The sequence below is a fragment of the Aphelocoma coerulescens genome, chromosome 5, assembly GCF_041296385.1.
Source record: "Aphelocoma coerulescens isolate FSJ_1873_10779 chromosome 5, UR_Acoe_1.0, whole genome shotgun sequence".
In the NCBI taxonomy this organism is placed as follows: Eukaryota; Metazoa; Chordata; class Aves; order Passeriformes; family Corvidae; genus Aphelocoma; species Aphelocoma coerulescens.
The window spans coordinates 41,676,117-41,748,096 of record NC_091019.1 but is presented as its reverse complement, the minus strand read 5'-3'; the positions used below and the strand labels follow the sequence as shown (position 1 = coordinate 41,748,096).

General features: G+C 42.4%; 2 protein-coding genes across 9 annotated transcripts in view; one reads left to right on the top strand and one right to left on the bottom strand.

Moving 5' to 3' along the window:
* The first annotated feature begins 12,653 nt into the window (after positions 1 to 12,653).
* On the top strand, positions 12,654 to 41,754 carry EGLN3 (egl-9 family hypoxia inducible factor 3). The gene is made up of 5 exons (XM_069017793.1): positions 12,654 to 13,363; positions 34,014 to 34,133; positions 35,989 to 36,125; positions 36,814 to 36,887; positions 38,010 to 41,754. Exons 1-5 carry the CDS (start codon positions 13,007 to 13,009, stop codon positions 38,045 to 38,047), a joined length of 726 nt encoding a protein of 241 aa, XP_068873894.1. The 5' UTR covers positions 12,654 to 13,006; the 3' UTR covers positions 38,048 to 41,754.
* Positions 41,755 to 68,062: 26,308 nt separating this feature from the next.
* Positions 68,063 to 71,980, bottom strand: part of NPAS3 (neuronal PAS domain protein 3) — a 599,417-nt gene continuing 595,499 nt past the window's right edge. For all 8 annotated transcript variants that reach the window (XM_069017784.1, XM_069017790.1, XM_069017786.1 and 5 more), the window contains one exon: positions 68,063 to 71,980. This exon is cut by the window's right edge and continues 343 nt beyond it. In XM_069017784.1, the coding sequence (XP_068873885.1) occupies positions 71,014 to 71,980 (967 nt within the window). In that variant the 3' untranslated portion in view covers positions 68,063 to 71,013.

Genomic DNA, 71,980 nt, shown 5'->3' with positions numbered 1-71,980 from the left:
TGCACCACATTTCACACCACATGTAACATAGTAAGTGTGGTTTGTATGCATCTATCATATAATTTATTCCTCTACTTTTCTATATGATGGCATTATAGAAAATTAGTTTTGTCGTAAAAATACTATATAATACATGTCATGTGATTTAAATATTTTTCATTAATTGATTGAATCACATGCTTTTAAAAAGATCAACAAATTATTGTGTACTATATCACTGAGGTGAAAATTCTGCCCTCCCCAAGCACTGCCTTTTGCTCTTACATTCAGCTTTTGGCAATAATTAGCTGCCTTTAGGTGTTATGTGAGGGTAGAAGAGACCACTCATTGGAAATTACTGAACTACTATAAAAGACGATTTTAGTGAGTTTGAGGAAACTTATGATCTATTTTCAGGAAAATCTTTGAGGTTTTGGAGGTTGTTTATTTGTTTTGGATAGTGGAGGATCAGAAAAAAAAATCTTGCCAGAGAGGAAATGGAAGATAATTTGAAAGCATGTGAATGAGATGGAAGAAAGATAGGATTCCCACATTTTCACTCATACCTGTTTTCATCAGCTGGGAAGGTAGGGACAGAGATGCTTACTCAAAATTCCAGTGCAGTAAAAATTACTTTGAATTCAAAGTTATTCTTCAGGTATTTGACAGAGAGTATGAGTACCAAATGTTTAGCTGAGTTTTGTTTCTTTTGGAGTAATAAAAGTTCAGGCATCTGAGTGAGATTTTGGGCTCTGTCTCTGTGTTAGGGCTGGACATTGACCAGTGCTGGGCTTTCAGTCAATTTATTGTACTTTGCCTTTCTGTCCAAGACAATCCATGACTTCCTCTCTGCACCTTATTGACCACGTAGTTCATGTTCATTGACAGGGAATAGAAATGGGAATGTAGCATCTCAGAATATAAAAAGTCTTTTAATATCACTTTGTCTTTGAATTATGGATAGCAGCATGCAAAACATTTACCAGACACTTGACTGTGGGATGTGAGAAGACCTGCCCTGAGATGGCTTTATCAGTGTCAGTCACCATTTCCACTGCTCTGGTGTGGCCCACTGGGAGGGGTTTGCATGACCAGAAAAGAGTGGGCCAAAGTGTCAGCAGGATGTGTCAGTGCCAGGTAGATATGGGCAGGATGCACACACATTTCTACTAGAGCGAAGTAAATTCTCATAGCATAATTTCTGCGCTCAGATGAACAATTCTATTGTGATTGCATCACTTTCTTGGCCACGACCCTGCAAAGCAAACTTATTTTCCCTGACCTTTAAGGCCTTTTGAAAATCACTGTGGATCCCAGAGCATAAAATAGTATACAGTTTAGCTATTATGCATCTAAATATACATGCACACAGAGGCCTAGATCTTATCTCTGTTCTTTGCTTCTTAGTGCATAGTTCATTTGCACTAAAATGTGTGTTGCTGATACTAGACAGATTAATGGGACGATCCAGTTTTCTCTCTAAAATCAACCTTTCCTTATCACAGGTGGTGTATCTACTCCTGGTCACATATTTAATAATACACATACACTCAGCTTGTTGATGAAACAGCAGCCTACTTTAAAGACTATCTTTAAAATGTTGATTTATCTTTTCTGTATTTCATGGGAAAGGCAGAAGTTTATAACAAAAATGCCAAGAAAAAAGATGACCATAAATCAATCCACTCTAGGATCAATACACTATAACCTATTGATAATCTGGCCTCTATAAAAGCAATAAATCTGCTAGAAGAAATCTTTTTTTTCCCCCAAGACTTGACTGAGGTCACAGGCAAGATTTCAATGGACTTTTCATCAGGCAGTTTGTTCTTACTTGTAAAGGCAGAGTAGCTCCTGGGATATAACATGACCTTAAGAACACTCTCCTGGGACCGCAGGATAGACTCATGCCTAGATCAAGCCTAAGCAAATAGTGTAATCAACCTCTAAAATTAAAAGGCAATGTAGCACATATCTCTTCAGGTGATTCCTCACCCCCGAGCTAGAGGGCATCATCAGTAATTCCTAGTTAAGTATGGGTGCAGTCATTTGCCAAAAACCTTTCTTTGCAAAACATAAAAACCTCTTTCTTCCTTAGGGAAGGGAGAAAAAGGAACAATTTTAAAGATGGGATTTTTTCTTCAGATCACACTATCTGATCATTCAGAGAACAGCAGTGCAGATAAGATCCCAGATGAAGTTTCCATTCACAACCACACAATGGGGAGACAAGTTTAGTCATGGGTATTCTCTGTTTATATTTCTTCCATGCATCCAGAAAAATATATATTTTTCTCAGAAAATTGCTAAAGAATGAATCATGTAAAGGCTTATTTACCATAGACATAAAGCCTTGAACTAGTGCCTGGCTGCTTCATGCTCTGGATATGGCAACTACCTGTATCTGCTCAAATTATCTTAATCTAGGTAAATCTCCACTGAAGATACTATCTGCTCCTCTCTGGCTTGAGCACCCGCATTCCCAAAGGTGCTGTTGCTCTGTGATGTCCTGGCTTGACTTCCTTGAGGTTGATGTTGGACCTCCATTAGGTTTTTGGCAGTAAATAGTTACTTACCCTCTGACTTGGAAATACCCAGAAAGGCAACGAAGGAACTGCAAAGTGAGATTGATCTGTTTATTAAGTAAGAATGACATTTTGAACTGAGTCTAATGACTGCAATGTCTGTTCAGGAAAGGCAGCTCAAAAAATCCTTCATGAAAAAAAGATTTTGGTGACAAAATGGCCCTCTTTGAAGGAGAGATTATGGTCGCAATATCCAAGGGTTCTATTTGAACCTACTAGCATCCTGACATGCTAACATTTCATAGTCAAACAGACAGTGGAAAAACCATTAACATCAACTTCTATGGAGGAATGATGAAAAACATGAATTAAAGTCAATTAATCTATTCTGTCAATAAATTAGGAGTAACTGGATCCTTGCTTTGAGATGTTGGAACACTGGCTTGTCTACAAAATCAATGCTTTAGATATATATGAATGAAATAAATGGTCAACTCCTTTAGTTATGATATTTTTCACTCCTTTTGCTTTTATAATGAATTAAGCAAGATAGTCATTACACAAGGCCTTTCTCCATTAAACCCCCTAATCTATCACTTAAGTCACCATCTTGTGCTTGTAACACAAATTCCTTTTAAGTTTTCCTATAGGACACAAAAATAATTTCAACTCTTATGAAAAAAGATATGGACAGTATTTTTCCACAATACTTGTAATTCCTTTAAGAGTCTTTTTTATGCACTACATGAAAGCTTGAATTTTCTTTTCTGCATTGCCTTTAGAAAGTTTTGCTGAGGGGAAATACTACTGGCTAGTTGGAAACAGCAAGGTATGTTTGAGAAGGCAGGTTTTAATTACAAGTATTGGTTTTTTCACTGAGTTGAAAGTGATTTGTGAAAGTGATGTCATTTGGCCAGCAAAGGGAGCTGGAGCCCCATGTCAGAGATGGTAAAGCCTTGTGCATACTGTTCAAACACCAGGACAAGGACTTTCAGGTTTAAGAGGAAAAGCATAGCATTTGGCTAACATGAGCTGAAAGCTGTGCAACTGTGATCAATAACTACTCAGACTTCTGCTGTTAACTCTTAATTTATGAAAATCACCCAATAGCACTGATTTTTGTTGCTATTATGGGGCTGGGTAGTTTGCTATCAGCGCTTGAGGCAGAAAAAATTACAATAAGAAAAAATTGCGTATCAGAAAATCAAATGTGTGAACAAGAGGTAGCCACCCACAAGATCCTCAGAAATGCATGAATGTCAAGATTTTAGTTCAATTTTATTTACAAAAAAAAGAAAGTCATATTTTAAATAGATCAAAGCCTATGCTGTGCCGTGAGGGCATTTAGAACTGTGTACAGGACAAACTAACTGCAGTTTTGTTCTAAGGCTGGCACTGCAACTATTTATATGTATAAATTATCAATTTTATAACTTTATATGAATATGTATTTTACATTTTATGCAGACAAAGTAAAACTTAGGCACTACTGCTCACAGTAACATCTGGCAAATGTCCTACAAAATAGATGAGTTTTATTAGAAAAATTAATTTAAGAGACGAAAACAAATCTTTTGGGTAAATTTTATTAGCAAGCCATTCAAAAGAGAATTTATGGAACAGTATTTTCATGGTTCTGCATTAGGAGGAAAAATTGCTTTAATTAGGTATGGTAAGTGATCAATTTTGCATGCTATGATTAGGAGGACAGCTCTAGTAATTATATATAGGGTAAGATGTCCAAGTCCTTGAACATCTGCTCCTAATCATCAAACTTACAATATAGAAAAAGCTTACATTTTTATTAATTTTGTATGACAGAAACCCAAATCCAAAATATTTTATTGTAATCTTTATGTAAAAATACGAATTCTATTTTTAATAGAATGATTATGCCTTTTATTTTATGGGGTTTATTCTCTTTCTGATGCAAAAAAAGTCTATATATTAGTATAAAGCACTTATACTTGTAAGATAGGAACAAAAGGGTAGAAACACACTGCTTTAATTATCTTAAGTAGTCTAGAAACATTTTAACTTCTCACTCAGGCACTTGAAAAAAATCTTGGTTTCTGTTTGTTTGTTTAACTTGTATCACATCTTAATCTAAAGACAAAGTGGAGGACCATAATTCTTGAGAGATAAGGCATGAGAGTTAAAATGTATGCTGACTAAGCTGCCTCAAAATTTTCCACGAGTAGGTAAGGACTTCCTAAATAAAAAGGCAAGAAGATGAAATAAGATAAAGCAAAATCACACTCCCCCACATTGAAGACTATTTTTGTGTTCATATTGATCTGAAACAGGTAAGAAGAATCAGAATTCTGATTTTCTTCCCTTATAAGGTTTTTTGTTGTCTCTGATTCAGCAATTTAAAAAAATAAAAGAAACCCCAAACCACACACACACAAACATTGAAAGAGAAAAGTCAACAACAACCTAACCCAGACAGCTCTACTATCTTACTGACATTTCAGTAACTGCTGAAAGTCAACCGTAATTTTTCTTGCCAGCTAGAGATTTCTCAGAAATTAAACTTGCCCGTACTGACAGTTGCACAGTGGAGACTTTAATTATAAAACCCAGATAATGAATGACTACTCATTCATTAACTAATAGAACAGGAAAAGTGGAAAGCCTGATCCCTAAAATTTTCCATCTTCAAATATCCTCTTGTTTTGATTTTTGTTTACATCACATCCTTGTTTCTTGTTCTCCTTGGAAGCTGTGGGAAAACTAGAAATGTGAAAACTCAACAACTGCAAACCAGCAGGGAAGATAATTTTAACACTTTATTTCTGGCCTTCATCTACATTCATGATCAGTTAATGTCTTTGAAAAAGAAAAGACATAAAAAAGATTTTGAGATCTGGTTTTATCAGTAGAAATCTCTTTAATATTGAGAACTTTGATTTCTGGTCCGTCAAAATTTATGTTTCTCACTGTTATATTTCTCTGGCTTGAAATCCTTGGCAATGCAGTTAACACATCTATGGCTCCACTCTTCTGATCAAAGGATTGTGGATTATTGTTTTCCTGGACAGATTCTCTATTTTTTTACAATGCACTATTTGGGGCAGACTTATTTCTCTGTCACCGGGATTTACTGTTTAATTTCAGAAACACTAAGATACACTTGGGAGGAAGGAGTATGGTTTCTGAAGAGGAACACCTACTTAAAAAGCAAGTAACTTTTAAGTTAATCATCTTGCTATCTATGGTAGTTTTCTATTTTATTTCAAACATAAATACTTGCATTGAATATTGTTCTTAACTGATCACTCCAAATCAGAAAGGTAAGACAAACCTCTCTAAACATGGAAATATACATATGGATATCTGCACACTCAGATTCCTACAAAGATGTTAACAATTTAAAATTCATTGAAATGTTGTTTTACAAAAATATTATACTCTCAAAATTTGTTTTCCCTTCTTTGGGCTATTTACTTACCACGTTACTTCTCTGTTTACATAATAAAAGTCTCAATAGTTGCCATTTTTTCCCTCATAGCCATACTTAATTCCAAGTTCTTGATAGTATGATACTTGATAGCCATAAAATTAACTGTCTAGTGCGATATTGTCAGACTGTGCATTAATTGCATTTACTAAACAACTTTACTCTCCTTGCATTCTGCTCACTTGCTAACTCCCTGCAGGACAGTTTGGAACACCCCACGGCTCCTCAAGCAGCTAACAACATGCCACAAGCATCCATTGCTCTACAAGACATGCACCACAGGCCAGTAAAAGCTGCAAGTTTAAGATTTGGCATTCCTCAGGAGCTGCTGGAACAAGATAGGAGCACTTAATCCTATCAGGAACCTGGAAATCTCACTTCCCAAAGAGCCATTTTTACACCTAGACTGCTTTAGGAAAACTTTGATAAAACACTTGATTGTGGCTGACAGCTAGCTGAGCTCCCTTAGCCATAACAACACTTACAGTGTTGTTTTTTTCCAAGACAAGGATTTGGAAGATACTGGAGCATCAGATACTCAGCCCACTACAAACAAGGCAATCTTTGGCAGATGTTTAGACTAGTCAAAGCCTACCTGGGAGTTTTATCACACATTAACTAACTCTGGAATCTCATGCAGGCTGGATGGCTGGAAAGGAAGGGAAGATAGCAGCTGAGCTATCATATATGATAGAATGCCGTGGGTTGAAAGGCACCTTAAATATTGTCAAGTTCCAAACACCCTGTCCTGGGCAAGGATGCCACCCACTAAAGCAGCTTGCTCAGAGCCCCATCCAGCCTAGCCTTGAACACTTCCAGGAATGGGCCATCCACAACTTCTCTGAGCAACCTGTTCCAGTGCCTCACCACCCTCACAGTAAAGAATTTCCTCCTAACATCCAATCTAAATCTCTTCTCTTTTAGTTTCAGTCATTCCCCCTTGTTCTATCACTGTCTGCCCATTTAAAAAGTTCCTCTCTTTTAAAAGCCCTTGTTAAGTACTGGAAAGCCACAATGAGGTCTCCCTAGAGCCTTCTCCCAGCTCTCTCAGCCTGTCTTCACAAGAGAGGTGTTCCAGCCCCCTGATCATCTTCGTGCCCCTCCTCTGGGCCTGCTCTAAGAGGTCCATGTACCTCTTGTGCTGAAGACTCCAGATCTGGACTCAGCACTCCTTGTGAGGTCTCATAAGGGCAGAGTTGAGGGGCAGAGTCACCTCCCTCAACTGCTGGCCACTCCTCTTTTGATGCAGCCCAGGATACGGTTGGCCTTAAAGGCTGTTAGTGTACACTGTTGGCTCATGTCCAGCTTTTTAACCACAACAAAACCCCAAGTCTCTCTCCGCAAAGCTGCTCTCAATGAGTTCTTCTCACAGTCTGTACTCACATTTGGCATTGCCCTGACCTAGGTACAGTACCTTGCACCTGGACTTGATATTCTCATGAAGTTCTCATGGGACTGCTTCTCAAGTTTGTCCAGATTCCCCTGGGTGGTATTCCTTCCTTCTGTTGTGTCAACTGCACTGTTTTGTGTCATCTGCAAACATGCTGGGGGTGCACTCCATCCCACTGTCTATGTCATCATTAAAGACATGAAAGAACACTGGTCCCAAGGCACAGCCCTGAGGGACATCACTCATTACTGGCTTCCACCTGGACATACAGCGATTGACTACATCTCTCTGTCTCCATCCATCCATCCATCCATCCATCCATCCATCCATCCATCCATCCATCCATTTCTTTATCCACTGAATTGTCCACCCTTCAGATCTGTATATCTCCAATTTAAAGACAAGGATGTTGTGTGGGACCCTGTTGCAGGCCTTACAGAAGCCTAGGTAAATTGCATTGGTTGGTCTTCCCATGTCAACTGTTACAGTCATTCAACCATGTTATTCAGGCATGATTTGCCCTTAGTGAAGCTGTCTTGGATCACCTCCTTCTCTTGCATGTGCCTTAACATTGCTGTCATGAGGATCTACTCCATGATTTTACCAGGCACAGAGGTGAAACTCACCTGTCTGTAGTACCCTGAGTATTCCTTTCTCCATATTTTAAAAATAGAAGTAATATTTCCCTTTTTCCGGTCAACAGGGACTTCATCTGACAGTCATGACTTTTCAAATATGGGGAGTTGTTTGGCAACAACACCCACCAGTTCCCTCAGGACTCCTGGATGCATCTCATCAAGCCCCATAGACTTGTGCCTATTCAGGGTCATCATGGGGGCTCAAACCTGCTCTTCACTTATAGTGGGAGGGACTTTGCTCCCCAACCCCCAGCTAGAGGCTCAGGGACCGAGAGATGTGGGAAGCCTGGCTGCCAGTGAAGATTTTGGCAAAGAACTGGTTAAGTACCTCAGCCAGACAGCTGGTGTTCCTTCTTGTTTATCAAATTGTTCATTCCTGCCCAAAGGGGTCAGTCCCAATGGTTCTCATCCTTCCAGTGCATCTCACTGGACCTAAGATAATTTAACTCCCCAAATGACTCTTTATTTTTTTGCTCAGGATTGCTTTTCTGCCACCTTAGCAAAGGAGATCAGCCATCAAGGAGTCCAAAATGTGCCAAAGCAAGTGCAAAGAGAGGTGTGAGGGGAAAAGGTGCTGAACGAGTTGTTGTATCAGCTCAAGCCATGACATGTCCCTTTGCCCTCATGTCTGCTTTCAGTATGACATAATATTAAGGGTGCTGACAAAGGAGCTCTGTCAAGTCTCGTGGCCACAGTCAGAGGAGACACCACACCAAAACACGGCTGCTCTGCCAGGAGTTGATATCTACACAGCAGGCAAAGGAACAGTACAGCTGCTGATGTCTCAGCTATTTCTGTGTAAAACTAAGCACCCAGTGAAGGTGGATGTAAGGCTCTGGACTTAGCACTTTTGAAGAGGATGAGGCAGAAACTCACATTCTCTTCTGCCAGCGCTGCAGAGGAGAGGTTGAAACCTGCAGCAGAGGGATGGGAAGGGCGGGTGAGGCTAATGACCTCTTAAGAAGTCATGGCAAGGTGTGCTAGCATTGGTGTGTCATCCCTGTACAAACACTACCTGCCCCTTGGCCAGAGGGGTTGTATAACCATATCAACATTGTCAGAAAAGTGCCTTCTGTAGGCAGAATTTCAATTATTTTCTTACTAGATCATGAGACATCAGCTCGACAAATCATGTTGTGAGGTATTAAAAGTACTATTTTTCAGTTTCTCACTGATATAAAGAATATTCTTCCCTTCTTCCCTTTCTCTTCCTGGAGCCTTTGCAATTCAGCCCTTGGCACTGAACTAGTCTGGCTTTCCAGCAGGAAAAATCTGAAAACAAGACTCAAAATGTTTAAAACTCTCTGCTCTAAAAATGTGTGAAGCAGTTCATCTGTAAATTCTGTTGTCAAAAAAAAAAAAAAATAGCATTAGCATATAACAAATACCCAGGCTTGACTGACACCAATTATTCTAATCCTCTAAAACAAATCTCCTTAAAATCATCCTGCCCGCATACTAATGTCCTGTTTTAGTCTACTGAACTCTAATATGTGCCATACTGGCAGTGAAAGCAGCAGATACGCAGGACTCAGAAGTTTTGAAAATTAGATTAAATGGAAAATAAGAAAACACAGAATTAGTTTTAGAAGCAAAAATAAAATTTTCTACATTGTAAGGATAAACAGAGCTTTACATGGCAGAGGGATTGCTCATATATAACTGAATGGTGTAGGATTTTTAATTAAAATGTGGTGACACCTTTCAGGCCTGTGATACACAGCACTATAAACAAACTTTATGCATGTCCAAAAGTGCAGGTGACATTGTGAATTGCCTGATTTCACACCTTCATGCCTTTATTTGTGCCCTGTGCAACACTTACATTGTACATGCTATGTGACAGCTTTGTTTGGGGAGCAGTGGAGTGGTCACAAGAAGTGCTATGAAAGGTTCAATGTCTGGTCCTGTTCCAGCACTTTTATTCCTCTGGGTAGTTCTCATACACTGAGGACTGCTTTGCCTTTTTATTGGGAAGTTCATGGCTCAGCTTGGGAATTACTACACTTGCAGCCCAGCATCTTTCGACTCAGCTTCGGTACCTTTAAGGGGAATGAGAGAGCTCTTGCAGAGTGTCTGTGGGCTAGGCAGGAATTTGTCCTTTCTCGGTGATGATCAAGGTGATGTGTGATAGAGGCTGTGATTGCTTAGGTTACAAACTTGTTCCAGTATAATGATGGAAGGAGTACTGTTTCTGGGCACAGTCTGTATGCATGGAGAGTTTCTAACCCAAGAAATCATAATCTCTATCACACACCATTATTATCGTGCAAGGGGCATTATCATCATCAAGGGGCAAAGAGATGAAGTAAAATAGCACTGGTAAAAAAAAAATAAAATAAAATCGCTACTCTTGGGGTTTGTTTCTCCTGATGTCTTACCTTCACATGGAACAGTAATGCATCTGACTGCTACTGCAAATGCTAGTATGAAAAGCACATCGTGCTTCAAGGGACAAAGCACATTGCCCACCAGAAAACCTGATTTGCTAACAAACGGCAGCAAATGCCCTCCCGAGGAAGACATGACATCAATGCTTGAGGAATAAAAGTATTTACAACTCTATGAACATCACTCTGTAAGTGAGGCTGTGGACTCAGTTTTCTAAGACAAATCTCTAACTAGGGTGACCTTTTGTGATGCAGATCTGTCTACCTTGTAATTTCAAACTTTCAAAAGGAGAGAAATAAAGCTGTAATGACCAACGTCAGCTACTGCCAGAAGACATCCCTCCTAGCCCTTGACTTGTCAAAGTGGCATCATTACCCTTGATAGAAAGGCTAGGAGTTCAGGGTCTACAAATACTTGATTCTGGTACAGGACTGTATGCTTGCATGTGTGTGTAAACAAGAAAAGGGGAGAAATCAAAGGGTTTTTAGCACATAATGGCTATTACATTATAAAAATGTGTGATCAGTACAATAATGCATTGATAATATTTCCTAATGTATCCAAATTTCATAACATTGAGATTTTGCATTTGAACTAATCTTGCATCCCTTGCTGATTATGACAACTGCTCTTAACCTATCATACATTACTGATTTTTCAGATAAGCATTAAGGGATTAATAAGATTCAGAATTGTATCTTATTAATTATAACCCCACTTTAATGTGAAGAGTGTACCTAAATCAAATAAGGTCGACAGTCCATATCTCACCACATATGAATTTATCTGATGTAATATTGCTTGGCTCTCGACAGAGCTGTCAGGCAATACCTTTAGAGGATTAGACCTGTGCTTATTGCTATGCACTGAGGGGTAGATGCTACTGGATTCAAAGAGAACAAACGTGGAATACGTGACCCGCTCCTGCATATGCCGGGACCTGGAGTTTGCAGCTCGAGCAGCATCAGCAACACGGACTGCTTGTAATCCCATCAGGAGTCGCGACGTGAAAGGGAAGAAAAGAACCAGCACAGTTTTTGCCTTTTTTGGGGGTGAAATGTGCCGGGTTCCAGCTGAAGGCATGTCAGTCCCGCGGCGTACCCTGCCGCTGTGCCGGGCGCTGAGCGGGCTCCGCGGGGCACGGCACGGAACACACGGACCCGCGTCCTGCCGTGCTGGAGGTGCGGAGAGTGTGTGTATGTGTGAGCATGTGCGTGCGGGCTCCGCGGGGCCGCTGGGACAGTACAGGTGGCCGCCGAGCAGGATGGATGCCCTCGGCACACGGCCGGCTGTGCGGCGTGTGATACCGATAACTTCACAGACACCGGCTCAGGCACGGCCGCTCTGTCCCGCCCGGCTTGGCCGCAGGCAGCACTTCTCCCAACGTGACTTTGCTTTGCTTTTGGTTTCTGTGGAGGCTTCTCTTGTTTGTTTAGCAAATCCCGGGCACGTTGCGTGTGTGAGCGGAGCTGAGCGGTTGTCTGGTTTCCACTTCTCAGGAGGTATTTTACGTGAAAGCATGCTGCTCGGTGGGAAGAGACACAACAGCGACCGCGGGACCGTCCTTCGTGGCCGGCCGGTGTAGGGACAGCGTTACCGGCAAGGGGTCACGCGGGGGAAAGGCGAGTTTCGGTTTGGAACGAAGTTTGTCACGGCTTGACTGCAGCTGTCCCGGCGTGGCACGAAACCGCCGACGGTGCGGGAGGTGTTTCCTGCTACCAGAGCCAAGCAACCTGCCGGACCCTTTAGGATAAATAATTCAGGGAAGAGATATTTTGCTATATAAACCTTTTATAAAGCAGTGCATTCCTCGCCGAGAAAAGCTGTTATCTGCCGCCTAATGCAACAGTTCCGTCTGATGCTGAAACTGCCGCTGCGGGAGGCGGAGGTAAGAGGCGTCCGGAGAGCATTGGCAAACTTCACTTGAACTAGTTCAAGAGCTGCGGAGCGGCGGAGCAGGGCGAGGCGAGGTGCGGTGCCCCCGCCGCGGCTGCGGGCGGCTCGGCGGGGCCTGGCGGGGGTCGCGGCCGACATGCCAGGGGAGAATTCCTCAATGGCGCTGCCCACGCCCACCCCGCGGATGGGCGGTGCCCGCAGGACCGCGGGCCGCGCCCCCCGCGCACGTGTGGGAGCCTCGCCGCGCGCTCCCCGCGGGCCGGCCCCGCCCCGCCCCACGCGATTGGCTGCCCGCGCCGCCGTGGGCGGGGAGTGGGCGGGGCGCTCGCGCCGCGCCGGGCGGCTCCACCCACGTGCGGCGGCGCGAGCACACATCCCGCACGTAGCCGGCGTATTAATCAGCGCGGGGCCATCTGCCGCCCTCCTCACCGCGGGCGGGGGCTGCCCGCGCCCTTCCCGCACGCCCCGGGGCGGTCCCGGGCACTGCTGGGGCGCCAGCGGCGGTAGCAGCAGCGCAGGGCTTCGGCAGCACCGCCGCTCCCGCAGCGCCGGGCCGCGGTGCGTAGCCGAGTCCGCCGCGGCGAAAGTTTTATCTCGCCTTGCCTGGCCCCGCGCCGCGGCGGAGCCCCTGCCCGGCTCGGCCTGGAGCGGACGGCGGCCCGACGGGCATCGCCTCCCGACGCGGGCGCCGGCAGAGTAGCGGCGGGGCCGTCCCCTCCGCGCCATGCCGCTGGGGCACATCATGAGGCTGGACCTGGAGAGAATCGCCCTGGAGTACGTCGTGCCCTGCTTGCATGACATCGGCTTCTGCTACCTGGACAACTTCTTGGGGGAGGTGGTGGGGGACTGCGTGCTGGAGCGGGTGAAGCGGATGCACCGCGACGGGGAACTGGCCGACGGGCAGCTGGCTGGCCCCAGTCGCGGTGTCGCCAAGCGGCACCTCCGCGGCGACCAGATAAAGTGGATCGGAGGCACGGAGGAGGGCTGCGAGGCCATCAACTTTCTTCTCACGCTGATAGATCGGCTAGTGATGTACTGCGGGAGCCGGCTCGGCAAGTACTACGTGAAAGAGCGATCCAAGGTAAGGGTCCGCGGGGCCCCGACCTCCTGTCCGTCCGCCGGCACCGGCTCCCAGGCGGCCCGACCCGCCTCGCAGCTGTCGGTGGGCCCTGCCGGAAACTTTCCACGGGCGCTGGCCCGTGTGGCGTTCGCGCTGTCGGCGGGTGCCTGTGGCTCGGGCAGCCCCGCGGGGCTGTCCCGCAGCACCGCCCCGGGTGGCGGAGGCGCCGTGCGCTGCCTGAGGGACTCCCGGCACGGCAGCCGCTCTCCAGCCCTTGCCGCCGCCGGCGGCCGGGTGCGGGGCCACTGCGGGTCCCTCGCCCCGCCGGTGCCAGCAGCGCTCCGGGGCGGCTCCTCGCGGCTTCCCTTGCTGGGTTTTCGCCGGGCTCTTCGGCTGCCGGACCCCGGCCAGTCCTTTGCCTTTTCCCCTCTGTGACACCGGCCATCACTTCGCAGTCGTCCCGGGGGCTGCAGGCGGGTCCTCGCTTCTCGCGGTGGGGCTGGAGTCGGCTGCACCCCGATGCTGCTTGCGCGCACCCGAGGTGCGGACAGGGTGGACCTGTGCGGGGCGTACCCCACCGCCTAACACCGTCTGCGTTTCGGGGGGAGCAAGCTGTCCAGCCCCTTCCTGCGAGTGTACCTGTCTCTGATCCGATTATTTGGATGTTTTCGCCGATGTAGAAGTAGTATCCTAAATAGTTTCGAGGTTCCAACTCATGCCGCCGCTCTACAGATGAAGAGGTTATCGTTACTGCGTTGGGTATGCAGAAAATACGGGATGCTCAGTTTAAACACAGCAAACTTGTGTTTTAGAGAAAAGTTGGTTTTTTTTACGCTTTCTCAGAAGTGGAGGGGACACTTGTATTATAGGACACTTGTATTGTTGGTTTCTTTCCCAATGAAGTTTATTTGCACTTACAATGCCATTAGTTTGGGACAACTTGTCTTTTCTTTCCTTGTCTATTTTGCTATGGCAAAGTGAGCTAGCTTGGAACTAAGTTTACTTCGTTGTCCTGAATGCTGAAAACATCCTTATTTCTTTATTTCTGACTTGAATTCTGTAACACATAGTATGTTTTCAAAAGGTCCACTGCTTTTAGAGATGTCAGAAACAAAAACAACGAAACTTTAAAAAAATGACAGTAGGGAAGAGTTAGGGATTTTTCTTGATCCTAACTTGCACTGGACTAAGGGCATGTGTGAGTGGTACTGAGATTCCCCCCTGAAAAATGAAGGAGAAAGTACGGGGATGTTTACCAGTTGCTTGGGAACACACTGAAACCTGTGCATGCACCCCTGCACATTACACACAGTAGTGGGAATAATAAAAGGCTAAAACATTGTTCCTGTGTTTAGCTCTGCTGAATTACTGATCATCAATTCGGTTGAAGCTTGGGTAGATATGTTTTAAAATGTGGGTAGATTGGATTTCAGTTATTCCTGTTGGGAGCCTCATATTAGGAGGTATAAATAACCATCCTGCCTTGGCACACCTTTAAGGTCATCCTCATCCTTTCTGTGGGTGACTTCTGTTTACCTGTTTACTGCTGAAAGTGCATTTATGGCTAAGAGGGTGTGTGTAGGGCTGGATATTGAGGGGGGGGTACTTAAAAGTTGAATTGGAGTGAAAGGAGGCTGTCCAGCGTTTTTACAAGGTATCTGGAAAACAAATCAGCTGGATGAATGAAGGCTGTTGGCTCTGGCTGGGAAGAAGGATCTTTTGGGGAGTGACTTTGGGTTGTAGAGATGATTTTAAAACAGAATTGTGGTGTTTTTGAAGTAATTTTTATACAAATGGTAATAAAAAACAGGACAGAACATGTTTTACAAATAGACACCAAGCTACTTGCTGTAAAGAGAGACTTCTGGCTCTTGTGCTTTAATGTGAAAGTTGTCAGACTCCAAACAGCCCATGGAAGTGCTACACAACAGTCCAGGACTGAAAGGGACTCAATATCATTTGTAAAACTAAATGCAGAGAAATTTTCATCAGCTGTTAATAGTAACCAGTCCCCTTGTTATAATAATAAGTACCATGGATATGTGAGGCCCTGGAATAGCAACTGCTGTCTGTAACTGAGATGTGGAATGCCTTCAGCAGGAAGATTATTCCTGTGACTAACAACTGACTACTACCGTACTTGCACGTTCCCCTGTCAGTTTAAGACATTTCTCTTCCACCATTCAACCTTTCCATTCCACTTATCGTCTGAAGTCTTATGAATGCATACACACAAATCCTAAATTTAAATTCAGCGTATTTTTATTTTATCTGACAGATTAAATATGTAAATGCCGACAAAACTTTCACAGCTTAACATTTGTAGGGATGTGGGGTGTTAATGGGTAACTGGACCAGAACTTCTTTGCGGGATGTGTGCTGTTGTAATTTGTTGTTTTGGGATATAGATATCAGCCCATCATTATTTAAAGTTTTATACTTTTAAATAAGTAGTATGACTTTAGTCTTCAGTCTAAGTGTTGGAAGAGGGGGAGAGATTTGCTTAGTAAATTATGTCAGATTATGTCAGTTTAGTGTGAAGTGCTTCTTATTTTTGTAGCTACAAAAACGTAAGAAGACATGAACAACTTTTGTCCAATAAAGGAAATTTTCCTTATAGCTAAATGAGAGAAACAAGTCAGTTAGGACTGTGATGTTTCCAAATTAATTTCAAGAGCATTTCATGACAGTTAAGATTGCATCAAAGAGAATGGACAGAAGTAAAGTTTTCAAGGGTACTGTATATTCAGAGGAGCTGCTGGTTGCCTTTTGAGGGCTGATCATGAAATGTAACCTTTCATCTTTGCAGACCAGTGATACAAATCTATCTTTGATGTAAGTTATATTTTAAAACACTAGCTGGTTAAATGATTGAAACATAGTTAAAGGCTGTCAGACCCAATGCACTGCTTGTTGGCTTTTGCATTTTCCTCAACGACTCTCCATTTTCTAGTAAGATGATACAATGGCTCCCCTTTTCTAGTAGGTAAATGGCTAAGGGCATCACTGAGGCATAATTGACTCAAGTTCAGTTCTCGCCTCAGAGTGAGAAGATTGATGTCCTTGTGCAGAGGGATGTTCTGACCTGAGGACCGAAGTCACTCTGTTTTAGGGGACCTGTCACTACTCTGCTGGGACTTTAGTTGGTGGAGAAAAGCTGCTGGGTCAGAAGCAAAGCTGCAGCTTGGTCTGTGAGGCCAGTCACCCAGAGTGCCCTCTGGATCAGGTGATGCTCCAAGGACTGCAGGTGAAAGGGTGATGTGCTGCAGCTGCTGACTCCTCTGGTCCCAAAGTTCCTTCTTGGGGTTAACTGGCATTTGCAGGGCCTTTAGGGGGGGGGCTGTAGAAAAACATTGAACTATAAATAAGTAAAAGCAGTAACTTTTTTTTTTTTTTTTTAAGGCAAGAAAGCATTCCAGAGGGGAAACCATTTCAGAAATTTCTCCTTCAAGACCTGAGAAATGTTTTGGTGGTGGGTGGAGTGTCTTTGGAGTGTTTTTTTTTTTTTTTTTTTTTTTTTTTTTTTTTTTTTTTTTTTGTTGTTGTTGTTGTTGTTGTTTTTTAAGACTCTGCAGAGCCTGGGGGATCTTGGAAGTCCCTGATGTGAGGAGGCAGGGGACAGAGTATGGCAGGAACCAGGTTGGCTGGCTGGTGTGTGGAAACATAAAAGTTGTGTTGAAACGTAAAAGTTGTGTTTGCAATGGGGTGTCTGGGTAACTTATCTGCTGCTAAGAGGCTGTGGTATTCCCCTTTTCTCATTTTGCCTCTGCTGGAGAAGGGCAGCTCTCCCTGTGGCTGGGCAGGGTCCCAGAGCAATGCCGTCAGTGCCTGCTGCCCTGGGCTACCCCAGCTGAGTCAGCGCTTGACCTGCTGCCAGTGGCTGCGTTGGTCCTCATGGCGAGGGGTGGAAGGTACTTTGAACTGGTGTGGCTGCACTCTGAGTGGACTCTGCACCTCATCATGACAGCAACACGTCCTGATCTGAGTCACAAATGCCATCTTGGGTACCACCAAGGGCTGAAATCCATGTCAGGGCTCCCACTGGGGACTTTGAGCTCATCTTGGACCTGCTGGACTGCAGTGAGTCCTGCTGGTTAGAAAATAAAATGAGAATATATAATCTTAAGAGCTGCTCTGTGTTGAAGGAAGCTCGTGACTGATGATTTTAGCTCAGAACAGAACTGCTTGCATTCAGTGTCAAGTATATGGCCTGAAGTGAAAAAAAAAAGTGTTTTCAATGTGAGATTAGTTAATTTAGAAGTCCCTGTGGGATGTGAACCTTCTCAAAAACTTGCTTCCTCTGCTTGTTGCCACAGCACCACCCTGCTCATCCCACCCTGGTAGACCCTCTCTGATGGTCACAGGAGAAGTAGGTCTTTTGTGGTGACAGTTCATAGCTAGTGAGTGTTTGCTGGAAACCAGATTGGGTTCTTCTGCCTATCACATGATGGGGTGTTCCTAGGTAGGTTTTGAAGCATGGTCTGCCTAGCAGGTTGTTACCAAGATTTCTGTTCCTGAGGATTGAAGAAATGGATGAGCTGTCACAGGAGTAGTTTTACAAAGTCCTTCATAACTCAGGTAATGAGGTAAGGTGTTTTTGCATTTATATATGAAGAAAGAAAAGTGCTGTTCTATAACATTCAAATTCTATCCTTTGCAATTAAAACACAGTGAAATGCTGAATTTTCTGACTTGAGACACAGACTTGAAGCATGGGATAACACAAAACCATAGCTATAGTAGGCTGAGGAGCAATACTTCCTCTTGAGATATACTGGTTTACTGTATGTTACAAAGTATTTTTGATACTTGGGTAGCAACATGCCTTGCAATTAGTTTACAATGGGAGGTCTGTTGAATACCACCATCCAGAAGAAATATGCATAATTTTTTTCTAATCAAATGCACATGTTCTGGCATAATGTGTAAGTTCAAATCTGTTCTTCTGGCCAGCTGCCGGCAGAGTCCAGAGCCACTGGAACTGTAAATACAACAACAACAAAAAGTTGTTTTATGATATGAGACTGAAGAATTCAACATTGGCACATATCCTAGTGTGGTTGCTTTGGCTCAGTGTCAAAGCTGATGTTTATATCTGTGTTTGTCAAGCAAGATTAGTTAGCCTGGTTAATTATACACAGGAATGTATAATTTTTACTTGACAATCAGATGAGTATAAACTTGGGCATATTAACACTTGTTTTTGTTCTTCATCAAATTATTCTCAATGACTTTTGAAACTTTCAAAAGAACTACTTCTCTGAAAGAGGCACTTGGAGAATCTTTTGGATTAATTCTTCTTTCAGCAGGGACAGGGTATTGGAGAAATAGATCAATATTTTGCAGAAAGTGATGCACATATCTGTAAGTGGGTTCAGAAGCATGGGAAGCCTCTAGGGAATGGTGTTTGAATTAATACTCAGGTGCTGAAGTTGCAAGCAGCTTGAATTCAGTACCTGTTATATATCGTCACTCTTAAAAGTGTGACTAGTGCACTGGCAAACTTGTTTCATGGTAGGCAGTGGCAAAAACATGCTGCCTTCAGTGTGTGTTACACCAGAGCTTTTGGCAGTCAGGCGGCTTCTCTTGGTCCTCCTTTCCTGCTCTTGCCAGAGAAGTCTGTATCCACCCAGCGACCTTTATCACACAGTGGATATCACAACAGGAGCCTGTCCATGTGCTTTACAGCCACAGTCCCAGAGGAAGGCAGAAGGTGATCAATCCTATAACTGAAGGGAAATGTCAGTGCACTCAGGCAATGTAAAGATATGAATGGTCTGTTTACCCTGAGTTTGTGCACGTGCTAGTGACATCAAGGCAATTTTTTTTGTTGTTTTCTGTAGTTTCACAGTCCAGCAGTTCTTCGTGAGTCTTGCTAGACTGGTGTTACACAGTGGTGGCAAAGCAGTGAAGTTTTTCACAATCTCTCCTATATTGGTCATGCATTTTCTGCAGCAACTCCTTATTCATTGCCATGCCTGCTCTGGTAGCAGTCCTTGCTGGTACCATATCAGCTCTTAAAGCCAGGGACTTGCAGAGGTTGCCTTACGGTGTGCTGGCCAATAGCCTGATCACTTGCAAGCCCTAAATAAGTATGTGCCTCTCAGTTTGCTTTTATATGAGGACTCATTGCTCCCTGAATGCTGGTGTAACTGTAATACAGGTGGCATTAAGGCCTCTGTGTATGGGGAGTGTTTGTCCTTTGGACTCCTGGGGCTGTGTGTGCTGCATTGCAAGGTGCAGTATCCTTGGGAAAGCACTGGGGAAATGACAAGATTCAGAGTTCAGTGTCCTGTCCTGCTGAACTTGTAGTTTGGGAGGGAGGAGAGCTGGCCACAGAATCAATTGGGTTGGAAAAGACCTCTGAGATCATCGAGTCCACGCTATGACTGAACACCACCGTGTCAACTGGACCATGGCACTGAGTGCCACATCCAGTCACCTCCAGGGATGGTGACTCCACCACCTCCCTGGGCAGCCCATTCCAATATCTAATCACCCTTTCTGTGAAGAATTTCTCCCTAATGATCCTTGCTATTAATATTTGTATGCCTTTTCCCAAGGGAATTGTTAATGAATAATTCAGTCCATTAGATACAGTTCATTGCTAATAGCAGTATATGTTAAAATGGACATTGACTCTCATAACACTAATGCAGTGCAGGAGGTACACAGTAAAAGTGGCTTGTTTCTTTGCATTAGGGATTCTAGCTGTGTTAATCCCAGTGTCTTTATTTGATTTCATAGTAAACTCTTCTTTCTTTGACCTCCAAGTTTATCTGGATGGTGGTTCAATGTAATACGGACTTACTCTGCATGTTGCTTCCTGAGAAATGTGCGTGATTTATTACATGGAAGTATTTTCTTTATCATCTTCTATATTGCACAGATTTTTTTTTTTTTTTACAGTTTTTTTTCCTGAGGTGGTGGTGGTGGTGTTCAACAGTACTTCAAGTCCTTCCCATAGGTGTGTGGAAGGGATGAGAGAGGGAGAAGATAAAACCTCAATGATCCATTTAATTAGATGAATTTTTGATGTTTGCTGAACAAACTTGATATACTTGGAAGAGATCAATACTTCTATCAAATGTTTCAAGATGACTCTTACTAAGACAAGGTACTTTTTTCTTTGAGGTATTCACTTTTTCCTCCTCCCCTTGCAATTTGATTGACTTTTCCTGTTGTGTAACAGGCCAGGGGCAAGTGGTCCCTTGGCACCAGCAAGCCCCATAGCAGTCATCCATCTTGCAGTGGATGGCTTGAGAGAATGAGGAGGTCAGGAAGGGAAGCCTAGGAGTTAAGTGTTACTGGTTTTAGATCTGTGGAGAAGGAGGATGTGTGCATACTGGCTTGAGGGAATTTAAAGCCCTGGGTTGGATTTGTCATGACTGTAATCCTTCTGTCACAAAGCTGAAGACTGAAACAACATTGTTAGAAAGCTGCCAGCAACATGTCTCCCTCAGCTTCTGTGAAAAGGCTTTATTGGTAAGGTTTATTAGTAGAGGAGTTCTGGGGAAGAGGTGTTTTAGAAACTGCTTCTGGTACGTGTGCCTAGGGCTGATGGCTGCTGTGGTGGGCTCCAGGGTGAATAACTGATGCAGTAGTACAGAACTTGGTGGGGCTTGACAGATGATTTTGACTGATTCACAACACTACATAATAATTTGGTTTAGACCTTGTATTGCTTTGAAAAGAGATGAAAGAGTTGGTCAGAAAAGCAAGAAGGTCTCTCTGTTCAGTCACTGAAATGAAGTAAGATAATGAAGGAGGCTCATGCCAAGTAAATAATCTATCTCCCACTGTTTAAACTATTCACAGGCACGTCATCCCGTCAGCACACCACTCGTGATCATTCCTGTGAGTGATTTGGAGAGAGCTGTAAGCCCTGTTTCCCCTCCATCACTCACACATATGTACCTACTATCTCTCAGTGACAGAAAGGAGCTTTTTCCCCTACAGTCATTTTTCTCTTGACGTTGTGCTTTGATAAGATTAGTAGGTGAATAAACTTAGTGCCAACATGCGAAGCACTTAGTAGAAAGCAGCTGATTAAACAACCTTCTTGTTCCTCTGATTTTTCACAAATAAAGTAATGCAAGAGATTTTTGCTGACCATAGAGGTTCAATGGAGGCCTACTAAATGTTCGTGTTTAGCCACCCAGATAAAAATGAGTAGTGTAAATTACAGGACTACAGCATAGCACTCTATCTGCATTGACTGGAAACAGAACAGTTTGTCCAAAGCTTTGCAGTTGGAAATGGCAGAGTAGCCATGTCTTTTGCCAAACATCAGGGAATTGCATCCTACTTTCTAGCAAAAAAAAGATAACCATTTTGAGTCTTGTATCTATCTAGTTCATGTGGATCCTTTGGTCAAAATAAATAGTCTGGTTTTTGTGCTTTCTTTCTGGACCTGAAAATCCAAACAAGATATATGTATATAAATGTCTGCATTTTTTCTGTCTGTAAGTCATAATATAATTAATCATTGCTTATGTGTTCTTGCACTGTAATTTTTTATACAAAGTGATAAGACAAATGTTTTTTAAATTTTGGCTCCAGTTCAGCAATTCACTTAACTTTTTCTTAAAGGCTCTTTCAGATCAACGGGACCTGAAACACGTCTTCTGGTGCTTGGCTTAGACTGTGCTAGAGTATGTTTAGAAAACTTCAGGAAAAGTTGCATTTCTTGTGCCATTGTATGGTCTTTGTATAAATTTTTTTCTTACATTTGAAATGCAGGTCATCTTTTATGTGGCCTCTTGGCAGGCAGCAAGGAGCCTTACTTGATGAAATAGGTAGTATGATAATAATAGTTATGATTTTTATTTGACCTTTGCAACTGACTGTCTTATGGCAAAGTTGTCTTAATACCATTAATAGTAGCAGTTATTCCAGTAATGCATACAGAGAGATGGGCAGTGCATGGTGCAGAATGCCACAGTGAATGGGAAAAGCCTGGGGTGTGAGAACAGTGGGCTTTGTGGTGGTAGAGGTCAGCATGGAGCTTCCTGACTGCCTTTGAGACTCCAGGGAGTGAAGAAAGCATCTTGCACAGCCCCTCACTGGACCGTGTGGGTAGAAAAAGTAGAGCAGAACCAGGTGAATTTGAGAGAGAAGCTATTAAAGAAGTGGTGGAAGGGGGAACTGTCAATTAGTCCTCAACTTGCCTGTTCCTGGGTTGTTAACAGTCCTAGGGTGTTGTGCTTGCTGCTGAAGACTGTATGTGTAACTGCACCTTCCCCTTCTGATTTCCCACAGGAAATCTGGTAGAAGTGGTCTGAAAAGTGGAAAAAGGAGAAGCTTCACCATAAATGCTGTAACATGTCCTGCTGTTAAGACATATAAGCCATGTCGTATAAGTAGATGTGCACAAACAGGACAGAGTCTCCCAGAACGTGTTGATAACTCTGTTCTTTACAATATTCACCAGTGTTTACACCTAAGTGAATTAACTTGCCCTCTGTCATCTGTTGTATGGAGCACGTGCATGGTGTCTCTGAAGCAGGCCAACAGGAAGGGTCACTGTCTGGTTAACTGTTTTACAGAATTCCTCTTCATGAAGGAGTGGTGAGAGGATTTGTGAATGTTGCTCCTCATTGCCAAATTTGGTGTAATTCAACATTTCATGGTGGTCAAACACTAAAGTGTCAAAGATGTGCATTTTACCAAGATATTTGACTGCATAACTTGATGTTTAACTGATGACCTAAAGGCTCAGTGCAGTCTCACATTTGCACTGATAATTTCTTGGCAAGAGTAAAAATATAATTGACGTGGGTTTTTGTTTGTTTCTTTACACTTGGATGTCTGCAACTGAAACAAATACATTTTTTTTTTTCTTTGCTGGCACTTGGTTAAAAGCATGTTTCACTGCTTACCATCTGTAGAAGCTACTGCTGCTAGTTATAAGCTGTATTAGTGCAATGTTTTGGCTGCAGTTAGAAAAGGCACTGGTTGTGCCAATGGTGACCGTAGCTGTGGGCAGACATAGTACCTACTTGACCCCCAAACTTAAGTGGGCATATGTGACCCTATAGCTCTGCCTCCCCCTCGAGTATCTGTCCTGCCTTCCCTCTGTGTTTCCCACCACAGAGATGCATTTGTGCCCCATATCTCTAGCAAAGCCAGCTGCAGGACCTCCACCAAGTGGTTTCTTACCCCTGCTCTTATCACAGCCTGTCATGCCTATGCAATCACTATCTCTCATCTCCATCCCAGGAAAGAGACAGGGATGAGGGCTGCTTCCTCTGGCTGCCCAACCAGCTGGCATCCTGGGAGAGCAGCTCCTGTCCAGCCTCCAGCTCGGCTCAGCCTTGGTGGCTCTGAGTACATACTGCTCTTGTCACATTGGCTGCCAGAAGAAAGATTATGGAGAGGAAGAGGAAAAAGAAGGGAAATGAGCCAGAAAGACCACTCCAGGCTTTCTGCATCCTCAGGAAGCATCCTGAACTCACACCAGAGAGACTGCCTCCCTTGCTCAACAGTTGCAGTGCTTCCTGCAAAAACTACTTTAGATGCCATAGAATATTATTGCTGTAAGACTCAGTCCTGAACTGGGCCTTGAGAAATCTCCTAAGGGCTGCTGCTTCAGTGAGTTCTGGTGGTGGGAATGACTGGGTAAGGCTCCAGGGGGGACTGCAGCAAAGCAGAGCAGCAGGTGTGAGGAGGCTGAAACCTGTCAGGCATGGCTGTGTTCCTGTGCAGGGCCACTGCCCCAGCAGGAGAGTTGTGGCCGTGTCAGTGGCCACAACACAGCTGGACTTTAGGTTGGTCTCTTCTGTCAGGTGGTGGCAGCATAAATCCATGGGAGGCACTTGACCAGTGGAAAAAGGGAAGTGGGAATTCAGCAGCCTATGTTCAAATCCAGAATCTAATGTTGTCCACAGCTGGGTTAAGGAGCAGACTTCCTTGTTCAGGAGTTGAGAGCTTTTGTGAATATCTTGAAGACATGCAAATGTAAGGCTGGCAGTCAGTTTGTTGTGTGTGTGTTAAGAAAATTTGTTTTCTTTACCAATGCATTTTATTGCCTAGCATTAGAACAGGTATACAGTTATATTATTACAAATTTGCCTTGAATCTGAATATTGTTTCACTTCCTGCAGAGGAAGATGGTGTGTCACTGAATACACATCTATCTACCGTAACTGAGAGATTGCACTGTTGTAAAGTGCACGTGTAGACAGAGCAGTACAACTTCATGTGCAGGCAAAGCCTTAGAGGTAAAGACTACATGTTATTGAACCATAGTAGAAATTATTTCTGGTGGTAATTTTTTATAGATAATTTTAATGGGTTTTATCCCTAAATATTCATTCACATGAAATCCTATGCAGGAATACTCTTATCAAGGCAAGGCCCTCCATAAAGGTATGGCTGAGCAAAAGGTGTGTGGGTAGTGAGTGAGGCGGCTTCCTTCCAAAATTGACATAGGAGATAACTGGTCTCATCAATTAGCATTAATTTGGTGTTACTGCTGTGATAACAAACACTTGAGAACGTTGATCTCTCTGTTTATGCAGCACAGTAATGTCTTAGCAGCCTCAGATGCCCAGAGGGCTCTGACGGGGAGGACCCTTGAGGCATATTTGGGGTACCTGCCAAGTGTGATGGTGCTTCTCTGAACCCTGCATTCCTCTCTGGCAGTGGAGGGTATTTTTCACTGAGCCAAAGGGGACAAAGGAAAACATCTTCCCCGGTGTGGCTGCCTCTGGTGTGGTGGCATTATGTGGGGTCACAAGAGGTGTCCTGGGTGGTGGCTCCAAGGAAGGACTGTTCTTGGCAGCTGGGGCCTCCCGTCCCCTTGGCACACCTGCTTCAAGGTGGTGGCTCATCACCTCTGCCTGCCAGGATGTCCAGGGCTGCCCCCGGTGAGCTTGTGGGAAGTGTTTGAGGTGCTGCATACCGAATGTGAGCTGATAAAAGTCTTGTGGGCAGGGTTGCTCACTTGCCCTGGGCCCACAGGCTAAAAATAAATGGGTAATAATAAGAAAAGGATGTTGGCAGCTCAGGCAGCTCCAACACCAGCAAAAGTTTGCCTATTTTACGGCTGTCTTTCCTGACCTTTATTAGCGCAACCACGAGAGCATCAAAATATGCAGTTCTTGAAATGTTGCAAAAAAAAAAAAAAAAAAAAAAAGTGGTGTAATCCTCTGGGTGACTAGTAGCGGAACTGAAAAGGTCTGACGTGCTGATGAAGAATGAAAGGCTGGAATATTTCAGGAACTGTGAGATTATCTTTCTAGCCCACAGATGAGAAATGTTCCTCAGAGGATGTCTGCGCTGGTTACCAGGCTTTTATTCCCTGCTGAGAAACTGAACATACAGGGATGGTCCTTACAGATTCCCTTAATGAGCTTGTTCTTATTTATGAATTTGCCTTTCTGCGGGGGTGGTGATTGTCACGGTGTCCCCCAGGGCTCATTACAGGGGATGCTTTCTCCATCTGCATCAATTGCTTGGGATGCTTTCTCATTAGTGCAGCTTGGCCAGGTTTGTCTCTTTGGGGAGAGGAGAGGACTGAAAGGGTTTTCTGGGTGATGAAAGAGGGCTTCAGCAAAAGACAAAAATAATCCTAAATGTAGTTAGACAGGTTGTTTTTTTTTTGTTTTTTTTTTAAAGTGTGGGAGATAAGCCTGCGTGCCTGTGTGTGCAGCAGGAGGGAGAGACAGCCCAGTAAGAACGAGAGCCGAGAAGTGCCTTGAGCGCCTGTGTGCTCGCTGCATGTGTGGGTTTCCCCTCTTCCCTCCGCAGCCTCTCTCTGAAGTGCACTCTGGAGTAAAGTTTGCATTTGATCGCCGATCGCCTCACGCTCCGCACGTAGCACTGTCGTTAAGCCATCATCTCGCTGGCTCCGAGCCAGGGCTCCGAGGCGCAGGGGCGGGCGGTCTCTCTAAACTGAACAGCCTTTATTGATACATCGATGCACTGCGCATGTTTACAGCTGCTAATTGGAGACTTAATCTGAATATCCTTGACTGAACTAATTCACTGGCAATAGCCTTTTAAATTTCAGGTCCTGCCGTGATGGTATGCCTGCTCTTCACAGCACGCTAATCGCTTCTGGAGCAGTATTGCCGCTGTGTGCGTGCAAGGCGCAACGACCCGGTAACATCACAGACCAAAACCTAGTTTTAGGTCAGACGAGGATGTCAAATGAAAATCTTACCGGATTTTGCATTTGCAGAAGATGAGGGAAGCACTTGAAGTACTGAAGGAAAGTGTTAATTGACTTGTGCACAGACATACATAGATTAATTAAGCACACAAGAAAGGAGGTTAATTCTTTTAACTATTACAACAGGCAGAGATACTCACTGCAAGGACAGTTGTGGTGCTATGGCAGTTCCAGATTTGTTTCCTTAACTTTCAGTGTTCTCTTTTCTCCTTGCTGTGCCCAGAGGCTGAATACAGAGAATTTGGGTGGTGGTCTGAAAACAGTGTTATTTTACTTGGCTTTTTAAAAAATGTGAGCAATGTAGACAATATACAGTGATAGATGAATGTCTGGGACTCTTTTGTTCAGGAATCCACAAGTCAGACTTCTCTCCTTGGAAGCATGCAGAACTTCTTCCATGGTCAGATCCTTTCAGAGTTTCCTGAACTGCCCTTTGACTTTAGGATCCTGTAGGATCTCATGAAGTAGCCATCAGTGGGGACAGCTCAACAGAACCCACCACTGTCTCCAAAGGTTGGTCCGCAAATGCTCCCCATTCTCTTGACAGTTGCAGATGGCCCCTGCCTACACGAGGCTCGGCTGTTTCCTGCCTTCCCATTTCACAGTGGCACTGTTCTGGCAGCCAGCTTGAGCTTGAAGGGCATCCAGATTTATTTCTAAGTGTGTGTTCTGTTAAGAAAAATTAAAAAAAAGTAGTCACAGGCTGAAACAGTCCTTCATATTAAAAGGCTATGAAAAACTAAATTTTGTTGCCAATCATTAGGAAAGCTTCCTAAACCCCATCATAGATTCATTTAACAGGGAGCTCATTTTTAGAGCAGCATCAGTCTGTGATCTGGCTTACTTACAGACACATTCCATAAGATTTGAAAGCTTATTATGGGCTCCTTGAGCTACAACTAGATAACATGCCAGTCATCAACAGCTGTGTGGCATGGAGATAATTCATGAACAGAGCTTTCATGGGTAGCTCTTTGTTTCTGCCCTTAGTTCTTAGAAGAAATTTAACAAGCAGGAGCAGTTTTCCATCTTACAGTAATTAGAATATTATCAAGTAATAATGGATTTTTGGTTAGTAAGCAAAAATAATCCAGTGTCTTAGCATGTTTTTCCTGCAGATGAGAGAAAGTCTTTCCCACAATTCTCACCCTCAGGCTGTTCCTCTAAAAATTTTTTTTAAAAAGTGCTTTTATGCACCTGCAAACAACAAGCAAGCTACAATGGTGCATGCAAAAGATAAATAAAATAGAAAGGGAAAGAGAAGTTTTCAGCTCATGGAATATCTGCATCTGATGATCAAACTTTCATGTAAGCAAGGAAAAGCAAGTACCAGGCCACCTGGGTAAAATGCTATACATGGAAGCAGGATTTTTTTTGTAGTTACAAGTAAATGTTTGATTGAAGACTGATAAGCAAGTTATGGTGAGGAAATGAGGGACTGGTTTCTCATGCAATACTGTCACTGAAGCCCATTTCATGTGTTGCTTGACTGAAGCAAGCTGAGTTTTGGAACTAGTGATTCCTTTTCCAACAGACACTAAGCATCAGCATCAGTGTCTCTCATTTGTAGGTGTTTTAACATGACTTTGTTCCCTCTGTTCCTTCCCATCTCTATAGAGTATTAAATTAGATCAGTGTTCCCAGTTCATGCCTCAGTATAGCAGTTGGGTATTTTAACTTTCATTAATTCAAACAAATATTAAATAATGTTCATGAATATTTTATACTTAACCATTGTAAGCTATGTGGCAGAAAACACTTGGGTGCAATTTGGTGCAGTAAGAAATTACTTAAGAAACACCCCATAGTGTTTGTATGTCAGTCAAGCCTCAGTTGAGAATCTCTTGTCTTTCATCATGAAGTGTCAGACTACTCATGTTCTTTTAATGTAGAGCATGCTGGGTGCCTTTCCCTTTCTGGATGTAAAGACTGTGCATATCTATGAACTAGAATCAGGTTGAGCACAATATGCATTCAGAGCTAGGACAATTGGGTGAACTCTGGTAGTCCTCATTTCCTAGAGGACTGGTCAAAAGTGATTTTTGTCTGCCCTCAAGTTCAGAACTGAGAACCTCATATTAGGCTGAAATTTGGGAAGTGTGTAGCCAAATAAAAATATGTGAAAGCTGCAGTGGCTACAGCACTGTTAATTCTTATTAATACCTTGGTTTTCTAGACAACCATCATAGTGATATTGTAGATCAGCATTGTTTTGTGCTTGTATAGCACCTTTCAACTAACTTTACTAAGTAATTTCTGAATTTAACTGCTTGATGTCCAAGCTGTACACAGAGATGATCTACAATAGGGATCAAAAGTAACTGGTGTTCAGCAATATACCATATACATCTGGTACAGAAAATGGAAAAGCTTATTGTGGAGTCTTTAGCTTAATCTGCAAGGGTGGTTGGTGTTGGCAGGATTGAGTTACAAAGGTCAGGATTTTCTCTGCTGGTTGCAAAGATCATACTAATTCTGAGAGAAAAATACAGGATTAGTATGGGGTTACAATACCATCTATACAGTCTGCACTGGGAGTGCACTAGGGCGCTGCCTTAGTGCTAGTGGGCACAGAGAGCTTCTTCTGACCTGGTGTCACCATTGCTTCCTATTAAGCACTATTCTTTTCCACTTACAAGCATCTTCTAACTGAGATATTTTCTGAAATGCTTTGTTCCAAGTATCAGGCTGCTCTAGCACTGCTTATTTTGTGAATCATGTCTCACAGCATGATCCTGGCCATCAGCTAAGAGAATTTGTTTTTCTCCTTGCTAGAAGCACTGGGAGGCAGGGAAGAATCCTCTCAATGGAACAGTTGTTTTTTATCTGCCTTCACGTTGCTAGTGTCTTGCAGTTTGACTTGCAGATTTCTCTGGCTGACTTGAGTGTAATGCTTGACTAAATGATAGATAACTTATTTTTGCAAGCTTCTGTGCAGTGTGGAATTTACTGATGATTCCTGGGTCCTTACTAAAGCTGGTAATTGCTGCTTGTTTATCTTGCGGTTGATTTGCACCCTCTTGGGAAAGCTAACATCCCTGAAAATAACAGGACAGAAACTTTAATCTTGATGATTTGCTTTTCATTTTCCAAGTTTTGTAGGGTTTAATTTATGACTATTGACTAGACTGCCAGAGCATTGGTCTTCCTGTGGTGGTGTGTATGTGTGACTCCAAAGACATGCATCTGGATATCAGTTTTTAACTAGTCAGCTGTTGTGTAAGACAAACTCTTCTTTTTAACTTAGAAGAGGGGAGTGTTGCAGAAATATTCTGAGTGCTTACATTGGGAAGTTAAGCCAACCAAAGCCATTGTAATTGATTGTATTGAAAAAGAAGAAGAAAGTTAGGTACATTCCTGCTCATTACTGCCTGCTATAGTTAGTTTGATTAGTTTAGGTTTGGAGTTGGTTAATGAAGGGAGGAGTGCTTTCAAAAATGGAGTGTGCTCTCCTGGACACAATAGACAAAAGTATAGGAAACATTTTTTACTAACACTCCACGTGCACACCTGGTAAATGGTTTGATTATTGTTATCGAGCCTCTGGCTTTTGTAGCTAGACCGTGCACTAAACTGGCAAATACCAGTGTTCACAAATTACCTAAATTAAGTCTGGGTCATGCATCTCATCTCCTGTTTCTTGTTTGCTTTAAATGAATCCAAAAGTGCTGCTAACAGCTGGAATCCCTGCTGAGGCCAGCTTGATCTGCTCTGGAGCTGCTCCAGCCAGTGCTCTGATAAAGCTTGATATCGTTTCAACAGTCTCTAGGAGGACCAGAATGATTTCCCTTCATTGTTTAAGATTTCATTCCAATATTCGCTGTGCCAGGAAAAAGGATATTTCACTTCTGCTTTTCTTCTTTTGTTGTTGCTACTAGAAAACTTTTTTCTTTTTGCCTTTCTGAAAGTTAAGCTATATAGTATGACCATTGCTTTAGGATTCTGTGGGAATTGTTCCGTTTAATCTCCAGGGACTGAGTGTTTCAGTTGCAGAAGATGCACCTCTAAATAAATAAATTATGCATCAATGTTGGAGACAAAGCACATGTTCTGCTAAGAGAACACGTTACGTGGGGGAAGCCAGGGAAAACTCTGGCCTTTTGCCCAGATTTCCATAGTAAATAAAGCACCTAAATCCCTTTAAGGATCTGCCCTTCAGTCTGTTCAGTAGCTTTTTTTTTTTTTTTTTTTTTTTTTTTTTTTGTGGCATTAAAAATAGTAGTAATATTGGATTAATTTTTAGTCAGTTCAGTAATCTTGGGAGTAATATCTACCCTCAAAAGAGAGACTTAAGGCTGCCATAATTTTGTATTGTACATCGACTTAAAAACAAAACTGTATTCCTATCATGCATCATCACTCTGGTATGGTTGGCAGAGCTCTGCTGAGCTGGGCCTCACTGGTGTGGTAGATGCCCATGCCCTTGGCAGCAGCTGTACTGCACCCCGCTGCCCAGCACAGCCCTCCTCCCTGCCCGACTGGCAGAATCGCTGCCCCCTCTCCTTTTCACTCTCAGCTCTCATGATACGCTGGGTTTGCAGGGCAAGGTTTTGGTAGCTGGGAGGCTACCAGGGTTGGTTTTGTGAGAAGCTGACAGAAGCTTCCCCAACAGAGCCAATGCCAGCCAGCTATAAGATGGACCCACCGCTGGCCAAGTAGAGAACTTGGGAGTGAAGTTGAGCCTGGGGAGAAGGGAGAGGTAGGGGGAAGGTGTCTTAAGGTCTGGTTTTATTTTTCATTATCCTACTCTGATTTGATTGGCAATAAATTAAACTAGTTTCTCCAGGTTTATCTGTTCTGCCTGTGACAGTAACTGGTGAGTGATCTCTCCCTATCCTTATCAGCCCATGAGACTTTGGTACATTTTCTTTCCCCTGCTCAGTTGAGGAGGGGAGTGATGGAGTAGCTTCAGGGGCACCAGGGTCATGTTTCCCAGTGTATGAGGATCGTGTTTTGCAAAAGGTTATTATTTTAACTGTTAGACTTAATGCAGCTCACTGCATGTGGGATGGGTGAAGGTGCACCTGCATGAGGTGCTGTGCTAGCAACCTGGATGGGGGGATGCATGTGGTGGGCTATCCTCACCAGTGAGGGCACAGCTCTCTCAGACAATTTTTACATTGCAGATACAGCTGACTTGTGGTTTCCACCAGACTTACACCCTTAACAAACTTGTTTCAAGCACTATGCTGTAGGCTGGCCCTTACTGCTATTACCAGGCTGACAGTGAATTGTAGAGCAGCTCTGGAGCCATTTGTAATAGCAGAATGACAACAGAGCAGAGAGGATCTACAGAAACGCATCTACCTAACTGCCAGGTGTGATGATTATACGTGGAATTAAAAGTACTTGCTTTTGTTTAGCATAATCTCCTGACCCTGCAGGCCACTAGTCTCTGGCCTGAGGTGTGGAGAGCAGGCCCTGATGACTTACTGCTGCCTGCAGGTACTGTTCTGGTGCTTGCTGTGAGGAGCAGAGTTAATTCATAAATGGCTGACTCCTGTGGATAGATTTTGGTCTTGGTAGCAGAGGGTTCAAGGGATCCACTGTGCTGGCTGGCAGTAGCTTCTGTCCTGGTGTTCGTTGGCACAGGAAAATTTCCTTGGTGCTTAAACCAGCATGTGCTATACTGTACCCGGTCATGTCCCATGAGAACAGCATGGCTTTGGTGTGTGGTTGGAAGAAAAAAAACAAGACTTCTGAGGTTCCTAGATAAAAATTTCAATTGCTCTTAGTAAAGGCTATACTGTCAATCTCCAACTATTAATTACATTATCTACTGTGTGTGTCAGATCATTGAGGCAGGTCATACAAATAGTACACAATCATATCTTCATTCTGTGGGGCAGGCATTTCAGATACTGTTATATCCGAAGTTAGGATTTTATGGTTTGAATGGATGGAAAACTAGATGGGTAAAAGACTGATTGGATGGTTGGACTTGGAGGGTCGTGGTCAATCAGACATATTATACCTGGAGGCTGCTACCAAATGGAGCACCACAGGGAGCTGTCATGGGACCTGTCATGTTAAACACCTTTATTTATCAGTAGCCTGAAGCAGATGGCAGAGTGCACTCTCTTCAGCTGTGCAGAAGACACCAAACTGAGGGGGACCAGTTGATTACTGTGAGGGCAAGGCTGCCACCAGAAGGAACCCAGAGTGACTGGGGAAACAGGCCAACAGGAACCGTATGAAGTTAAACATAGGCAAATCTCACTCCTGCCCCTGGGAAGGAAGAGCCCCTTGCAGAAGTACAGGCTGGGGGCTGCCAGCAGCTCTGCTCCCCAGGGGAGCCTGAGAACCCTCAGGTCATCCTGGTGGACAGTGAACTGAACATGAGCCTAAGGTGTGCTTCCTGCACAACTTAGTTATGGGAGCACAGCATATAGACTGAGGAGTGATTATTGCTCTCTCCTCATCTTTGCAGAAACCACATCTGAGCACTATCTGCAGTTTTCCAGCTGAATTTAGTCCATCATTTCCCATCACTCTTGCTGGTAATACTGGCAAGCAATCTGGAGATGTCAGAGGAGTGGGAACAAGACTTCTATTGCAACACCTTTAGTGGTGATTGGTATCACTACCAAGTAGCCCCAGTAGTGAAGAGTGACTGAGACAAAGATCTAGTACCCTACCAGCAGTCACACCTGCTCTTCCCTGCATTCTGCTTAGGCTGCTAATCATGTCAACTAAGTTTAATATGTTTTTTCTGTAAAAAACCTTTTAAGGCCTGTTGATTGTCATGTGGTTCGGAGTAATTCACGTTAGGCTTATCTCGTCATTCAAGGTGAAATTTAAACCGCGAATTAAGCGATTGTATCAGCAAGTCTGAAGATGATCAAAGAGAGAAGTATGCGCTGAAGGCTGTTTGGTTAGTTCTGTGGCTCAGTCCATGAAAGCAAACATGCACTGCCCTGTGCAAACACAGCACAAAGGGGTTTTTGCAGACTTTGCTTTATGGATTTATACCCATACCTCCTGGGGATCCTCACTTTGAGTGGGACATAGGGGTGTATATGACAACGACTGGAAGAAATGATTAGCGGAGGATGGTGGTAGTAAAGCATGACATTGGGATTGCTTTCTACTTTCATTATGACTGGAAAATCAGTTTTGCAATGACTGCTTATCTGTAGAAACCCAAGCAAATTTCAACTGAAACTGCCTCAAAGTCACGTAGCTTGTAAATGACAACAAGCTTGTACCATACATACTAGTGCTTTAGTTTAATTATTTTTTTTTCCTTTTATTTTAGTGTATATATTGTGAATTATGAAGGGTATTTATTTTCCAGTTTGGAATTTTGCACTGGCTGACCTGTCCTGTGAAAAAAGCTTGTGCAAAGATACCTTCAGGTGGTATCTGCTTTACGTTTTGGATTGATCATCTGAAAAATACTGAGCCAAACTGGTGGTGGGAGGATGTTTAGCAAATTAAAACTAAAGGTAGACATCTTGGAGAATTAATTATTTTACAATCTGTATCTTTCAGGCTATGGTTGCTTGCTATCCTGGAAATGGAACTGGGTACGTTCGTCATGTGGACAATCCAAATGGTGACGGGCGCTGCATCACCTGTATTTATTATCTGAATAAGAATTGGGACTCCAAGGTGAGTAAGCCATGGGGTTAAACAGAATGGAAAAACTGCTTTGGAAACATAGCTTTGGAGTTGTCTGTTGTTTCTGTGAACTCTGATGAACTTCTGAACTGATGGTCCATTCTACATCTCTTCTTTTTTTTTTTCTGGGTGTTTTTGGCAATCCTCTGGAAGAAAGAATCTGAACTGTTTCCTTATCATCCTCTCTCCCATCCTACACACATACTGTTTTGTTGCTGTAGAATAAAGCTATAAGCACTGGGCTGCATGCTCTTAACACTTTGTTTAGAGGAAACAGCAGAAAAAGAAAATCAATTCACTATAGAGTAAGTGGATTCTGGGAGCAGAGTAAAATGACAGCCCGAATTTGTGACTTTATCGTTCTTGATACTTTAGGCTAACCTACAGAAGATATTCAGGCAGTTCCCTTTTCTTATTTAGGAAGCAATGGGGCTTAGTAAGGGGAGCAAATACATGGTTTGATTCCACCACTGGGTCTCTTGACAGGATGGAGCTCTTGTTTCTGCCTATATTACTATAAGGCAGTTAACTCAGCCTTGAATATGCCATACCTTTAAATTAGAAACAAAAGAAGGGTTTGTAAAATTCCAGGATGTCTCTTTGCAAGTCTGTTGTAATGCGGCACAAACCCTTCACAGGGGTTATCTATTGAAAACTGTCCAATGTTTTTTGCTTCTCTCACCTCTTTCTAGGCCAATATGCTCTTTAAACACATGTAAATACTATGAACCCCCATAAGTGAGTTCAGATATAGAGGCAATGCCATTGAAAAATGAAGTGTTGCAGAAAAGCACTCCCTTTACAGAGAGTATGATGGTGAAGCATCTCAATGTAATTAAATGAAGGAGGAGGTGTGGGAGGAAATGCAAATATCCAATTTATTTTGTGCATTGCACCTTTATCCAAATAGTGAGGAGGCACCCAAGTGAGCACTAAGAAAAGCTAACTGAAATCCAGGACACTGATGGAGTTTATTATGTAGATGTGATGGTGATTTTATGTAAGCATATGCTGAAGGAGATGCAATATAGGAGTATACTCATACTGGGCTTTGAAAGCAACCACGTGGCTTTAAACCTGACCTGATAGCTTCTCACAGGTCTACATGTGGCATGGAGGTACCACGTCAGGTCACTGGTGCACTGGCAGCATCTTCCCTGCACTCTACGGTGCAGCATAAAAGTCTCCAAAGAACCCTCTAACAGCAGCAGGAGGAGGCAGGCTTCACCTTCATCTTTTTAAATTATTCTAGAGTGTGTGCAGGTCACAAGACCTTTTCCCTGAAACTCGTGGCACATGGAAAGACAGAAACTATATGGTAGAGAAACCAGGCTGTGTTATAAGTAGGGAAAATAGTGACTGGGAGTTATATTTGAGAAGTTTTACAAATCTAAAAATAGAACAGACTTCACTCTTCCCAAGGTGTAAAAGTTAATTCCTAAATGATCAGACGCAGGTTCTGGAATAGCATGAGCAGTATCTAACAATTGTTGTAGCCTGATCTCAGACTGGCCAGGTGGAGCAGCTCTGTGGTATTCACTGGTTCTAGAGATGTGACTGGAAGCTCAGAAGTTTTCCAGTGTTTGCTGTGAGGCTGGTGTTACCTTTATCTTGGTTCATTTACTTTAGACAGAAGCTTATGCTGAAGCATTACAAACTGTTTGGGAAAATCAAAGCAACCAAGAGACACAGTAAGGTTTTCCAGTGTTGTCCCATAGCTGTCATGTTCATCATTAGATCTTTATTCCCCATTTGTTAGGTGTTGAGAAGGGAGAAACAGATCACTTTTTCACGTGAATATGTGGCTGTTTATATGTGCAAAAAGCAATCTTTCCTTTTCTTTCAGCTGCATGGTGGGATTCTTCGAATATTCCCAGAAGGAAAGTCCTATGTAGCAGATGTTGAGCCGATTTTTGACCGACTACTTTTTTTTTGGTCAGATCGAAGGAACCCACATGAAGTCCAGCCTTCTTATGCAACCAGGTAAGTAGCATATTTGGTATTGGTATTTGGCTAGGAAAAAACCCAAAGCATCTCTTCGACCAGTATTTGTATCCAAAATTATGGCCATCGTGTTTAAATACACGTGCATAAAAAATAGACAGATTTTGAGTGAATTTTCTGGTTTTAAGTCACTGGGAATTCTCTCATTAAATAAGGAGATGCAAGCTTGAATGATACATTTCCTTGTGTGATGAAAAAATAGGCCCTTAACCATTGACAGGAGAAATCTTCTAAGCTGGGCAGAGCTATTTAGCTGGGAGGTGCTGGGTTATTCTTTTGCCCTTGTAGCACTATAGGGATTGTTGGGACTACCATCTGTCAGCAGGCTGTGAAAAGCTGATGTGACACAGGGCAGCCCCCAAGCTGCCTACAGGCGCCCCAGAACAGAGAAACATGCAAAGGTCTGGAAGCTACTTCTGCCCTCTGTTACCAGGGGCTGTGCTCTCTTTTGTGCCTCCAGCAGAAATTCTCACCTATATTTCTATCTGACTTGTTAAAATATACACTGAAATTCTGTCTGTTTGCCTATAAAGACGTGTCATTTTCATCCGATTTTTTTAGTCTACTAATCCAGTTTTGTTTTTTGCTTTCTCCATGAACATAAAACTTCAGTGCTCTATTTTAATATCAAAAGTGGAAAAAATTGCAAGGTTTCTTTCTTTTGTAGATATGCCATGACCGTGTGGTATTTTGATGCCGAAGAAAGAGCAGAAGCCAAAAAGAAGTTCAGGAACTTAACTGGTATGATTTTTTAATAAATGTTCACCAGAAAGAATTTAATGCATTTTGATATTTCCAAAGTCAGAGACAGACCAGGAGTGATTCTGTAGCTACAAGCATATTTAATGCATTTTTGGAAAGCTTTTTCACCTCTAATTGTCAGTCAGTTATTTAGTGCAAAGTGGAGGAGTTGTGACAGAAGATACAGGCCTGGCCCTAGAATCCCTGATGAACAAAATGAGGAAAATGGGGCAGACAGTTTCTGATTTGAGTCCCAAATGACAGAGATTTTTTTCCTACCCTGGGTGGCTACTTCAGTCACAGGGAGTCAGCTCTTCTTTTGTTACTTGGGAGGTATATTTTGCCTCCTCCAAACCTTTGTGTAGCACAAAGTCATGAGACTTTCACAGACAGTTTTATAGTTGTGTTCTCTAAATGTTCTGGATGAATATGGTCTGTCTTCTACATTAACGAAGGGCAGAAGCCCACAAAGAGGTGACCCGGCTTTCTAATGGCAGCCACACCGCCTGCTACTGTAGTAATGGCATACGAGTTGCAGACTGAGTTTTCCAGATGTGTTCCAACACCGTACCCGGGACCATGACCAAAGGTTTGCTGTTCAGAGCAGTTTAAGGTCTGGCCTTCAGGGTCTGTCTCAGGCAGTTCCTCAAAATACAGTGTGGAGAGCGCTTGTCTTTTAAAATGTATGCAGCTGGGCAAAGTTCTAATTACTCAAATGATTTTCAGAACAAACTGTTGTCATCTCTGTAGCTTGTATGTAAAGCAAATACTGGTTTCACCCTTAAAGAGGATCATGAAAAAGGGGCCAAGAGGTGGTGGGGGAAAGTATCACTGATCTTGGGGTCTCAAAATTTACTGGGGCTACTTAAGTATTGCATGAGTCATCTTCAATTTCAACATGACAAATGTACAAGATCTTTGTGTGATTGTCCTTGTTAACATGCTGTGGTATCATGTAGCAGTTCAGTTCAGTCCACATAGTGGGTTCATGCCATGATTCTGAAATGGAAAGTGTTGTCCATTGAAAACAAACCAACGTTTTTCTGTTTCTGAGTGTTCAGATGAATATAGTCAGAACCCCCTGGCTTAACCACTTCTTGCTTTTTCTTCTTTTTGATGTAGATGCAAGGAAGAGAGAAGCACCTCTTAATGAAGACTAATCAACTGTTCATGAACTCTTTGTGAGGAAATAAGATCCCAAAGATGACTTCCATTTCCAGTAAATAAGGGCAAATCATTTTTATGCACAAGAGTGCACTGGTTGTGTCCAGCATGTGCAGCTTATGCTGATGGTACTTAAGGCAGCCTCCTGTCATGCTGCATCTGGTAGAAGAAAGACTTGTTTGCTCTTTACCTTTTGCTGGAAAAAATAACCAGGGTTTAAAAAAAAAAAGGGTATCACTAAGCCTAGTGGTAGTGGCTCAGACAACTGGCTTTTGATCACTCTTGTAACTAAGATAATGGTCACTGGAAGTAGTGGTAAAAACCTGAGTCTTATTTGCACTTTATGAGGAAAAGAATTCTAGTTCAATGGGAAGAAGCTTTGCAAGTTAAAAATCAGTGGCAGACTGCTAATGGGCACAGAGAGATATCGGACATGGGAAATTAAATTGGATATTTGGAGAGTGTCATTTTATGGTCTGTCCCAAATGGACTCGTTCATGTACTGTTCATCATTTTGCTGTGCAGAACATTGGTTCAACTCTTCAATGACATGACTTCCCAGATTTTTGTGTACACAATCATCGCGTTTTCTGGATTTTGTTTGCTTTTCAAGCAGCACGTTCTAGCTGTGCAGTTGTACTTCCCTTTCTGTCCAAGGACTGAGGGGACAGTAGTTATGTATCTGTTCACAACTTTATAAAACCATTTTTTTTCCGTTTTGAGCAGGATGGGTTGCATGTTTTTTATTTTCACAGTTTGGTAAAGCAGCTGTTTTCTCCCAAAAGTCTGGTGAACTTGGAAGGCTTATGGCACACAATGCATTGACCCTTAAGGCCAGTGATATGTAGAGAAGTGTTTGCTTTGTGACTTCTCCATCTGCTATGTTCTGTGTGACATAGATATGAATCTGAAAGGAAAAGATATGTCTGGCAGTCTGACAAATATATGATAAATAATGGGTAACTTAGACTTGATTTTTATGCTGCATATTCTTAGTGAACACACTTGTTTAATTTTGCATGCATATGTAATTTGAATGAAGCTGCAGTTCCATTTCAATTGATCTGTTATGCCAGGTAACTACTACTGCTGTGCCCAAGCTGTGAGATCAGAGTTATTCAATGGCAAAGCACACTTTTTTTTCTCCATTTTTTTTTTTAAACTTATTAGACTCAATGAGTAACTGGTGACCTATCTCCAATCTGTCTAGACTTCTACAACCAGCACTTACTATGCAGTTCAGAATAGCTCTTAATGAAGCTGGGAGCTGGCAGTGGATGCGTTTATCACTCACTCTAACTGTTCTCAACCTAATATACTCACTTGCATTCATTTTTATCTCATGTTGCCAGTGTGTATGTCAGACCCTATTAAATGTTCCAAATCGATGCTCCCTTCAGTGTCCCATATTTTCCTGTGCCACCTGCCCCTGCTGGTGAAGGTGATCTGTCTGAGCTGTCCTGCTCTGCTTCCCCACACTGTGCTGGCTTGCCATGCTGTGATGGGGTGCACTTGAGCTAGGGAATGGAAAAGTAGTGTGCAATGGCAACTATTAAATGTCAGTGACAGAAAGGTAATAGCTGCATAAGACAGAAAAGAAATACCTTTCATGACATAAAAAATGATAATAGAAAATGGAGTATTTTTTAAAACAGTTTTGTATCTTAAAGAAAAAAGGAATGCTGAGCATCCTTCAGCCTGCCCATGAATACTGAATGTAAATACAGTAGTGCTAAGACACCCCTTATTCTCTCTGGCTTCTCCCAGAGATCCAGCTAAGGTCTTATACGCCTGACCACTGTGCACCTTAAGAGAGGAATATGAGGGAACGTGTGACAAATATATTCTTCCAGCTCAAGACTAGGAAAAGACAAATAATATGATAAATGTCCTTTAATGTTAGGAAAAACATTATTCTACTATAGTTACTTTTAAGTAACACACCAGAGACTTGAAGGAAACTTAGTGATAACTTGGAATTCTCATTCTGAAATGTCCATGTGGGATGCAAAAGAGTTTGGGCTCTTCTTTGAGAGTGAGAGGTAACTGTTTGAAATGTGAGAGGTGTTGGAAAAGAGGGCCCACAGGATTACTGTTTAGAGAAGGTGATGAAATACATCCTGTTGTATTCATGTGCAAAGTTGATACTGGCGCATAAATTTGAAACTCCTACACGATTTTAAAAGGAGGAAAACCAGATAAAACAGAGCAGAGCAAATATTGCTTTGCCTCTAGAAACTGTAACCTTGAAAATGAACTAGAAAGCATTGTTAGTACACATCTTACTGGAGCCTGGAACAGTGGAAAAATGATGTGGTGGAAGGGAAAAAGCTTTGTCTAAGGGCTGAAAAAGGAAGGTACTTCAGTTATCACTGTTGCTACCACCAGGTTTCTGCAGTGGTCAGCAACACGTGTGGTGGATGGAGCATGGAGCAGAATAGTTGCATTTATAAAGTACATATTTTCATTTTTAGCCAATATCTTCCTCATCTATATTATATATATAGAAGACAGAGCAATTATTCTGTGGCAGAGAGTGTTGTCTTTATTAACACTTAATCAAGTGCAAAAAAGTTTGAGGGCTTGGGATCTTGAAACCAATTCCTCAGTCCTCTGTTTCAGATCTCTACTCTGTTTCCAGTGGGATGATCTCCTTGAAGAAGCTGTAGTTTAGCTGGGGATGGGGTATGGAGGGTGTTAGTCATGTAGGAACACACAGATGTGATGTTTCCTACATAGATTTCTCTTGCCTGTCTCTAGAATTGTTGCAAACTTCTCTGTAAGAGCGAAATTGTCTGTCTGTGTGAGGGAAGCAGGCTGCTACCGTAGGAGGGTATTTCAAAGAGGCTTTTCCTTGTGTTTTGTCTTCATATGAAACTGTTTGAATCAAATGGCTAAACAGCACTTGTCAGCCAGTTGTGAAAAGGAGTGCTTTCTCTGAGTCATTTAACTTTGAATCCTCCAAAAATTCTGGGTTTTTTCACCTTTAGATAATGTGCCTTCATCATTCATATCTGTGAAGATGTTTCATGCTGCACGTGCATGTCATGCAAGTTTTTGATGGCTCTTTAAAAAACATGGTTGCCTTTTCAATTGTGTGGGGAAAAATGTGCAGAGCCACTAAGCCGCAATTTTCAACAGGAGGTTTTTGTTGTGCAGGGAGGAAAAAAGACCAGGAGACAATGCTGAAAATCAAGAGACTATTTTTATTTTTAAACCTGTGACCACTGGCCTTTTGAGCAAAGTAGCCTCTAATAAATCTTCTTCTCTAGATTTCTTCTGGTTCTATGAAGAATGACTTCTACAAAACAGTGTCTAAAAAGATCCACTCTTTTTTTTCCCCTTCTATTTTTAAACAGTTTTAGTCCTTTGTGTTTTTTAAAATGTTGGAATATATTATATGTATTTCTTGTTGTTGCAAAATAGCTGGCTCTAACACCAGTTGCATCTAGAAGAAAGTATGTTTATTTGCAGGCAAATGACTAGTTCTCCTTTGACTGTGATGTACTCCCAGCAGATATCTGAGAGTGAGTTATGACTACATCTTCTCTTGTCAGGTTGTATGCTGGTCAACAATGCTGGCATTTTGCATTGGATTCATGTAAAAAACCCCTAGTAGTATTTTGCCACACATCACATTTTGTGTTCCTGTTACTATTAAAAAAAATGTAGCAGGAGTCAATAAACACTGGGTCATGTTAAACATTGTCCTGTGCAAATCTCTTCAGTACTGTGTCTTACTGTGGCCAGGGGTGCAATGGGAGGGTGCAATGCCATGCAGCTGCATGTAGGGTGACATTGAAATCTGTATCCACTACTGTCTTCTGCTGTTGGAGAGACCTTTTTTTATTGCCCTTGGCTTGGCACATTTCTTTGGTCACTTCCTGCTATTTTGAAGTTATTTACCTTGCTAGTGACCCTCTTCTTGAAATGCCTATTTGTTTTCACACTCCTGTTGAACCAGATAACATTCTCACGATTCAATTGTTGTCTGATAAGTTTTATTTTTAACAGTGTTCACATCCTCCCCCTGCTACTTTTCCAGTCCAAATCCCACAGTTTTCTCCTGTGGCTGTGTGGGAGACTTCTTCTCACTCCCACTAACAGTGCAGTTGAATAAAAGCCAGGGCATTTTCACTCATTTGGTAGAGCTGTGAACTTTCTGATTCCTTTGCAATGTTATGAATAGTGAGAATTTCCCTTTTCCTATTTAAAACATGGTTTCTATCATGGATGGCTTGGATTTGACTTTTGGTGTTTTTTTGTTAAAGAGGAAAGAGATGTCTAAATAATTTGCCATTTATTTAAGCATTTCTTTTAGACTGAAGAGTTCTTAGAGCATATGGAGAAAACCTATGGAAAGCAGAGGGGTTTTTCTTCTGAGCATGCTCTTCAAAGAGTAAAGGTTTGTAGGGACAGCTTGAGAAGAAGTTGGCCGTTGGCCATCCAGCTGCCAAGGACTTTGAACTCTGACTAAACTTTCTCTAAGCAAATATATTTGCAGTAATTGTTATCTTATAGCTATTTAGGGGTTTCTTTCCTCCCCCACCTACCCAAAGGGATATGGCTAAATATATTTGCACTGACAATTCTCATGACTCTTGAGAATGCATCTGATATCAGAGGTTGCACCGAAAATTGCAAAGTAGCATGACAGTGGAAGAGAGGTTAGTAAAAATTGATTCCCCTTTCCCACATACTGTTGTCTCTATGGAGTACTTCCACTTCAGACAGTTGGTTAAAACTCCCATCCTCTTCCACTAAGCACAGATAGAGGTTTTTGTCTGTCTTTTGGAAAGCAGGGATAATTTCATCTACATGTGTGCTTATTTTAAACAAAGCTGGAGATGCTAAATTGTGCTGGGTGAACTGCAGTCAACAGCAGTTCTTATGTGGTGGCAGACACAGTCAGTGCCAGCATGCCCAGTGCTGCTTTGCTAGGCACCCACAGTCCTTCTGCTAGAGAGGAGGAAGTTTGTGATCCCTGATCTTGGCCAACACTCTGGATGCTGATTTGACAGGAGGGGAATCAGGAGCGTAATTGGCTCTTAAAAGCCTGCTGTGTGTGGGGCTGGTGAGAAGTACAGAAAGAAAGACCCTGTAGTCCAAATGAGTAGAGCTCTGAAGATCACTTGTGGTTACATGAGTTCACAGCTCCCCTCAGGCTGCTGGGCAGAGGGAGCAGAGCAGAGCAGTTGCTTTTGAAGCCAGGCCCAAGTTATCCCCAAGAAGTATGTCTGAGCACACACCATGGGAGGCCATGCAGAGTCTGGTCACTCCTGCTGTTCAGGCTGGGTTATCCCTTCCCTGGCAGAGAATGTCGAGCTGTTAAAGTGGATGAGAGACAATGCTTACTGTCTTTGTCCCCTTTTGCTGAACCAAGAAGTTGATCAGCTTCCTAAAAGGGACTTGGCATTCCCTGCAGCACCCAGAGCTTGTCTTTCAGGGACATGGTGCTGGTACACCTTGTGCCTGGGAAAGGTCTGGTTAGAACATAATCCTGGGGGCTGGATGCGGCATGCAGTGCCAGCTTTTAATTTACTAAACACTGTATTTCCTGCCAGCTTTGACACTTGTCCCACCTGTACAGTGGTTCAGTGGATGACCTGTGTTCATCGCTGTGATACACGGTAACACACCACCACATGCTCTAAGGAGAAAATGTCTGCTATTAAGTGGTACCAGGAACTTCTTTTATAGGAAGAAAAAAAAATCAAGGAAGAAAGAAAAAAAGACATCTGACAGACATTTAATAGTCAAAGGAAGAGTCTTAACAGACTTAAGCTTGGCTGTCTTCAGAGAGTTTTCAAAAGCATACTGCAAACCCTTCTGTTTCAAAGCTTATGCTCCTTTATCTATGGGAAGCTAAACACTGGCTAATTCTTTAATTAGTTCCCAACAAGATGTTTTTCTCTGTAACCAAGGCTTGCTACAGGATAATTATGTCTTTAGTTTAAAAACAAGTGTCAATACAGAAAGTTGTTTTGATTTCTGTTTCTTCAAATGTTTTATTTTGCATTCTTCTTAGCTTCCACTCTCTTCATACCTTTCCTTTGTTTGGGAAAGGCTGATTATTTTTAGCTCCCTGTGCTGCAATCCTAATACATAGACATGACAGAGCCGAGCTAGTGCTGTGGTCTGGGTGCAATTTTACGAGTGCAGTGCTTGGGTCCCTCCCAGGGCCAAGGAGATGGAGGAATCTGAGCCACCCTCAGTTAAGCAGCTCAGCTTCTTAGACTGTAATAACCATGTGGCTGTGGGTGCTCAAGTGCTACACTGCATGCCAAAGATCTACATTGGAGTTTCCCAACCTCCTGCCTACAACTACAGTCATCTACAGTTATTTTAGCAGAGTTCTCAGAGCACCAACAGATCTCCTGGTAGTTGGTCAAAAGGTGCCTAAGTCTTGACAGTGCTGAGTGGACACGAATCTTCGAGTCCTGAGTCCCATGTGGATGCTGTGATTTAACCCCAGCCAGCAACCAAGTACCACACAGCTGCTCACTCACTCCACCACCAGCTGGCCTGTGGAGAAATTCAAAATGGTAAAAGCATGAAAATTCATGGGTTGAGATAAACATGGTTTAATAGGGAAAGCAAAAGCTATGCACACAAAGCAAAAAATTTAAGTCACTGCTCCCCATGGGTGTGTTCAGCCACCTCCAGGAGAGCAGGGCCCCATCACATGTAACTGTGACTTGTGAAAACAAACACTGTCACTCCAAATGCCCCCCTCTTCCTCCTTCCCCTCACTTTATATACTGAGCATGATATCATATGGTCTGGAATATTCCTTTGGTCACTTGGGGTCACCTGTCCCAGCTGTGTCTCCTCCCAATCTCCCAAGTATCCCCAGCCTCCTTGCCAGCGTGGCAGTATGAAAAGCAGAAAAGGTCTAGACTCTGTATGAGCATTGCTCAGCAATAACAGAAGCACCTCTGTATTATCAACCCTGTGTTCAGCACAAATCCAAAACAGCCACTGTGAAGAAAATTAAGTGCCCCAGCCAGAGCCAGCACTGAAACAAAAGCAGGAGGGAGAGGAATTGCCCCGTCTACCCTTCTCTGATCCCTGTCTGTCAGTGCATGGATGCAGGATGCCAAAGGTCAGACACCAGGCTTACCCAAGGAGAGTCAGACTGGCTTAATTTATCCCACAGGAGAAGATCCTCAGTATTAGACTACACAGCATGTCCATGTGGTGAGGGAGGAGTGTGACCTTTCTGTTGAACCCATTGAAGTTGTTACATTTCTGAGGGAATAAATATCTTTTCATTGATTCAAGAGGAAATTTATGTGAACTCTGATATTGTGGCTTCTGTCTTCAAGGAATATGTGGAAAAAAATGTTCCCCTATCAGTCCACTGATAAAAATAAGTATGATCAGAGACCTACAAAATATAACCTGTGAGGACAAGCTAAAAGGTTTGGTACTGTTCCTTCCAGGGACAAGGACAGTGGGAAGACAAGTGAAGGAGGAAGTAAAAGCATTATAAGGGTCTCAAAGTACAGGAAAATGTAACTGCAAAGAATAAGGACGTAGTTTGTTCTCTATATCTGTGATGTGTAACACACAAATAATGGGATAAAATTGCAGCAAGGAAGTTATGAGTCATTTGCTGGGAAAAGCTTTCTTATGACTGGGATGCTGAACCACTGGAGTGCCTGAAGACCATGTGGAGTTGCCCTTACCAGAGATTTGGTTGGAGAAATGTTTGCCAGGAGTGATGTAAGTAGAAGTGATTTTTTTTTTTTTTGAGCAGTGAGTAAGGACCAACCAGGCTAAATGACATGTCCTCATGTCCTGTGTCATGGCAATGTAAACATTATTTTGGAGCCTACATGGTCAAGGCATCCCTTGAAGGGATGAGGTTGTTCTAGTCCAGTTAAGGTTATGGAGACCACTACCATGCACTGTTGCAGGACCAGACCAGGCTGCCATTCCCCAGGAGTGAAGTTCAGCCCAAGCCTGCCATGAGCGGTTGTTCTCCCCTGCCCTTTCATTTCTGTCATGGTGCACTTGCAGGTACCACAGGCACACACTGCACAGCAGGTTGGGCTTGGTGAGCACACACCTCAGGAGGATCCTGCTGCCTGAGCAGCACTTCTTGTCTTCCTGGGCAGCAAAGAGCGGAGCCCACATTTTCCACAGCAATGAGGCATCAGTATCTCCTTTTGAACCCTCTTCCTGTAGGATAGTTCGTGCAGGTTACACTTGTCCTCTTACTTGTTGTCCAACCCTAAAGCTGTGCATTCCTCTCATCCTCTTTTTCCTATCTCAAAGTCAGGACTTGCAATTCTGAGCAGGATGCCCCTTTGTATCTAGACTCAAGATACAGTGGGAAGCAAATTTCCCTCCTGTCCAGAACACCCATGAAGCTGGTTGGGCCTCTGTTTTCTAGGAAATGTGTAGTTACAGGTCATCTTCAATCATTCACTACTGATGGAAATAATACTGGGGGGGAAAAAAATGGGAATGGTAAAGAAATAAACAGTGGGGTTTCAGAAGTTAGCCTTTGGGGAAATACCGTTTTAAAGGCAGGAACTTCCCCTCTCTCCACAAGTTCATGTTCTGATTAAAAAGAATGTGCGTGTGTTGGAGAAGTCAGCGTTTGCTATGTCCATGGAACATTTTCTCCCTTTTGCAAACCTGTTGCTTTACAAGAATATTTTAATTAATTCTCAGTTGAGGCATTACTTCAGACATCTGAAGGAGCTTGAGTTAACTAATGTGATCATGAATTCAACCACTTTGAATATCAGTACTTGAGCCTAGATGTGTTTATTATTAATATTAAATACCATGAGTAGTTCCTGTAAACTTTTCTTTCATTTTTAAAACTGGCAGTTTGTCAAAATTTTATATAAGGTTGGAACCTATACTATTGTTGCTGCTATAAACATGTTAATATCATAAGCTAAACATTTTCCCTTTATTGTTAGTGTATTTCCTTTGCTTAGTCTCTGTGAATGTGCCCAGGGAACACATGAAAGTTGTTGGAGTCTCAGCTTCTTTTCATTCCCCTCGTCAGCAAACCATGACCATAAGATGTAGACGAGGCCATTTTGGAGGACATGGGGGTGTCCCCAGCATCTGCAGGTGGTACATCTTCCCCAAGCTGGCTTGGCATTTTGAAGGGATGGATCCCTCTGCCTTCCTGACTGGACAGAGCACCCATGCCAGCACCCTGATGCAGCAGCACAAAGGAGACTTCTCCCCTGCCACCTTCAGACTGAGTGTCTCAATTTGCTGTGTCCACTGCTGATCTCAAGGTTTCTGTGCTATTATATTTGTGCTCTGTCTCCTGAGAGATGAGGAATAGATAAAAGCACCCCAGCTCTGAAGATATTTGTCTCTTCACCCATACCTGTGCTTCTGCAGCAGCAACCCCATGATGGGTTTCTATAAAGGCTCCCTGGGGCAGGCTGAGGCTCCTCAGTGCCTTTGGGACCCATGCAGGGCTGCAGATGTAGGGTCAGCATGTGGCCTCCCATGTTCAGGAAATAAAAACCAGAGAGTCCTGCCCAGGCCTGGAAAATGCAGCATCTGCCACAGCATCCTAGGCATTGCACAGCTTAGGCCTTGCTGCCTCAGGAAGACGTTCACAAACTGCTTTCCATGTGGCCCTGAGATCAGCTCAGCTGGTCAGAGCATGGCACCATGGATTCAATGATCCTTGTGGATCCCTTCCAACTCAGAATATTCTGTGATCTGAGAAAAGCATGAGCCTTGTGGGATGGAGATGGCTCTGCAAGACCCTCGGTGGAGTGCAACACTGGCCCATAACTGCCTTATTCTTGGTTATTACCTGGGAGTTTGCAATAGGAACTGATTTTAGGCTTTTCCACAGGCTATCAAAAGTTTTTCAGATGGATTTCTTCCTCTCCAGCTTCTCTCAAGCTGAATCCAAGCCTTGCTTCTTGCTCTTTTCTCCTCCCTTGAAGGCATATCTCCAAGCACCACCTCTGCCAGATCCTGGTACCATCTGGAAGCACAGCACCATATTCTCCAGCCCCAGCAACTGCTGAACACCAAAGGAATGCTTAAAAATTAATCCAAATTTGTATTTCTCATTAAAAGAGCTCAATTGTTGGTGCACAGCCCAGAAAGTCTATGTGGGTTCAGTAAATACTCTCCCCATTATTTAATAAATGACTTTACAAAGAGCTAAATGCAGCTACAGAATCTTTAGGGAAACAGGGCAGTAACTAACAGGCATGAGGTGGAACCCCCTTCCTGCATGGGTCTCCTGGGGAAAAAGAGCAAAGCAAACCCATGGGCACCAGCCTCTTTCCTTGGGCAGAGGGATTTAAATCAATCCCAGTTTAAAAACAGTGCAGACACCAAATGCAGAAAGTAAACGTGTATGTCGTGGAGACCTTTGGAGAAGTTGAGAAAACAGCCCACGTCTGGTGTCATCCCAAGGGGACTCAAAGTGTTTGCTTACCATTAGGGCCAAGTTATCTCAGACTTAATAACACACAAGTCAAGCAAAATATGTTAATTGATATTTCACTTGCTAAACACTCTCGCAGTTTGCACTGGAAGTAGTAGCATCCATATGTAGAAGGAGGCTTTTTGGCTCAATCCCTGCCATTTGTGTGACCTTATTTGTGCTTTACACTGTCTCATTTTCTGCCCTTAAAAAAAATCCAAGCAAGAAGGCAAGCCCTAGTTTTAGGTAGAAACTGGCGAAATGCAGCAAAACCAATGGGAGACTGGAGCTGTGGAGGGAACAGGAGAGTTGCCCAAAGCAGTATCTTCCAGTTTGTCAGCATGTCACTGGTTTAGATACCATCCCAGTGACCTAGGACACTATGAGGGGACTGGCCATGCAGTACACCATGAATGTGGCCTTCACCCCACAGGAGGGCATGCACCCTCTGCACAACGAGATCCCCTGCATTGCCTTCTTCGTGATGGATGGACCACCCCATGACCATGTCACTGTGGTGGCCACCCAGACCTGGAACTCTGCTGTCAAGATATACTCCATGGACATCCAGCAGGCAGACGTGAATTCATTGTGGGCCATGGCCTCATAGCTGCTGGAGGAACTTGTCTTCCTGTTGGAGTCCTCTGAGCTCATGAGGCAGCTTAGGAAACGGTTCTAGGACAAGCTCTGTAGTGCGTGAGAGCCACCAGTGTCAGGTACCTGCTTCTCATCTGGGCTAGAAGATGACCTTAAGAGGGGTGTTTGGGGTGGCTGCCCTCGCTAGGAGTAGCACAGGCAGCAAAGCAACCTCCCCAATGGGGAGGTGTTGGGATGGGTGGCCTTTCCACTTGTTCACCTTTGTTGCTGTTGTACCAAGAACAGTGAAAAACGAGACGAGTCCAGTTTCAGGATAAGTGGCCAAAATGGCTCTATTTAATGATATAAATCAGCTTATATAGCTTCGTTCACAAGGGTGGCACGATCCCATTGGTTGCTTGACCATCCAACCTCTAGAATGATAGGTAGAGGTTCCACAATGCCCATTCAAAATATTTTCTCCAATGTACCAAAACAACTTGGACAACAAGTTTGCAGGTGCAAGATAAAGTCTTGGTTTACAAAAATCTAAAACTGTTTTCAGCTAGCTTGCATGAAAAAGAAAACCTTCACAAAATTGTGCAGCAGCTGGAAAATTCCTCTGCTCCTAGCTTTTCAGCATCCACACACCTTTCCTGATGTGAGATAAGAAAAGTTTTGCAAGCATTGCAAGCATGTGTTTTTATTCACCTGTAGCTCTGGCCCAAGCCAGGATGTTGTGGTAGCAGTGATGGGAATGTTAAAGAGCAGGAAGTGTGGAGCTGGTTTCCCTGGGTGTGATAGGGCTGGGTGACACATCCCAGAGCTGTATATATATTTCACAGATCCATATATATATTTTAATGTGGCTCAAGCAGGGTCACCTCCTATGCAGACATGTGCATGGCATCCACTGCATGTCTGTGTTTGATAGATCCCTGGCCACTTGGTGCTGCTCAGGAGTGTCTGGCTGTGAGCCAGGAGGCTGATTTGCACCATGATGGTGCTGGCGCAGGTCAGGACCTGTCTGTCCCTCACTGTGCTGGCAGGCTTTGCTGGAGACCTGGCATTGCAGCAGTCTGGTGAGACCTTACCTGTTTCAGCGTCTATGGAAGGGCAGAAGGCAGCTGCCAGCCTCTTCCAGGCAGTGTTTCCTTGCCAGGGACTGCCCTAGTGCCATGGTGAGTCTCAGCTTGCTGGGCTGGGGGAGTCTGGGATGACAAGATATTGCTTCCAAGGGCCCTGACATGTTCCTGCACCTGATGCCTTTGCCTCCAATGCTCTGCCCATTTCCTGCCTGCCCTGCTGCCCAGTTTCCATTGGCTCTACAGGCTGCTGGCTGCATAGACACTCAGACCTGGCTCCCTGCAGCACATTCCAGCTGAGCTAAAGCTTACGCTTACTCAGCTCAAGCTATAAGCAATATCAATTTACACCCAGTGTTGATTTAGCCCTTGGATAAATTAGAAATCTGGTGCAGTAGACAGTGGCCATGTCTGCACTCGAAATCAACAGGTGGGTGTTGGGGTTGGAAGGGCTGGGGCTGTGTGGGTTCTCCTGGTGGCTATGACTGGACATGTGCCAGAGCCAGGGTCCCCATGTGTCCAACTGATCTAATGCCTGTTCTGTCTTGCTGGGGTGGACCTGTGTATGGAGCAGGAGCATGACTACCAGCACAGCTGCACCAGCACCCCCTGCTCCTTCTACTGCACGTGCAACCCAGGCTACAGGCTCAATGTGGGTGGAAAAACCTATTCTTTTACAAATCCTTTTAAAATCCTAAATCTTGTAGGGAGCTTGTAGTTACGAATCTCATGGAAGGAAGCTGTAATCAGCAGAGGACCCAGGGAGGCCAGCAGCAGCCTGGGTACTCTATTCACTTGGCTGCTGCCTCCTGGTTTGGTAATGACTGCAGACATTCAGCATTCCCAAATCCTGACCAGTCACCTGGTCATTACAGAGCCTTATGCATTGTTCCTGTTCTTGCTGAGGCTACCATAGTCTGGGCTGGTGAGCACTCCTGCAGGCCATTGCAGCACATGAGCCTCACCTACAGTTGTCTGTGGACTGCTTTGCTACCCAGAATCTGCCTGTGACTGTGAACAGAGACCCAGGAGCATCTCCATTTTTAGTACCACCCCTGGGCCACTGAGTGACTTTGGGCTGCTTTTCCCAAAGCTATCCTGCCTGGCCCTTGATAGCCTTAGGGTGATATGTTAGCATAGAGACAGGTGGCAGAACAGGACACCAAAACCTGCCATATGGGCCCAATGCCAATGAGTTTGCACATCCTTTAATTTAGAAATTATTGACATTAATGACATTGCTTGTCAGGTTTAGTGGGGTGTGCAGAGCTGAGCAGGTGGGGACACTGACCAATCTTTGCTGGAAGAATGAGTCTTGCAGACCAAACTTAAACTGCAAGAGTGAACCATGGCATGGTTGTTGCTTGTGCACCATACAAGAGTACACCTTGAATGCCCTTCAGTTGTTCACCTGCAGTCTTAAAACACACTTGAAAGGGAAAAACCTGCACCATCTAACTTGCCTTTCCTGAACATCTGATGCTCTGCAAGCAACTGGTCAACACTTTCTGTCATGGTTCTGGTTGCACATTGAAAGAAATTATCTTCTGCCAGTATTTAAGATGAAATTGCTGTACAAAGCTTCTCACTGATGTCTGAGGAATGTGAAATTTTTCTCTTAGAAATGTCTCAGGGCATAAAACAACATAATCTTGAAAAGAATTTAGTATGAGTCCTGGACAGAAAGTAGTACCAAAGCCATTCAAACATTGAATTTTTATTCTTTGCAGTAATTAATTGCACATACCAAAGCCTACACTTGTCCTTTTAAATATCAGAAGAAAGATTATGAGAAAAATTCAATAAATCAAACATGGAAGTGTTGCCACCAAGTGGTACAACCTGTATTAGGCAATGGCTCATAACGTCTAGCTCTCAGTGATGTATCTGAGATACCCTGATGTTTTATAAAAAGACTCCTTTTTGCTTTGTTTAGCTATCTTTTTCTTTTTCTTGTGATTTATTTTACTTCCCATGATGTTAAACGGTGGTGCTTGCACCCATCTCCATGGAGTCACAGAGTGTATGACATGCTTCTTTCAGCTTCTTCTGGAGCTGCAGGCAGTGGAGAGGCAAATACGAAGGGCTGTCTGGATGTATGGGACTGTTCCGACACTCCTCGATGCAGTCCCCTGTCTTTTTGGGATGTGTCCCCCAGGCCTTGAAGACTGGCTGAGGAATGTCCCAGCCCTCCCCTGACGTTTCTAGTACAACCCATCCTGCGGAACTTGGGCACTTTTAAAATCATCTGCAGAGTTATATGGTTTTTTAATGATGCTTATGTGTGTGCTGAGGTGTTTTGTTTTTCAGCTAAAGTATTAAGTATGTTGTACTTTAGCCGCATATTTTTTCATTACTGTGCAGGAGCTGAATAATGCCCTTTGCTTCCCCATTTTTAGAAAGCCTAGATTATTTAAAAAAAAAGAAAAGAAATTTTTTGTGGAAACAAGTTTGAGCTGCTCTTTGCTATTTATGTTGTGAGGCACGCATTATTCTTGAGAGATGTCTCTCCCATGGGGACAGGGCTCCCCAGAGCCACTTGGGGCACAAGGCAGCAAAAGGCAGTAGAGGGAGGGATGTAGAGACTTGTGCACATGCAGACACAGATCCCACCTCTGGACAGGCATATTTCAATCCCAGCACATGCCAGGTGTGCAGAGGGTCTGCAGGTGTCACACCCCTCTGTTTCCCATGTAGTGTGGCCTCTGGCACCAGCAAACTGATCAGTTGAATTGTCCTTTCTGCTGGTGGGTGGGAAGATGGGGGTGGTGCAGGAGTGTGGAGAACTGAAAGTTGTGGTGGGCCCTCATATAGATAGTGGTGGTAGTGCAGTGCTGGATTGGCTGCTTGGATAAATCAAACATCTGGAATAGGAGCCCAACAGGAAAAAAATTAGGTAAAAAGGATGCTTTTTCAAAGCTGACATCTTTTCTCAGCTTTTTTTTTCTCAACAACCTCTCCCTTTCTTTCTGTCTTGTGTTCCTTAGAGTGCAAACCTGAAGTACTCCTCTTTTGTTTTTTAACATTGTCAATGTTACCACCATTGTCTTCAGACCAAGCAAATGATAGCAAAAGGCAGAATCAGTCACCAAGCTCCTTTTATCCCAGGTGTAGTCTTCATTAACTACAAATCACAGCAGAGGAGTTAAATTAATGCAGCTGATTTCCTGAAAGGAACCACTAGAAGGGAATTGGTAAGTGTCTGTTGTTGAAACTTAACATGAGAAAAGGTCTCTAAAAATCTTGCTGCATGATTTCCAAAGCTCTTACAAGTGTGAGTACATTTCAATTTTATTTTTGACATTATAAAGAGAATTAAAATAAATGCAAAGGATGATATTAACCTGAGTAACACCTAGCATTGTTACCCAGAGGGAAAGGATTAAAATTAGGATCATAGCTATATAAAATATGTCTTAACAGGAGCAGGGGGATTTGCCTAAAATGGCTTATATTTTAGTCAGTTATACAGAGTAAGTTTAACATGATAATTTTTGAACTGCTAATTATTTTCCAATATGATGTCTCCTCTTTAGGCAGCACAATTGCATATATGTCTTCAACTTCTTATTTTTACTACTGTTCCTTTAATAAACAATTAATATAGATAAATAAGCAGACAATTTAATATAATGAATTCACTAACAAATTAAGTAATTATTTTGGAAAATATTATAGCAAAATCAGGTTTTCTTTCTCTTCCTGTGAGGTTTTGCAGATGGAAGAGGCCAAATCTTAAGACAGTGTTTATACATGACTATATCTGTAGTATATCTGTATATCTGTCGCACCTATATTTGTAAACAGAATAAATACTTTTTTCCCCTCTGTTGAATTCCTTCTCTTACTGAAGAGAGAAACATAAATAGAAACTGTCATAAAGCCATCTAAAAATGAAACACAAAGGAGTCACTAGACAACTATGTCTACAACTATAATTCTGTTCATCCACAAAGAGTAGTTCTAAGCAAGGTATTTGACAACTGTTTAGAACCATCTTATTTTTATTGACATTTTACAAGGTCCAGGAAGCTTTCTAGTTGTTTCTATTTTTGCTCATGGTATAGATACAGTGCAGTTTTTAAATCTCTAGTGAATCTCTGTATCTTGTTGAAAAAAATAGAAACAAAACAAAATAAAGGAAAGCCAAAAAGCTCGAGTATATTTGGTTGAGCAGTGTGTGTATATTTTGGTGATCAAAACAGTAGGCCAAAAATTATAGAGCTATAGTGGGGTGAGAACAAATTTGGTGACAATTTGCCCAAACTAAAATGACCATGAACAATAGGCAGTGCACTAGCAGCAAAGACATGTCCTGCTTTTTTTCAAGGCAGTAGGTGACAGATGTGGCATCCAGCATGCCAGGGACCAGGATCATCATCTTTGGACCCATCCCAGTCCTTCTGATCCTGTGTGCATCTGGAAGCAGATGCACTCAATCCATCAGGGACAAGGGGGTGAATGATTGGGTTTGCCACTACTGACTTGCATGGCAACTGAATTAGGTACATGGTCTTCCAGACTAACCTTTCCAGGTGTCTGGAGGTCAAAGAATCAGAGTCATTTAAGTTGGAAAAGACCTCTAAGGTCACTGAGTTCAACCAGCACCACTATGTTTGCCACTATACCATGCCTGTGGTTTGCTTGTCTTACAGGACTGCAAATGAGGATTAAACCTTGATACTGACCTCTAAAGATCAGCAAAGAGAAAGAGTTTCTGGCCCTGAATGTTTCACTTAATTTATTTGTTTTGCAGCTGTTTTTGAAGGAAGGGGGAAAATTATCATGGCACATTAAAGCTGAAATACCTAAACTTTCCTTCTTTTTGCTGTGTAAGAAGAGTCTTAAGCATTTAAGTGATTGAGATACATGGCTAATCTTCTTTCAGTCCTGAACTTTAAATTAGGTAAAAATATATTAAAGGATTATAAAATAATTGTCGTATTAGAACTACAGGGCATGAACGTCAACACAAAAGACCTTTCCAGACACTACTCCTGCACACTCAGTGAACATGCACATTGGAGAGGCCTGTTTCCACACATGATTCCACACTGTGGCATCATGTTCTGCCATGCCCCCAGGGTAACACACAGCAGGAAAGGATACTGTCACACAGAACTGCTGCAAGTTTTCAAAGATGTCTCAAGCACTTGTACTTAGAGGAAGTAACAAAGATGGTGAAGGGCCTTGTGGGGAAACTGTATGAGAGTGGAGAAGAGGAGACTGAAGGGAGGCCTCACTGCAGTTACAGCTTCTTTGTGAGGGGAAAAGGAGGGGCAGGCACTGATCTCTTCTCTATGGTGACCAGTGACAGAGTCCAAGGGAATGGCCTAAAGCTGTGCCAGGGGAGGGTTAGGTTGGATATCAGGAAAAAAGTTCTTCACCCAGAGGATGGTTGGGCACTGGAACAGGCTCCTCTGGAAAGTGGCCTGAGCACTAAGCCTGGCATAGTTTGAGAAGCATTTGGACAATACTCTCAGGCACATGGTGTGACTCTTGGTGATGGTCCTGTGCAGGGCCAGGATTTGGACTCAATGATCCTTGTGGGTCCCTTCCAACTCAGCATATTCTGTGATTCTGTGCTTCTGTGACATCCTTACATTCCCGAGCTTTCTTTTATTTTCTTTTATTATATATTTTTTTTCTTTTTTAATTACCTCATATTAATTTCTTTACAAAATATCCCACTGGGAAGACCCCTACCCAGAGTTTTCTTTTTCTTATTTTCTCTAATATCTCTGTGTGCCATGATCTAAGAAACATCTTTGGGGTTTACCACAAGTTAACTGTGTTAATGGTGTCACAGGGCTGCTTCTCCAGAAATAGCTGCTGGCATGAGCAGAGCTTGTAATTTTCCAGATGCAATGTTTCCTCATTTTGTGTGGAAAAACCCCAGGAAAACAAAACAGCACCTGCACAGAACAAATATAACTGCAGTTCACTTTAGCCTTTCAATACAGAGTCATGAAAACCTTCCTGGACCCCATGTAAGGCTCTACTGGAAACTGAATGTGTCATTGCTGCCATAGCTGTCTTTTGCCCTCCCTGTCTGCCTCCCTGCTAGCCCATGTCCATGTGGTGCAGGGCACCCAGAAAGGCTGTGGCTCTGGTTTAAGCATTTTCAGCTGCTCATCCTTTGGAGAAAGAAGGGGCTGTGTAATGGACTGCAGGTGTACCCACCGCAGTGGGGTTAAGCTTTGAAACGCTTGTGCTGAAGAAGTGCTGATGATTTCAGTGGGGTTGTGCCCGGGAATAATTGCTCTACAAGAGAATAGAGGCATTTTGCCTTCCTCCAGAACAATAAGGGATAAGTTTTATCCTGAACAAAAAGGAGTGTCTGGTTGCAGACCCACTTAGGTGTGACTGGAGAGCAGGTGATGGTTTTGCCAGGGCATGACCAGGTGCCGCTTCCTCCTTGCCCTATCCCCAAGGAACCTCTCAATTGCACAGAATCTCAGTAGGTTCAACCAGGCATTGTGGCCAAGGCAGTGGCGGAAGGACAGTGGTCGTGTAACGAAGATGTTGTTTCTCCCCATTCTCTGCCCACCCTTCAGGGCAGAGGGGCCCAGGTCCCTGGCACCTTGTATAGTTCATGTATATAACCTTTCATTTCATCTCTGGGAGCCATGGGTGGTTGTAAGCAGGACATGGCACTTGCCTGCACAGAGGGACATGACATATGTGCCAGCCTAGCAAGGTATGCAATGGGAGACAGGGTCTAGGCAACGTGTGGGGAGACAAAGGCTATTGTATAGACGTAAATTAGATGTAGATAAAATTACTAAATGCAGACAACTTATGTAAAAAAATCAGGAGAAATCTTTCCTCTGTTTAAAGGACAAATGAGGTGCAAAAGCAGTGGACTGAGCAGTGGAATGGGGCCCATTCATGTTGCCTACATGTATGACTCTGTGTTTTTCCTCAGAGATAATTTTGACATTACAAAGACTATAAATAGAACACCCAGAGCAGAAAAGTACAGGAAGGAAGAGCAAACCTCTAATAAATTATATCTTAAAAGGATCTGAGTAGAGGGAGGGAAAATGTGCCTCCAACAACAGGAAAGTTTAAAAGAAGTTTGTACCAAATATTATAAATTCACATGAGAAAAAGGTTTTTACTTCTCTCAGTGTGGGAAGACACAAAGGTTTCAGTACTTTGTGCTTAAGGAGGGAAAAGGTCAAGACTCCTTTCGCCATACTGTGATTAAAAATTCATGCTGTTAAAATTGTATTAAATGGAACTCCTGATTTCTTGCAGCCACAGATTTAAGAGCACTTTCTTCTCATTTAGCTTGTCCAAAGCTTTGTCCAGCCAGAACCTGGCATTGCACTAAGCAAAAAATATTGTGCAATTTACAGCAAAATACATCAATCTCATCCCTGTTCCTACCCTGTTTCTTTGCGCATGGTCTGTGAGAGAAAGCTGCTTGCCTGTTGGTTTTGCTGGTGGACTGTGGAGAAAGGGACCTGAATTTGAATGGAAGGTGCCATAGCAAAATTGTGTTTTCCAGCCTCCAGCCCAGCATTGCAAAGCTCTCCTGCTTCCCTTTCTAGTAAACATGAAGAAAAAAAGACATGCAATATAAATTCGCATGCACAGAGTGAAGGAGCATGCAGTTTTTACAGACAAATTTAAGGATGAATTAATCTTTGAGATACTGTCTGTTTAAGGATTATATTGTTAATAACCTAAATTTGACACACATTTTCCCCCCCTTCAGTCACTACCTGCAAAGCCTCTCTGGAAATTATCTTTTATGAAGCGGTGTCATTAATAGCTTTCTGCGAGGTTTCTTTTAGAAGTGGCAGAAAGGTAAATAAAAATGAATTAATACAGCATTTTGGGTTTGTAGGCAAAATATGCAAATATCTTACTGACAAAGCCTTAGTAGCATTAAAGGCTTTCAGATCATATCCTCAGAGGCTCTGCTTATGGAATCAGAAGCCTTTAGGCAACCTTTCACTTGGTTTACATGTAATACATTCTCTCTCTCTTTCTCCCTCTCCCCCTCCTCCCCTAATGTCCTCTTGGACTAATTCCCTCTGGTGCAGTTTCCAGCTTCACAGTTCATGAATTTTATTTGCAATCAATAAATAAACCCATTATCAAGTTTTGTATTCTCATCATATATCGTCATTTCTCATAAACCATTTCACTGTATGGGTCAGCTTCACTGAGCACCTGCCACTCACCTTTATAGCTCAGCAGAGTGCTGGCTGGTATATGGATGGGATGTGTTTGAAGATCTAAACAGACTTCAGTTGTAATGAACAGTTATGAATAAGACTGGGCAACAAGTCATCATTATTATCCTTATTTTTAATATTATCGTACTGTTTTGAGTTAGTGATCACCACTTACTCTTTGAGCCCTGGTCTGGGAGATATTCTTACAATATGCAGCAGAGGTTCCCAGACCCACCCATATAATCAAAGAAAATATTATTTTTAACATATAACATCACAGCATTTATCAGCCGTTGGAGACAAAAAAAAGAAAAGCTTCTTGCATGCCCCTTACAAGGCTTTCAAGTTCCCACTGTGGCAAATTATAAAGTAACTAATTTTAAGAACCAGTGACCCACATGATGAACCCCCGTGATAGATTATGCAGATTTCTTTGGGCAGCATTAGTTTGGGCATGGCATGAAAAGACAAGTCATCTTTGTGGTGATCTGGCCCTTGGACAGTTACTGATTTGTGCCTTGAATTTTATCTGTCAGCCAGACAGAGTATTAAATGCTGGTGTCATATACAGTTATCAAACGATAGTATTACAAGGTCAACTGGAAAATAATATTCTAACATAAAGACTCCAAATTGCCTACTTTGCTAACCTCTGACCGTGTGGAATCTTGTTCACAAATGAAAAAATGAGTCTATCAGTGACCAAAATGGGTAGAAGCAAGCAGAGAGGGTCAAGGAAGTTGGAAGCAAACATTCCCAGCTAAGTGCACTTTGATAAGCACGGGAAAACCCAGCAGTACTTTGAACTTATCCTTGTAACACTAGCATCACTACTGTGGGATAGCAGAAGTGATACTATTACTACAGTGCACCACATTACTACTGATGCTAATATGACTGTGATCAGCAGCAGCATCATTACTCAGTAGCACTACTAAGTAGCATCACAACACAATTTTAGGGAATTAGAAGTAATTGTTTTGTTAGATTCATTTATCACTGTCTCAAATGTTTTATCTTCTTCTGGACCTGACCAAAATAGATGGGGAGAAGATATTTTAAGCCTACACAAGAATGTCTTAAAGGAGGCACTTTGGATTTTCCACTTTTTAGGGGTATGTGTTGACTACAAGGAAATATCTTTTCATCTGCAGGAATGGCTCAGTTATAGGCTGTCTCTGTAAGAAAGGAAGGTTTGTGTTCATGCTGAAAGCAAAGGTCTAGAATACTGTAGAGGTTTAATTCCGTTGTCTAGAATACTGTAGAGGTTTAATTCCGTTTCAAAAAACCTCCTCTTGTCTGCATTGGAACATGAATTTAAGTAATGGTAATAAGTACATGACTAGATGACAAAGTCTGTGCCATTGCAGCATTGTTGTAGCTGACGTGGTGCATGTTTAAGGCGATCCACACCTCAGCACCATGCCTTTAAAGCAACGGAAGAGTTTTTGAGCTTGGTATTCTTCTTTTTTAAACTTGGTACTAAGCCAGTGTTGAAGTTAATATTTATGAAGTTTGGGAAAATTGTTTTCAGGGTATGATTTCTGGTCATATGAATTTTCATATTCTAAGTAACTTGATTTTAACTTTAATGGCCCTAAGCGTACTCAGAAATTTTGTGCAGTGCTCACACCCACTCAAGTTGGTGTATCCCTGGCACTGCCAGCCAGGAATGATGTATGCAAGGCAGGACTGTGGTGGAGTTTCATGTCCTGTGTTGCCCTGCCATGACTCTGCCACTCCGTGCTTAAGCTGTCTGGCTGGTGTGAGTCCCTGCTTATCACGGGGAGCCAGATCACTCTTGGTGTGTGGGGATGTTTGAGGTGTGATACAGAGAAATAGAGAAGACAAATGTCCTGCAGACACTTAATGATGAAGTTAAAGGATATTTCCTATCTCAAATGCCAGTTCCCACCCTCTGCTCTCATGGATGATTTCTCTGAATGCAGTGCTGATTCCTGTAAGTACAACTCAACTGCTGCAGGGTAGCATGGAGAAAACATAGTAATGGAAAGATACTTTTGATCCTTCACAAAACTTCACTATTTGCTCACAAAAATATGCCAGAAATCATAAGCAGAACCCTACAGTCATGACAAATTATTTTACTGCTGTTTTTGTTTACATTTTTGGTTCACTTTTTATTGTTCCTAATTTGTCTAAGATTTAGCTCTACAAATTGTGCATATATAGAGCAGACTTCTCATTAGTGTCAGCAAGGTCACCGTTTCAACGGGGTTTTACGATCAGAGGGGGAGGGTTACCATCATCTGACCTCTTACCCATGACCAGATTTGTTTAGAAAAGCATTGTTACAATTTCTGCTTGAAGGATGTGTTATATAACTTGCTGTCAGATATCTGACATATTTTCTGTGGTGTATCCTTATTCAATGGCTGATTCTTTAAAGATCTTAGGTAATTTGAATTGTATGTATAACTTTACATGATGCACTTGATATTAAACCATGCTTCTTTGACTGTGGGACTCCACGTAGCTGTGATGTATCTTATGCCAATGGCAAATGACACGTTTTACTTTCGGATACTTGGAATGTGAGAACTCGAGCAACATGACAACTCTAGCAACTAGCTTTTTTTTGTTGTTGTCTTTCTGCTTTAATATTTGCATAAGAAATACATGATAGTTTCTCTTCAGAACTGTTTCATCATAAAGCACATGACCAATTGTCTCTTCCAAATGGGGAAGACATGCTCCAACTATTTTTTTATATCCTTATAACCCTTATCTTTAAGTTATGCTTCTCTGTATTGACCTACTGTGTCTGCAAGTTATTTTTCTGAGCATGTCTGTACTGGCTGTTACAGGGTCAAGGCCTTGAATACAAAGCCAAACTGTTTGGGGGGGCTCTTTCCTTTGTTTCAATGGATGTTTGCCAGAATATCTAAGTTCTGCAGCAACACTGATAGTGCTGAACTCTCCCAAAGCAACATCTCTCCCACCATACATGGACTACCACATTTCTGATTTGAAGACACAAGGAAACCATATGTGTATATATAGGATATATGCAATAAGCCTCCATAGGTTGTAGCCTAGAAGGCTCTCTTTGTGCATCTTGGGTGTCCTATGAGGCAGAAGGCCAAAGGTTAGTTTCCTGAGGGGGGGTGTCTGACTTCCTCTGGATCTCAGTGTGCTTGATGCATATATTGTCAAACAAGCTCAAGACAGACTGTTGGGATCGATTTGCCTTCTCCTCCCAAACTAAAGAGACCACTATTATGCTTACAGCATTGAGGGAGGTATTTCCAGTCACTGAGGTAGAAAAGCTGGCAAAACATACTAATTTATACCTAAACTGCTGGCAGGATTCCCTGCTGAGAGCCTCTTTCCTCATCCTGCTTGTGCAGGCTGCCAACTTCATACCCCAGTAAGCAAACAAGAGACATGGAGCAGTTCACCCAGCTGCACCTTGTAGTCCCTGACACCACCTCTTGCTGAGGAAAAAGTTCCTTTTCTGGCATTAGTCAATAGTGATGTGTACTCAGAGTAGACACGTTTCATGGGAAGCAAGATCCTACTTCTTAATGGGATATTGGGAAAATTGTTTCAGTTGACATAGCACCCGTGCTCTCCACCACCCTAGTCAAGGTGGGAGATTCTCTTGGCATCATTTGGCTGCATTTGTACAGAAAGCAAATACCCATGCTGCCTTTTGACATACATCTTAGGCAATGCAGATATAGCTCTCTCAGAAGCTGTGGGACAACATTCTGTTGAAAATGAGGATTTTGCAATGTCTCTGTGATTTTGACTTAATCATAGATGAATAAAAGCAGAACCAGTTCTCATCCTCAGTGATCATATTCACTTCTGCAATAGAAACATGCTAGGCAAATACAGAAAAAAGCTTTTGTTCTCTCCAGGGGAGTTCTGGTTGAGACCCTGGGGAAGGATCTGGCCACTGATAAGTTATTGGCAAACCATCAGACCTGGTACTGCTAACTTCAGTGTATCAGTGATTCCCATCTCTCATCTCCACATGAAGCAACCTTAGGTTGCATTTATATAGAAGGCCCCCTTTGAGTCTGTGTCCTGATTTAATATCAATCTAATATAGATTGGTTAGAGGTAGTCAGCATGGATTTACAAAAAGGAGGTCATGCTTAACCATCTTGATTCATTTCTCTGAGGAAATGACAATGAAAGTGGACAGCAATGAAGAAGGAGACATAATTTACTTGGACTTGAAAAGGCTCTCAATACAGTGCCACATAACAGATTAATTTATAAGGTTAGCAAGTATGGGACTGATAGTAAAATACTCAATTGGATATAAAATTGCCTTGGTAACAAGGCCCATGGAATGGCAGTAATGGTTATAGATCATGCTGGGGAAGTGCTATGCACCCTGGAGTGTGTGTTTGAAGACATTCTAAAGGTAATAAGGATGGGCAAAGCCAAAAACAAAGGTGGTGGAAAAAAAGAGGAAAAATGCTGCCAAAAAGAACACATGAAGGCTACAGTCTCATGAGAAGAAAATGATCACTCCAACATGCAATCCAAAATGTCAGGTAATATTCAGCAAAGAAAATTGTCGAAGAACTGAAGGGGCCCAAGTCAGGCACATAAGCTGCAGGTCTCATAGCAAGGCAAAAGTATACAGAGCAGCAAGGACCTTCCTTTTAAATAGGAGAGAAGGCAAAAATTAGGGCTTTTTCAAAGTGCCAATGAACAATAAATGGGAGGCATATTCTCAGAAACTGATTTTATCCTGAAAAGCCCAAGATCCCTTGGTCCTTGCTATGAGGATGAATCATAGCATTTAGGTTGGTTTTGAGCTCAAAGAAATCTTTGGAGAATCCTAGTTCTTTCCATTTGCTATGATCTAAGGAGACTGGACTTCCCAAGATAAAATAATTTTTTGTCACTACCCTGCAAGATGCTATCTTGCATGCTGTAATAAAGCAGACAACTGGGTAGAAGAAAGAAATGAAGTACAGGAGAGACAACAGAGGATGCTAAGAGACCTCAGAAATTCGCAGCACAGAACAGAAATTGGAAACTAGTTTCAGTGAATACTCACCTCTTTACAGTGTAAACTTTCCCATCTCTTGGATGATATTAAAAGAGGGTCTGGGAAAGCTGTACTGGTGTTACTGGTGCTGCCATCACTTAGTACTGCTGTCAGTTCAAGAAAATACCGGTTTTGATGTCCAGCAGAGTTTCCACCATTGCTTTCATATTAAAGACCCAGACTGCCAGGCCTACTCCGACAGACCATGGGTGAGAAGGCAATCTTTGCAGTCCTACTTATGTGTTTGCCTCACTCTCCACCTGTTTCAAAGGCAGGAATCTCTGGGGGAATCAGACCATGCAGCTTGGGAAAACTGAAAAACACTTTTTAATTAAACAAAAAATAGCTGCTCTCTTAGTGTGTGACTGGTGTGGTACAGGATTAGAAAGGAAATGATGCAGTGTAACAATTAGCCTGACTCATTGGTCTGTGGTTCATGCTATAGGCTGTGCTTTGTTATTTGATTATGAGTATTGGCTCAAAACTTTGGTCTTGAAGCCATTAAAGTCATTAGTCAAGCTCTCATTGATTTGAGCAAGACCAAGGCTTGACCCTTTGTGGCTGTTCAAAGGACAGAGATAAACTTTTAAATCAATCAAGACCGTAGACTCATTCTGCTGGGGTCATATGGTTAATACATCCTGTTCCTGTCATTTCCGCTATAAATCTGTAAATGCTTTTAAAGCAAGAGGAAAACCTGATTCCTTTCCTTTTGCCAGAAAATATTATGTTCCCTTTTATTACAAACAAGAAAAACAAGGGGTCCTTCTTCTCAGGAAAACTTGTAAGGGGAAAGGTAATCTCAATATTTCCATGTCTCTAGAGTCAGGAAAAGGTAATTTGAGACAAAGTACTGGGCAATACAGTCTCCTCTCCGCAAAGCATGCAAACCTTCTCCCACTGAATTCCCATAAGCCTTTATTGGGTCCTGATGGTCTTTTTGCCCAAGCATTAAGTCTGTATGCACTGTACTGTTGGTGTCTACTAAAAGATCCCTTATTTTCCACATTGCATTTGGTCTACACAGCTCCTACAAGTTGGGAAAAAACTTACGACTTCCTACAAATGTAATCAAACTCATAGCTATTAACTTCATTTGCTTGGCTTCAGACCTAAGTCACTAAGCTCTCTTATTTACTTCTAGAGTATGATACTTCTAGAAATGTGAAATACATTATATAAAATAATTCTGAACTACTCTGAGTTTTTGTTTTGCTGAAAGACCCACCTCATGGTGATTATGGAAATAAAAGCTGTTCTTCCACTCTCTCTTGCTGACTTTAGGATTCTGAACAAAACTGTAGGGAAGAACACGTAACCTGATTCAGGTCAATTAAAAGAAGAACTCTGCATCCTTGGCTTATCTCAAGTCCTATTGCTTTCAAAAAGATGCTGTTTGGTCCTGTTAGGGCCATGAAGAGGATCAGAAGTCTGGAGCACCTTTCCCATGGTGAGACAAGCTGAGAGAGCTGGGGTTGTTCAACATGGAGAAGAGGAGGCTTCAGGGAGACCTCCTAGCAGCCTTCTAGTACCATAAGAGGGTTTATAAAAAAGGAGGAAGAGGGACTTTTTATATGAACAGATAGTGACAGGACAAGGGACAATGGTTTTAAACAAAAAGAGGGCAGGTTTAAATTAGATGCTAGGAAGAAATTCTTTACTCAGAGAATGGTGAATCACTGGAACACATTGCTCAAAGAAATTGTGGATGACCCATCCCTTGAAGTACTCAAGGCCAGGCTGGACAGGGCCTTAAGCAATCTGATCTAGTGGGTGGCAAGGGCATTGGAACTAGATGATCTTTAAGGTTGCTTCCAACCCAAACCACTCTATGATTCTATGATTTGCTGAAAAAATGTGGATGTGATTTGATAGGTTTTATGAAAATAGCTCCCAATTCTCACTTAAGAAAAGATGAAAGAATAGGTAAAAGAGGAAGAAAGGACCTTTATTATGCGTGTATACATAGGTACCACCGTGTCCAGTCTGAAAGCCCCACTGGCTTTCAGAGGTAGCAGATCTGAATGTCTGTGTGCATGCATGTGCATGTTTTATAGGGGGTTTGTTCTTACCTGAGCATCTGTGGCTCTGGTGACATCCCATTTGTTAACATTTCTGTAGGCTCTTCAGTAAACTCACTGGATAGATGACAGTTCATTAAATTAGTTGACAATGCATATTCAGTCTTTCCACCCTCCTCCCCCAGCCCTAAAATGAAAATAAAGAAATTACAACAGTAAGAAGGGAAAATACTATGCAAATAGCTCTGAGAGCACTGACACATTTAAACTAATGCATTTCCTAGAATCATAACAATAAATGTGCTGTCAGGGGCATCACTGTTATTCCAGTGACACAACCACCATGCAAGAGCACCAGTGCAAGTTGTCAGAGCTGATTATTTAAGTACTCCTGAAATATTTTTCTTTCATTGTAACTTCTCAGAGTCATGAGGCTTCAAAAGAGCCCTTTTCCTCTTGCAACCCTTCAGGTACCGTTTAAATACCTGCATACATCACCTTGCAAAACAAGTGGGTCAGGAAAAATTTTTCTAGAGATGGAAGTTACTGTAATCAGTTGTTTTAGGAAATGTTCTTTGATGAAATGACTTGAGAAAGTTTGCCCAACTTCCTGCATGGTAAAGAGTTTTTCCTCAAATATTACAAAGACAGCAGCTAGGCCAACCCCAAAGAACCCTTTTGAAAGGGCTCAACCCTTTCAAGCAGTTGCTTTTGTTTATTACGTTTGCTGTAGATAATAATTTAAAAAATCCGGTCCCCAGAGACAGACGAGTACAACAACATCATTATGAACCCCCCCCCCATGAAATGGCCTTTCCAAATTTTTCTTTAAGACACAAACTTCCTCATTCAACTGCAAATCTTAGAGAAGTCTATTAAGTTTGACCATCAACTCCATGTTCTGATGCATGTGTAGGCAGTATGGTTGAGATATAAAAAGCCCTTATAATAGCTCAGAAATGCCCCTCTCAAGCCCCTTCTTGGAAGAATTTGCTTTAGTTAATACAGCTTAACTCTTATTTGCAACAGGCATGTTATTCTTCCATTAAGATTTATTCTGGTCATTCTTTCAATCTGCATTTAAATTCTGTTTTCCTCTCGGTTGGCATTGGAACTCTCAGCTACCTCATAAACAAGATGCATTGCCAACTGGAACATGCAAGCAGAGCTGAAAGCAGCACTGCTAACCTCTGCTTCTTTCTACCCCCTGCAAATTGGAGTTGTACCAAACTCAATGCTTGGAGCCTGGGAAGTGGGCATCCTGAACCGCTTGGAAGCTCAAAGAGCCAGACTTCAATCTATTAAGGTACTGGGCTTGCACACTGAGCTATAACTATGCATAATTTTTTTTAAATCAGCCCAGCAAGCCAGATTCACATGCTCTTACTTCAGCTGAGTGTATCTTTCACTGTAGAGAGTAGTGCTGCAAACTGTGAATAGACAATTTTACTCAGCATTAATAAGGCAAACAGAATCTGACCCAGAAGGAACTAGCCCAGTAACATTAATTTCTAAATGGACATACAGAAGATATGAGATTAGGCACTCAAAGTTGCTTAGAGATTTTGGCTATAGGCAACACTCCCGTGATTTTACATGCCCCAAATTTGCATTCTTAGAGACTGCATACTCAGCAATAACAAAATAAAGTATGCAATTTGGAAATATTTGTCACAGGTGGGAGAGGCACTGTAAAGAAAGGCAATGAAGAACTGTGGTGGGCTAGAAGGCTTCTTCTCCCTTCCTGTCCCATCCCCAGCCCCTCCTCTGCACATGCAGCAGCTGCCACAGAGTTGGCACACACTGATGTGTACCTGGGGTGCCATCTCCTGTACATTAGCTTCTCTCTGCTTTTCACTGCAAAGGCCAAAACCACTTGTCCTGAGCCTTTTTTCAGAATTTATGCAGCTTACTCCCTTTTTAAGGCCAGCCACTGTGTGTGGATATCTGTGTAATCAAAACTGTATTTGACTTTTTTTTCCCCCTTTCATTTGTGGGACCAAGGCACTTTTTGCCTTTTCAGTTCTGCACTGGTAAATGTTTCTGTCCTCAGTTGGTAAGGCAGAATGTCTAGCAGCATGACACCAACAACTTACAGGTCGCCACTCTGGGGAAAGAAAATACACATTTAAAAGAATCAGCAGCCTACGTAGGATATAATGTGACTGAAGAGTTTCACTGTAACATTGTAGAGTAAAAAAATGAAAATATAAAGTGCATTTTAAATGATTAATGTAAAAAAGCTGACCTCTTCCAGTGTGCATTAATCAAGAAAAAAATGCACACTTTCTATAGTGGTTAATGTTGCAGGTCCATTATTTGGCTTTGATAATGTGCATAAAAATGCTCAATATGACAATGAGTTGGGGTAGCTGAAAATTTAGAATGGTGGCAAGTTTGTTGTAGTATTTGGATTAGCATTCTTAACCTACATCTTGACAGCTTCTCTTCTTCATTTCACAAGTGTTAATAAAATCTTGCTTTTTCCTCTTTGATTTTAGTTATTTTTTTCTTGTATTTTAGTTCTTTTCTTTTTTTTTTTTTTTTTGACAAAATGATTAAAAAATACCTGCTCAAACAAATACTACCAGCATTCATTAGTCAGGATGGTTATATGTAAAAGAAATGATGCCAGATAGTAACAAATCCAAGAGAAGTTTATTATGAAAATGGCACCTGCGGGATGAAAAAAAATTAAGTTACATAAAGACAACCATGTATGACATGTATGAGAATCTACAAAAGTATAAAAAGAACCCTGTTGTAAATGAAGTATGTACATTTCTGATTTGCAGCATTATCAATGATCAATGAAAAAAATGTTTCAAATAAGCCAGGCACTCAAGAAGTTAGATTCGGTTAGCTTAACACAAAATAAATGTACCATAGCTGTCACTTTTTAACATTTTAATTTTTTTATATTGTAGAGTTGGTAACACTGCTAAGATTTATACGAACAGAATCCCTTTCCCCGTTATTCAGCTACTTGGCACCAGTCTCCTCATAAAAGATTTCATATATTTGTACAAGAAATAGTTAAAAACACAGACACAGTCTTCACAGGTAATGAAGTTTTTTTTTCATTTTGTAATTTTAAACACTATGGATTTAGACAGCAGCTGTGATTATCTGTTAGTTTAAATCACCAGAAATCATTTTGACACAACACAGAAACATTTATAAAAAAAACCCAAAACAACAACAGCTGTCTAGCTGTTCTTTGTAGCTGATAGGTGCAGTCCTTTGATTGTTCCATAGCTAGAGCAGAGCTTCCAAAATTAAACTTTGAATTTCCCAATCAGCTTTCTCACCTTTTTCAGACCTACTTAAATCCTTCCTATGGAACCTTTAAAAGCTCATTAATTAAATTTCTAGCGTCCAATTCCTTTTTTGCTATCACTCCTCTGTGTCTTGGACCTACTTCTCAAATTCAAAGCTACAGCAGAAATTGATTCAACGCAGTGAGTGATCAAAAATTCGAAGGACAGCTGAGTTAATACATTAGCATTGCACACATAAGTGAATATATATGACAATTCTAAGCTCAGTTTCCTTTTTAAACAATGCCAGTTGACCTTTGAAAGAATTTCCTATCTCACTGGTAATTGCTCTACATATTGCTCTGCCAGCCTACCTAGGAGAAAACCAAAGAAATGCACCCTCTGCTTACAGTTCGAGCACAAGGACTCAGGGAATGTTAACAACTGAGGCTATATGGCGTCAATTTGCTTAATATATCTGAGCATTACTCTGTAGTGCATTGTGGGGTACACTGGAAGAGTAAGTCATACCCAGAATTCCTCTGTGGGAAAAATGGCTCCATTAACCTTGAGCTAGTTAAGAGTCTTTTATCTCTGAGAGTGAAGAAGAGAGAGCGAGAGATCGAGAGAAAGAGAGAGGGGAAACATGTGGAGGAGGAGGGGAGAAAGGAAGGGGGAGAGAGGGGTTTGAGAATACACAACAGCAAAGCAACAGCAGAAATTAAAAGGTATACAGACAGTGGAAGCAGCATAAGGTGACATTACAGAGGAAGGCCACCACACAAAAACCACTAACCCCCAAGAATCACTGGTTCACTAGGACTGCAGGAATGGGACTTTACCACTCCGGACTAGAGATAAAGCACAGAGAAGACAAAGGACAAAACAACTACATTAGCTTAGTATATACTGCATATAGTAACACACATTGAAACTGCAATGGGACTGACAGCCAAGGACACTTACACATTGTACACATTACAGTTCTCACATCTGTTATTAGATGCCTTAACAAACAGCTGCCAAAGATGGAGTGGAAGAAGAATTTATATTTGACAGTCATTTGGAGTGTTTGACACTACACTGTGATTTCTGGCAACAAAGACAAAATAGGAGATTTCTTTTCTTTTACTTAATGTGCAGTTTTCAGTTGTAGTTATCTATTTCAAGCTTATTAACCCATCCTTTAGTTTTAAAACATATTGGTTTCAACACTAGAAATAAGGAAAAGGAAAACAACAAAAAATACCCAAATCAATGAACAAAAAGAAATTTACAACCTTCCCTCTATAATATTAAGTGAAAAACAAAATAAAACATGTTAAATAGTTCTTCTGTTTTTTTTCCTTTTTACTCTGAAGTGTTATTTGATGTTGTAAAATTAGCCTCAGTTACACTGAGAAAAGAATAAAGCAAAACAATATGCACCTAAGAAACTGCTCCTCCCGTCAATTAAATTGAGCTTTTTGTTTTTAAGCACTTTTTGAAAAAGGCTTCCTGACCCATTTAAATTTGATGTGAGGCTATGCTTGTTAGTTTGGAGGTAACAAATTTTAAGTCCTGCAGCAAATGTTAATGAGGGCTTTTGTCTTAACTAACCAAGGAGACTGCAGCACCCCACTACAAACCAGTACGGAACACATTCTTTCCAAAAAACCCAGCCCACAAGCTGCATATTGTATGAAGACATTACAGATTAATAAATGATAGCACCATGGTTTTAGAAATTAAGTTAAAGTTTCAGTAATTAACATTTAGTCCAACTTTTTAACATTCTAGTCACAGGCCAGAAATTAACTTTTTAAGAACCCAAATTATTTTATGTGCAAGTAAGAAAATCTTAACCATAAAAAGAGAATTAAACTCTGCATAAAATTCTAAAATACTATCCCCTATTTTAAAGGAATTAGGAACAAAACCCCCTTTTCATTTGACTTAGTCAAACAGGGCACATTGTTTATGCTTGTCTCTTTTAATCTTGATCATATCAAGATCATTTTGAAGTAAAACCAATGGTTGTCACTTTAAAATCTCTTTACCACAACACTGAGTATTCTATGGCAGAGGCATACACATATTAAAGGCATCTTAATAAAGATGCAAAGGAAAAAACACACATCTTAGAAGAAGACAAAATGGCAGGCAACTGGTACTTCGACTCTTTGAAGGCAAAAATAAAAAAATATCTTTACATTAAAGAATAAGTCAAGTTAAAGAGAAAGGGAATGAAATGGGGCCATCATATTGAGATAATAAGCTGACCTGCTCAAATTCAAAGTGCTAGAATTAAAGGTCTAAATTAAAACATAGTCTATGCCTCAGAGTATAACACTGAACACAGTATGTGGTCATATTTCAATCCTCTTTCCGTTCCAGAGTCTGTGTAGTGTGAATGCCATTGCTGTACACAGGAAATGGAAGAGTGGAAAAAAGTCCTTCGGCAGTTGTGAACACATTCCCTGCAGGCATTTGGGTCAGACTGGCCCCGCTCACAGCACTTCCAAATGGTCCCGACATATTGAGTCGGTGAACGTGGTGGTAGAGCATTTCCATCGGTGTTTTAGGATCCAGACCAAAGCTGGGGCTGTTAACATCAACAAAGTTAACAGCATGGGTATTGGGGAGGAGGTTGCCCTGCATGGCTAAGGTAACTTCAGCTGGAGCATACCGAATAGTGCCAGTGGTGTAGACCCTCTGAGCAGCAGTGCTGGTCGCAGCAAGGGTTCCCGTTACCCTGTGAACCAAAGGAAGCACCACATTGCCTGCTTGTAACCTCTGAAGGGCTTCCAGGTCCCCAGTGTACAACAAAGAGTTGGAAGTTGTGGGACCTCCTGGATGTTTGTCCCTTGGAGATGCTGAAAGTGGGGGTGACAAAGGGTCAGAGGACACTGGAGCCAAGGCCGAGTTGGATGAGGTGCTGAACTGAGTTTTACGGCTGGCAGTATTTTCAGTCCCCGGTGGGGTGAGAACAGAGTCTGGAATGGAGACATGTAAACTACTGCTGGCTTGGGGGGAAGGGAAGTGCTCGGAACTGGGGGGCTTGGTCATACTGTAGGGTGATTCATTCCTTGAGATTTCCCTGTTGGGTGGGTAATTCCAAATACTGCTATCATTATCAAAATTGATAGGTTCTGAGATTTCTGTTTTAATTTTGAGCACTGAGGCACTGTTTGGTGACGAGAGCAGCTGGGGCTGGTCCACCAAAGCTGAGTCAAGTCCATTTGGACTTGAGGTGCTTGACAGCCTTCTCCGGGTCATGCTGCCTCCTTTTTGCTTTTTTCTCCTCTTCTTCCTCTTCTGATGTTTGCTGGAAGACTGGGCA

Excerpts from the sequence above, each read along its gene's own strand:
- EGLN3 (XM_069017793.1), top strand. The coding sequence starts at position 13,007 with ATGCCGCTGGGGCACATCATGAGGCTGGACCTGGAGAGAATCGCCCTG. Across the intron at positions 34,134-35,988 it reads ATAAGAATTGGGACTCCAAG|CTGCATGGTGGGATTCTTCG; the intron begins GTGAGTAAGCCA and ends CTTTTCTTTCAG. Across the intron at positions 36,126-36,813 it reads CAGCCTTCTTATGCAACCAG|ATATGCCATGACCGTGTGGT; the intron begins GTAAGTAGCATA and ends TTTCTTTTGTAG.